We start from the raw sequence: 72,089 nt of genomic DNA on the forward strand, positions 1-72,089 counted from the left end.
GCCACACTCCCACACTCACCTTCTTTCAGACCTTCTCCTTTACTTTACTTCCTCTCTCTTCCCTTCTTTCACTCCTTCACTGTTTACCCTTCCCTTACTCTCCTTACTCCACTTCACTAATTCCTTCTCTTACTCCCTCTGTCCTCTTACTTCTACACTCCCCTTCCCTCATTCTCTTTCTGTTAGCCTCATTCTCTCTGTCCCCTTAGTCTCTCACTCCTCTTCTGTCACGCTCACTCCCTATAACTCAGCCATACTCCCACACTCTCTTTCTTTAAGACATTCTCCTTTACTTTCCTTCCTCTCTCTTCCCTTCTTTCACTCCTTCACTCTTTTTCCTTCTCTTACTCTCCTTACTCCACTACACTAACTGTTTCTCTTACTCCCTCTGTCCTCTTAGTTCTACACTCCCCTTCCCTCATTCTCTCTCTGTTAGCCTCATTCTCTCCATCCCCTTAGTCTCTCACTCCTCTTCTGTCACGCTCACTCCCTATAACTCAGCCACACTCCCACACTCACCTTCTTTCAGACCTTCTCCTTTACTTTCCTTCCTCTCTCTTCCCTTCTTTCACTCCTTCACTGTTTACCCTTCCCTTACTCTCCTTACCCCACTCCACTAATTCCTTCTCTTACTCCCTCTGTCCTCTTAGTTCTACACTCCCCTTCCCTCATTCTCTCTCTGGTAGCCTCATTCTCTCCATCCCCTTAGTCTCTCACTTCTCTTCTGTCACGCTCACTCCCTATAACTCAGCCACACTCCCACACTCACCTTCTTTCAGACCTTCTCCTTTACTTTACTTCCTCTCTCTTCCCTTCTTTCACTCCTTCTCTGTTTACCCTTCCCTTACTCTCCTTACTCCACTTCATTAATTCCTTCTCTTACTCCCTCTGTCCTCTTACTTCTACACTCCCCTTCCCTCATTCTCTTTCTGTTAGCCTCATTCTCTCCGTCCCCTTAGTCTCTCACTCCTCTTCTGTCACGCTCACTCCCTATAACTCAGCCATACTCCCACACTCACTTTCTTTAAGACATTCTCCTTTACTTTCCTTCCTCTCTCTTCCCTTCTTTCACTCCTTCACTCGTTTTCCTTCTCTTACTCTCCTTACTCCACTACACTAACTGTTTCTCTTACTCCCTCTGTCCTCTTAGTTCTACACTCCCCTTCCCTCATTCTCTCTCTGGTAGCCTCATTCTCTCTATCCCCTTAGTCTCTCACTCCTCTTCTGTCACGCTCACTCCCTATAAATCAGCCACACTCCCACACTCACCTTCTTTCAGACCTTCTCCTTTACTTTACTTCCTCTCTCTTCCCTTCTTTCACTCCTTCACTGTTTACCCTTCCCTTACTCTCCTTACTCCACTTCACTAATTCCTTCTCTTACTCCCTCTGTCCTCTTACTTCTACACTCCCCTTCCCTCATTCTCTTTCTGTTAGCCTCATTCTCTCTGTCCCCTTAGTCTCTCACTCCTCTTCTGTCACGCTCACTCCCTATAACTCAGCCATACTCCCACACTCTCTTTCTTTAAGACATTCTCCTTTACTTTCCTTCCTCTCTCTTCCCTTCTTTCACTCCTTCACTCTTTTTCCTTCTCTTACTCTCCTTACTCCACTACACTAACTGTTTCTCTTACTCCCTCTGTCCTCTTAGTTCTACACTCCCCTTCCCTCATTCTCTCTCTGTTAGCCTCATTCTCTCCATCCCCTTAGTCTCTCACTCCTCTTCTGTCACGCTCACTCCCTATAACTCAGCCACACTCCCACACTCACCTTCTTTCAGACCTTCTCCTTTACTTTCCTTCCTCTCTCTTCCCTTCTTTCACTCCTTCACTGTTTACCCTTCCCTTACTCTCCTTACCCCACTCCACTAATTCCTTCTCTTACTCCCTCTGTCTTCTTACTTCTACACTCCCCTTTCCTCATTCTCTCTCCGTTAGCCTCATTCTCTCTGTCCCCTTAGTCTCTCACTCCTCTTCTGTCACGCTCACTCCCTATAGCTCAGCCATACTCCCACACTCACCTTCTTCCAGACCTTCTTTTTTACTTTCCTTCCTCTCTCTTCCCTTCCTTCACTCCTTCACTGTTTTCCCTTCTCTTACTCTCCTTATTCCATTACACTAACTGTTTCTCTTACTCCCTCTGTCCTCTTAGTTCTACACTCCCCTTCCCTCATTCTCTTTCTGTTAGCCTCATTCTCTCTGTCCCCTTAGTCTCTCACTCCTCTTCTGTCACGCTCACTCCCTATAACTCAGCCATACTCCCACACTCACTTTCTTTAAGACATTCTCCTTTACTTTCCTTCCTCTCTCTTCCCTTCTTTCACTCCTTCACTCTTTTTCCTTCTCTTACTCTCCTTACTCCACTACACTAACTGTTTCTCTTACTCCCTCTGTCCTCTTAGTTCTACACTCCCCTTCCCTCATTCTCTCTCTGTTAGCCTCATTCTCTCCGTCCCCTTAGTCTCTCACTCCTCTTCTGTCACGCTCACTCCCTATAACTCAGCCACACTCCCACACTCACCTTCTTTCAGACCTTCTCCTTTACTTTCCTTCCTCTCTCTTCCCTTCTTTCACTCCTTCACTGTTTACCCTTCCCTTACTCTCCTTACCCCACTTCACTAATTCCTTCTCTTACTCCCTCTGTCTTCTTACTTCTACACTCCCCTTTCCTCATTCTCTCTCTGTTAGCCTCATTCTCTCCGTCCCCTTAGTCTCTCACTCCTCTTCTGTCACGCTCACTCCCTATAGCTCAGCCATACTCCCACACTCACCTTCTTTCAGACCTTCTTCTTTACTTTCCTTCCTCTCTCTTCCCTTCCTTCACTCCTTCACTGTTTTCCCTTCTCTTACTCTCCTTATTCCATTACACTAACTGTTTCTCTTACTCCCTCTGTCCTCATAGTTCTACACTCCCCTTCCCTCATTCTCTCTCTGTTAGCCTCATTCTCTCTGTCCCCTTAGTCTCTCACTCCTGTTCTGTCGCACTCACTCCATATAACTCAGCCACACTCCCACACTCATCTTCTTTCAGACCTTCTCCTTTACTTTCCTTCCTCTCTCTTCCCTTCTTTCACTCCTTCACTGTTTACCCTTCCCTTACTCTCCTTACTCCACTTCACTAATTCCTTCTCTTACTCCATCTGTCCTCTTACTTCTACACTCCCCTTCCCTCATTCTCTCTCTGTTAGCCTCATTTTCTCCGTCCCCTTAGTCTCTCACTCCTCTTCTGTCACGCTCACTCCCTATAACTCAGCCATACTCCCACACTCACCTTCTTTCAGACCTTCTTCTTTACTTTCCTTCCTCTCTCTTCCCTTCCTTCACTCCTTCACTGTTTTCCCTTCCCTTACTCTCTTTACTCCACTTCACTAACTCCTTCTCTTACTCCCTCTGTCCTCTTACTTCTACACTCCCCTTCCCTCATTCTCTCTCTATTAGCCTCATTCTCTCCGTCTCCTTAGTCTCTCACTCCTCTTCTGTCATGCTCACACCCTATAACTCAGCCATACTCCCACACTTACCTTCTTTCAATCCCCCTACTTCACTTCCCTTCCCCTCTCGCCCCTTTTTTTGCTCCCTCACTCATTTTCCTTTCCTCTCTCACTGCACTCCACTTCACTCACTCCTTTTGAATTTGTTAAGAATACAGCTCTTTTTGGAGAATTGGAGGTAGTTCTAAAAAGATCTTTTTTTTTCTTCTTTATTAGGTTTTCTTTGTGAACAAAAACAAAAACAGGGAATGTCAAACTGCTCAACAGGAGCAAAAAAAAGTAAAAATTATGGCTGGGGACGGCAGCGGTGGTTTTCCCTTGTTCGGACAATGTTCATGATACTTTGTTCACCGTAACAAAGTAGTTCATCACAGTCTTTACATTTTATAGTGATGCCATCAAAAACAGGCTGAATGTTAGGAATCAGCTTTTCCGGTCTCCCTCTCACGTTTGATGTAGTTGGTCCTCCAGTAGATGTTGAAGCACCATCCCTTGGGGTATTTCGTGCCAGGGCCCTGACACTCTCCCGGGCATAGTTCTGAGGGTGCCTCCTCTGAACATGACGAATCATCGTCGAGTTCCCAAAACTATACTTCCTTATAGGGTCACCCCGTGAAAGCCCAGTTTTGCAAATTCTACACTCCACTTTTGGAGCATTAACCTTCTTCTCTCTAGGTGGTATTGAACATTTTTTCCAAATAAAGTGCTCCTTCACCTTGAGTTGAGGAGCCTCTTCCTGGATTAACTCATCCGAGTCCTCACTGCTGCTGGGTGGTCTAGCAGCCATTCTTTTCACAAAAATGAAGAACAGAAAAGAACAGGTCTTGCTGTCTCCAAAGTGAAAGAAGAAGTGAAGGAAATGGGTGGGGTTTTCATTGTATGTAAAAAAAAAAACTGTTAACAACCAATGAAAAGAGTTATTTTAAGGTCACATGACTTGACGCGCTTACGCTACGCGCACGGAGATGCTTCCGGGGGCGCTTACGCAGCACGAACGTAGGCGCTTCCGTGGGCGCTTACGCGGCGCGCCTAAATGACGTTTTGCTTGCTTTACGGAAATGCAAAATCATTTTAATTCGGAAAATCAAAAATACTACTTTTATAAGTATGGTACTGAATGTCTTGCATTATTATTTAGTTTTCATACATATTTTTTTACGAACGCAAAAATAGCGCTCTCGCTGCGCTCTCGGGAGAGCTTACCGGTGCGCGCACCCTGAGCGCTCCAAGACAAAATGATACGGGTAAGCTTACCGGTGCGCGCAGCCTGAGCGCCCCAGGACAAAATGATAAAAAAACATGAAAAATACATTGAAAAAATGATTTTTGGAAAAAAAAATAATAATAATTAATAGTTATAAAAAACAGCTAATAAATTTTTTTTTTAAATCGTAGGTTACAAACTCGATATACAAAGGAATTAGCTTTTAAAAAACCTTTGAAATTCACTGAAAAAACCATAGGTTTCACAATCATTATAATTAGGAATTAGCATTTAAAAAACCTTTGAAATTCACTGAAAAACCATAGGTTTCACACCAGTTATAGTTAGCTGAACATTTTACTCATACAAAACCATTGAAATTCCCACGTTATAGTTGGTTAGACTCACTATAACTCGCGCGCCCGCAATCCACTGCTGATGATGTCACATATTACATCATTCATGACATTGTCAGTGACATCACTGATGACATCACTGATGACATCTCAAATGACATCGCTGATGACATCACTGATGACATCATCCATGTGATAATATAATGCACCTCATCACACTCTAATCTAACCTTTGATACATCCAGTGTTGAATACAGACTACCATTCCTGAAACCATTGACACAGCAATACCAGTTACTACATACACACTCACTGATTCCTAAGTCTACACACACATCCACTCATTCACCCATACAATCACTCATACATACATTCACTCATGAATACAACACTATCATATGCACTCATACACCTATACAGACACTCACACACTGCCACTCGTCCATGGAGTTACTCACACACCTAGTGAGTCATGCAAAGAATCAATCACACTCCCATTTCTTCATCTATACAGTTATACACATGTAACCTTACTTATTCAAACATATACCAACACATACTTACTCTCTTTTACAATCACTGATACAAGTACACATTGATCCATACAGTCACTTACGCAATCACAGGGTCTCATGTATAGTCATTGATATATGCCAACTCTCACATGCACTGTGTTTTTACATATGTACCTACTTGGACATGTAGTACTGAGATGTTCATTCACTCACCAACACACCCATGCACACAATCAATCGCCCATACAGTTGTTTTCACATGCACTCTTGAACCCATACACCAAGTGAATCAACTGCTCACACATCTATGCACAGAGTCACACACCTCCCAGCCACCCACACACACACTCAGCCTCACATACAAATACTTGGGCAACCAATCAATAACCCATATAGCCAATCATATAGCTACTAATCAATACATGGAGCAGCTAACACAACAACAGACATAATGATGCACAAATTCAAACAGTTTACTCACTAACCCATGCATTCAGTAAGACACATTTAATCACCCACTCATACAGTCAGTCACGCTCCTACTAAATCCTTTATACATACACTCATTCTTCAATATGTTAAACATATGTAACTTTACAGAAACACACAGACACTGGATGATGTCATCAGTGATGTCATCAGTGATGTCATTTGAGATGTCATCAGTGATGTCATCAGTGATGTCACTGACCATGTCATGAATGATGTAATATGTGACATCATCAGCAGTGGATTGCGGGCGCGATAGTTATAGTGAGTCCAACTAACTATAACGTGGGAATGTCAATGGTTTTGTAGGAGTAAAATGTTCAGCTAACTATAACTGGTGTGAAACCTATGGTTTTTTCAGTGAATTTCAAAGGTTTTTTAAATGCTAATTCCTAACTACAACGAGTGTTAAACCTAAGGTTTTTTCTGTGAATTTTAAAGGTTTTTAAAATGCTAATTCCTAACTATAACGATTGTGAAACCTATGGTTTTTTCAGTGAATATATATATATATATTTTCACTGAAAAAAACATAGGTTTCACACATGTATAGTTAGCTGGACATTTCACTCATACAAAACCATTGAAATTCCCCCGTTATAGTTAGTTCAGCTAACTATAACTCGCGCGCCCGCAATGCACTGCTGATGATGTGACATATTACATTACAGCACAGCTACACCATATATCTGTGCCGTATAAATACGGTGCATCCATGGTGGTGGTGTCACGGTGCACAATAACTGGCATATTCCTGGGGATATGCCAGTTATTGTATATGTGCCCATTAGTGTTTTAATGTAGTGAATGGATTACTACATACCGATGAATGAGTCACTACAAAACTAAAACAGCAGTGACAGAGTGTTTGGTGGAACTGAAAGGATACAAACTAGGGAATTGAAGGTATAAAAGACACATTTGCAAGTACATAGAAGACTGCATGCATAGTCTATAGGGGTTTGAAGCAGTCTATGGCCTAAGGCCTATTTTAATGCATGAGTACTTAGGTAGTGAGTGGATGATTACAGTTCTGCAAGGAAAGAGCCTGATGAAATTTATAACAGCCTCAGTTTTACCACAGTATATAGATAAACACATACTGCTGAATGGCTCACTACAATATTGAAACAGTAGTGTGAGAGTGTTTAATGAAAGTGTAAAGATACAGACTGGGGAATTGAAGGTATAAAAGACAAGTTTGCCGGTGCATAGAACACTGCATGCATAGTCTACAGGTGTTTGAAGCAGTTCATGCCCTAAGGCACACTTTCTACCATGAGTACTTGGGTACTGGCTGAATGATTACAATTCTGCAAGGAGAGTGTGTGGCTGAATGTATAGCAGCTTTACTTTTACAACAGTGTATAGATAAGCATATACTGCTGTATGGTTCACTAAAATACTGAAACAGTGTTTGGTGAAAGTGTAACGATACACACTGGGTAATTGAAGATATAAAAGTCAAGTTTGCTACTGTATACAACAGTGAATGCATAGTCTATAATGATTTGAAGCAGGAGGATGGGGGGGCGTTCCGGCGCAGGAACACCTCCTAAAAGTGAAATATACAAGATTTCACTTTGTCACTTTTGAACTCATGCTGCGTCAAAACCCTGCACTTGCTCGAACCAGGTGAAAGGATTGACTCAGCATTGTGAGCATAGAGCCCCCGAGCATTCCTAGAAATGCGTTGCACTTGCATCGCAACTTAAGCAATGCGCCACCTTCACGGCACAGATACATCACATATCTGTACCGTTTTTGCCCCATAGTGCACCACATTCTAAATACGGCACGTCCATAGTGATGATGTCACAGTGCACAATAACTGGCATATCCCTGGGGATATGGCACTTATTGTACATCTCCCCATTAGTGTTTTAATATAGTGAATGTATTAGTACCCACTGATCAATGAGTCACTACAAAACTATAACAGGAGTGACAGAGTGTTTGCTGGAAGTGTAAGGATAGAGACTGGGGAATTGAACATATTAAAGGCAGGTTTGCAGGTGCATAGAAGACTGCAAGCATAGTCTATACGAGTTTAAAACAGTCCATGGCCTAAGGCCTACTTTGCTTCATGACTACTTAGATACTGACTGTATGATTACAGTTGTCCAAGGAGAGTGTCGAGCTGAATGTATAACTGCTTCACTTTTAAAACAGTGTATAGATAAACACATACTGCTGTATGGCTCACTACAATACTAAAATAGCAGTAGCTGAATGTTTGAAGGAAGTGTAAAGATACAGACTGGGCAATTGAAAGTTTAAAAGCCAAGGTTGCAGGTGCATACAAAAAGTCATTAATTATGTATTAATCTTCCCAATGACCGAAGTGCCAGCACACCTTTCCGAGGGTAGGTTTACGATTTACAAATGCTAACATGTTTTAAATTAAAAAGCATAATAATAACAAATATTAATCCTGTTTTTTTTCTTCTAACGATAACGATATTTTTTTTAATATCTTCTATTTCCATATTTTTAATCATGAAAATGCAAAGAACACATTTTACCGAGTAACACTCTTTAAACTCTCCCACGTATGTAGATAATAATACCTTATACGTGTTACGATCGAAATTGAAACCTTTACAGCTTCACAGTTTGTAACTTTTCCGAACACGTGCAGAACAAAAACAGTTAAAACATGAGCATGTGTAAACTGCAAAACGTGCCATCTAAATACGCAGACCCACAGCTTCCTTCCGTAGACTACTAAACAACCAAATACTATATAAACCACACCTACTGGTTATTTCTGAATCGTCAATCTATGTTGCAGGTTCCGTTTTCTAACATCGTATTCTCTTTTTCCGTCAACAAACATATTCCGGAGTTGTAAGTTGTTTCAATATGGCATAGGCATAGTACTTAGTTAAAATTTGTGGCTATTTATCAATATTTAAAAAAAATTATGTAGAAAAAAACATTGCTCCTTTTCTGGCTCCTTTCACCTTATATATAGTGAGTTTTTATATTATAATATTGACACTGTACTTAGCTTGAGAGGTGTTGGTGATCCGTCGACGCAAACCCTAAACATTTACAATCAACGTCACCATCTTCCACTTATTATTGTGTTTTCCCCTAGAGATCATTATCATTATCTTTAAGTTACATTTTCAGTTATTGTTGTTTTAAGAAAAGTTAATAAAAAAAACTATATACTTAGTTTTTTTTGGGGGGGCGGTCCACAACAAAAATAATATTTATAATTTGAAATACTATAGTAAGATGTTTGACAGTAGGGTTGAAAAGTACTGGCTGTACAATAAGTTATATTTTCTCTGGATGGACTACAACATAGAAAGGAAATCAAAGTAAAACAATGTGTACCACATTTACAAACCTCTTGCAACATTTTCGCGTGCAAACCTACCCCCCTACAAAATTAACTGTGTGGGTCTCAATGACGACCCTCACACCATGAAAACGGCCACCTCCCGTAGATTTCTATATAGTGTGAGGGAGGCTGCGTGGGCCACCGCCTGATGCCCTGGAGTCCGCCACACCCAGACCCGGTTCCTGCACTGTCCGGGGGGAAAACAGCCATTACAACGCGGTCATAACCACGCGTGATCGTCACCACAAATTCATTAGCACGCATATGGCTTTACCACGCATGCCTTTACCATGCATGCTTTTACAACTAGTATACATTTACCACGCATTATAAAGGCATAAGCATGATAATGGCTTTGTGGTGACGGACACGTGTTGTAATGGCTGTGGCTTACGTGCTTCAAGTTAGTTTTTAGGTATGTGTGTGTCCAAGTCTGATAACATCACAGACCAAGGACAAACACCGTGGTGTCTGTGGCAGGAAATCTCATCAATCACAGAGAAGATAAGAGGAGGGTAAAATGAAAGTAACAGGTATAATAAAAATAACAGAGGAAAACAACTAAAATGGCGTTGGACGGAGTATGTAATCAACGTTTGGCGCTTGGCAATACGTTTCAAATAAATATAGATAGAATATGATTATTAATATATTACAAAAGTATAGCAGCGGATGACACACACGGCCCGGGAAAAGAAAGCAGCAAATTAAGTACCTGAAATGAGGATAGCTTTGCTTGGCGAACTTGAAGAAAAAGAAAGAAACATGGGCTTGGAAACGAGGCTGCACATGCATAGAGAGTACAACTGGTGCACCAAAAAAAACGGAAAGTTTTACATACTATCATAGAAATATAGCTCTTTTTTTGACCAGTAAAGTTAGTTCTCAAAAAGAACAGTTTTTTTTTTAGACCCAATGCCCCCACGATCCCAGACGGCTCCCCGCTTCCTTCGAGAGTCCGCATTGCTGTGTCAGAGAGAGCAGCTTACATGCTGCTCTCTCTGACGAAAAAAATCTGCTTTCCTACTTGAAAGAGAGAGCAGATTAACTTGCTCTCTCTTTCAAATAGGAAAGCGGTTTGCTGTGGTAAAGTGGGAGCCGCGACGGTCCCGCCCTACCATAGCAAACAGCAGTGTCCCGGAGGTAGGCACCCCGAGACACTGAAAGAGCCGGCCCTGGGAAGTGGTGGTCCCCAGGGCTATCAAGGGTTCCAGGAGGGGGGCCACGCAACCCCCTCCCAACATTAAAAAGCCCTGGGGAGTGCAGGTCCCCGGGGCTGGAAGGTCATTTTACATATTACTGCCCCAGGAAGGTGGCAGTTCCCGGGACGTGTACGGGGGAGAGGGAGGGGGAGCTGAAAACATACTTTAAAAAAACTAAATATTTTAAAAAAGGGCCCGAGCGGGTGGCAGTCCCCGGGACTGAGGGGGTAGGGGGGCCGTGAGTCCCCTTGCATACTTCAAAATAAAACCCCAGGAGACGGCTTTCCCCAAGTCTCGGAGGGCCTTACAAGCCCCCCATTATGGAAAAAAATGCCCCCGGAATTTGCCCCCAGGGGGCTAATTAAGAATAAATCGGACTTCTACTTTTTTTTTCCTTTTCCACCACGTACGCGTACCCCGTGTTTTTTTTTATTAAAAAAAATGTTTGGGCCTAAAAATCCATGTGGGACCCCCTGAGCAGGCCTAGAGGGTCAGGATACTTCTACCCTGCCCCTTTCCTTATTTTTCAACTTTGTTTTACTGTTTTCTTGTGACTCAGTTCTACCGAGGCACAAGATGGCTGCCAACACTTCCTGGTTTGGAGTGTTGACAGACAGTTGACATCAAATCAACATGCAGCTCGTGCTCGTAATTGTACAAATTTCCGTACACGTACAGTACTTCGTATATAGATATCACTATGAATTTACTTTTGATTTTCTCAGGAACTACTGAACGGATTTACACCATTTAACAAAAAGCACAATCTGCGAACCGAACTCTACCTCTCTGCCAAATTTGGTGTAATTCCGTTCAGCCGTTCGGGCTGTAGCCCTGGCTAAAGGTCCCTATGGAAAATTGCGTGGGCAAAAAACCTTTTGTGACCCCCCTTTTTTCTCGGTCCCCACTGGACGAATCACCCCCAAACTTTCAGGGAAGGAGCGGAGCGGAGCAGGCCATTTTCTTGGAGACTTTCACGAAGATTCGTCTACCAGCGCCAAAGTTATTCTAAATAGAATGTTGTGGATTTACTATGGAAAGTAGGTGCTAACTATAACTACCTACTGGCGACTGATCTATAGATAGATAGATAGATAGATAGATAGATAGATAGATAGATAGATAGATAGATAGATAGATAGATACATAGATACATAGATACATAGATACATAGATAGATATAGATATATATAGATATATATATATATATGAAGTTTATGTGCTCCATTCTGAGCCATGACACCTGCATCTCTCTCTCCCTCCCTTCCTCTCTCTCTCAGCCAATTGGAATGACTGCAATTCCACAATTGCTATTCCAAATGCTCAGCCTAATAGAAGTAGGCTCGCTCAACAGATGGTTGTACACTCAAATGCCATTTAACATGTTATACCATGATGAACACATTCTAAATTTATAACTGTTTGCATTTTGAAATTTACATTTTTTTTAAATCTGTGGTACCCTTCACAATTCTACTTCATACATCAGCAATTCAATTGGATATTTATTGTCTAGTGCGGGTTGTTTGCCCGATCTGCAGATGAAGATGACAACAGAATGTAAACAAAAGTCAGGCTTAGTTTAAATGCTGCATTCTTTCAAATATGTTGTCATGCACTTTAACTTACTAACCTTTATACATTTTCCTTCCAATACTGATCATCATTCAATCATCCATTCCCAACAAGATCACACAAACCAATTGCTATGATCCACGAAGTAAATTATTTTATTTTTGAATTGTTTTCAATTTTTATTCTTTGAATAAAGTTTTGTTGAATGTTTTTTCGAAATTTCGATACATATAAAGTTTTCCTTATTATTCGATATTCACAAGAATCACAAAAGTAACATCAATGAGAAAATCAGAACAAAACATTTGAAAAAAAGGTTGAAAAAAAGTTTTTGGCTCAGGTTCTGTACAGTTTCTATCTTGAATAATGTCATAATAACCCTGACTACTATCTCACTGGAAAAGTTGTATAGGTATTAGCAGAGGTAGCGGCGAAATAGTGACCCTACATAGCCCATGCCAAAAAAATAAGAAAAAAAGAAAAAAAGAAAAAAATAATGTTGTTTACTCAGTTGTGAGCCACAGTGGTAACACATACATTTGAACTCTTATTTGGCCAAAAAAAGAAGCTGTTGGCACGTTCTTCTCAGGACACAGAACCTTTCAAGAGCTGAAAATTAAACAAAAACTAAAATTCACACACAATATTCATCCACACTTTTTCCTCTTTCCTCTTACTCTACAGCAACACAACCCAGTTTCTGAATTTGGTTATGGCACACCTTTAAATGTTATATCGATATTTCTTTTATATAATTCTGGCCAGATCAAAGCAAATGCATTTGACACCTAAAACATGGGCCCACTCTTAGCAGAAAAACAAATATAAGTACATTATACATATGCAATAAACCTATAATTCTCGCATCGGACTCCCTTTTAAACAAATGACCTACTAGTCTGTTTGTATTACACATTGCAATATATTTCCTCTATTTTATAAAAAAATCTATTGCTTGATATTTTAGTTTGTATGCCTTACCATTGGGAAATAAAGACCAACAATTTAGCAAGTCCTGTTCATGCCACATACACAAGCATACACTTGACAGGCTGATGGGTGGACCATAATGTTCAAATAATTAATGAGCTTTTCACAATATACCAACATATTAATCTTATAGTCACAGTCTCGATGTGACATTCAATTTTATCGCATACAGTCTTGAGCTATTTTTTCGTTCGGTCAACAAGATTTCTGCACAGTAACCATGACATTAGCAAACATATGATAGCTGGAATATGTGCAGCTGCTGGTAGCAAAATCAGCTTCAAGCAGCTAAATTTCTAACACAGGAAAATAAACATAAGTCCATTAACTTTTTCAGGTTTGACTGAATTATATGGCGAATGCATTGAAGACAATTCAGTCTTTCTACTGTATCAAATTCCAAAATCATGTCACGAGATGTTTCTCTACGGTACCGAGCCTAGGTTCCCCTGAAGTAAAGAGCAGGAAGTACTGTAAAGAATCTGGACTGCTGGCAGGCTGGCAGCAGGGAAATCCCTTTGATTAAGTCTTGGCTCGAGTTCTTTTTTGAGATTCCGTGGCACACAAGGACATATCTGTAGAAAAACTGGCAGCCATTCAGCTTCGATTACAGTGCCAAGCTGCTTTCAGTACAGACTTCAATGAGTTTTCATCTTCTTGCAGCTGTCTTAAAAGCTCAGGCCTGGAACAACAACAAGAGCGATATCTTAATTCAATCTTAATCAGGGCCTGTTTTTGTACTTCACTGTATTCCTTTCACTCATTCTGTGTTGTGCTGGTGTAACGACTGTGCACTCTCAAGTCCTCCGCTGTTTCTGCAGACATCTCTTTCAAGCTGTCTATTGTGATCGGAGCTAGAAATGTAATCCCGCGAAGATAAAATGAATCCAGTTATTGGCCCTGATACCATGGAACCTTATCGCAGCCGGTGTTGTAGCAACGGCCTGGTGTTATTTTTTCCACGCTTCTTGAGCAGGGGTTGAGTCAGCGCTGAGAGGAGATAATGGCCCTCAGTCCTCGCGCTGGGAATGTTTTATGTCTGACTGTCCGCTGTTCGTATCAACTCCCTGTTACTGGATAGTACTACGCTGGAAGTAAATGCAAGCTCGCGCATTCCTAAAAATACCTCAGCGATGAATCACCCAATTAAACACACGCTTCCCGCAATGTGTAGCAGAGAGGTGCTGCCTGGCACAGCGAGGTATGTGCACTAGTTATACAGGAACAGGCTGCGAGGAGAATCTGCTGAAGGCGATACTGAGTGAAGAATAGGAGATGAAGTGATTTTCATGAGGATGTATGGAAGTCACGGACTGAACCAAGGTTTATGCAGCACGTCCTTAAAGCATTTCAGCAGTGCACCGGCCAGGCTTCAAACATCTTAAGCTTTGTATTCATATATGCACATGAATCCGTGGGCTTTTCGAACACAGATAAAATCATTATGGCCAGGGACTGCCGGAGGACCCCCACCCTTCCGTTAACCGACATTATTAACAGGACGTGAGAGAGCTTTCTTTGGAAGGCGGGGGATCTTTCGACCCCGGCGTATTTATTAAAACATACAAAATAAATCAAAAAATTGAAATAAACAATATTTACACAATTACGCAGAAAATGTTACAATTGATATATACAGGTATTCAGATGGCTAACTTTAACATATTTCTAGTACAAGTTATTTCCAAAGCGAAACTAACATATCACATTATACAATATTTATTTTTCTGCGTACCTATTTGGGCCTACGGCAAGGTCAATAACTGGTGTCAGATCCTTATCACTAAACAACACCCTCCTACATATTTCTAGTACAAGTTATTTCCAAACCGAAACTAACATATCACATTATACAATATTTATTTTTCTGCATACCTATTTGGGCCTACGGCAAGGTCAATAACTGGTGTCAGATCCTTATCACTACACCACGCCCTCCTGAAGGAATGCGCATTCGCAGAGGGCCCGTTTACCATGGGGGCACACCCCCTCCCCGGTGACCCCCGTACGCCCTATTAACCACGCCCTTCCGTCGAAGTGCGCATGCGCATAGGGCCCGCTTACTGTGAGGGTACTTTGGCCCCCTGGTTACCCCCCTAATCTCTATTAACTCCATTAAAGGGGGCCCTTGCATCTCTGCACCGTTTACTGGCGTCATTGTGCACGTGCGGGGTGGCCAACCAGCCTAGAGAAAGCGTGACTCTCCCCTCCCCCGCACCCATGTAGCCAACCGGTTGTAACTGCCCCTGGAGTTCTAGGAGAGACCACTTGTCCCTCCCTTTGGGCGACTCCATTCGAGAATGGCGCCGCCCCCTAAGGACCTTAAATTAACTGCTCACCAATTATGACCTTACCGCCACAGGCCAGGGTAGTTGACAGACTATCTGGCCCCCCCTACCCTCCTACACTGAAAGGTCATGCCCTGCCTCAAAATTCCCGTAGCCAAGCCATTATATTTTTTACAGCCCAACTATCAGGCCCTACCAACTCCCCGCAAGGTCATGCCATGTCCCTCTCTGAGCCTAACTAGGCAAGAAGACCCCCTGCGACTGCTTCATCCCCTGGTGTGGATGAATGGACACTGTCTTCTTAGGAAGCACAGTTTCCCCCATATCCACCCCGGTGCTATAGTCTGTATGCACTGGGACAGGAATAGACTAATTTGCATACAGCCAGGTTCTGAAACTGGGATGGTGCAGTGAGCGAAAAAACGGTGTTGGATCTAGCCCTGATCTCTTGACAGGGTGAGAGTATTCTGCTTAATTCAGAGACTCTGTCCCTCACCACCCCTTGTTGTAAATATTTTTGTCCACCCTAAGCGTGGAAGGGTATACTCAGACATGAGTCCCTTGCTCATTGCACCATCAGGATTCAAGCAAGCCGGGCCGAAGACGGCTGTAATGCCAGAAACCGGTCCCCGGAAGCTTGTTTCCTTCCTACTGTAAGAATTGGCTTTTGTAGTTTGGTTTGTCCTGTTCCCATCATGCACTGGGACAGGAATAGACTAATTTGCATACAGCCAGGTTCTGAAACTGGGATGGTGCAGTGAGCTAAAAAAACGTGTTGGATCTAGCCCTGATCTCTTGACAGGGTGAGAGTATTCCGCTTAATTCAGAGACTCTGTCCCTCACCACCCCTTGTTGTAAATATTTTTGTCCACCCTAAGCGTGGAAGGGTATACTCAGACATGAGTCCCTTGCTCATTGCACCATCAGGATTCAAGCAAGCCGGGCCGAAGACGGCTGTAATGCCAGAAACCGGTCCCCGGAAGCTTGTTTCCTTCCTAGTGTAAGAATTGGCTTTTGTAGTTTGGTTTGTCCTGTTCCCATCATGCACTGGGACAGGAATAGACTAATTTGCATACAGCCAGGTTCTGAAACTGGGATGGTGCAGTGAGCTAAAAAACGGTGTTGGATCTAGCCCTGATCTCTTGACAGGGTGAGAGTATTCTGCTTAATTCAGAGACTCTGTCCCTCACCACCCCTTGTTGTAAATATTTTAGTCCACCCTAAGCGTGGAAGGGTATACTCAGACATGAGTCCCTTGCTCATTGCACCATCAGGATTCAAGCAAGCCGGGCCGAAGACGGCTGTAATGCCAGAAACCGGTCCCCGGAAGCTTGTTTCCTTCCTAGTGTAAGAATTGGCTTTTGTAGTTTGGTTTGTCCTGTTCCCATCATGCACTGGGACAGGAATAGACTAATTTGCATACAGCCAGGTTCTGAAACTGGGATGGTGCAGTGAGCTAAAAAACGGTGTTGGATCTAGCCCTGATCTCTTGACAGGGTGAGAGTATTCTGCTTAATTCAGAGACTCTGTCCCTCACCACCCCTTGTTGTAAATATAGTCTGTAAGAGTCAGGCCCTAGCTAACCTCAGCAGTTTGTTACTAGGTATGTTTCCAATGGCCTAATGGCCTCACAGACTCGCTTCCTCCCCTTGGAGGCTCTGGAATGTCTGGGTGTACCCTGGTGCACCAACAGGTCACCTCACTATACACCACTAACTGGGCCTAACAGATCTGTCCGAAGGTTCCATTCCCTACTCTGGACGGACAGACACCCTCTTTGGAATCCCTGGAGCCACCGTGACAGGGCGTATCTTGGCCCTAGACGTGTAAAACCAACCTACTTCAGTGTTCCTGACCACACAATCCTGCTCAAGTTGCAGGGTCATAAAGCTGGGGCTGGCCTACTCGTAGCACTTGACACCCCCTCTTAGAGCCACTACCTGGCCTCCGCCACAAGCATCATGGTGGACAGTATATTCACGCCTCCCCTGTCCATGCTAATCGTTGTTGTGCAACTATACCATTGTAAGGCTAAGCCCTGTGCAAGCCTACCTTCCTACTTAGGGGCCTCCTAACACCAAGCAGTGTCAATTATGAAAGGCGCCCGCGAGCACAGGCACCGTCATAGCAGTAACCGTTTCACAACAAGGGTGTTGTTGTGACGCCTCCTCCGTAATACTTGTGCTCCTGGTCAAGCTGTGATGGTATACACCTGTAATGCAGAGCACTTCCCAGGTATCCGCCATGGATCCGGTCATACATAAATGGGAAAACAAACACAAACGATTCGTGTTTCTGGCTTTGTGATGAAAGCTCCAGTACACATGCCCGTATTATATTGCTGTCACATGCTAAGCGCTAGCTACGATTAGCACCAGATGCATTCCCATCAAACTTGCAACTGCGAGTGTTTAGCATAGCATCAGTTTGTGTCACATGTGGAGCATTTTAATCAGTGTTACAGTGAGGGTGCCTGGTAGTATGACCCTCATGAAAGAATAAAGTGCTGCAATATTTATGCAATAAAGAAGCAGAGAACTCTGGGTAGTTCTCAAGTTTAGGTGGAAAGCAGCTCCAGTATAGAGCACTCTCAACATCAGTGGCACACTAAATTTGCTCACCTCATTAGAGCCCTCAGAGAGATATAGCTCTGTCCCTACCCAAGGGAGCACCCAGTTTAAGTCTAAACAAAACCTGTTCAGAAATAAAGTGCTGCATAAATTATGCCATAAAAAGCAGAGTACTCTGGGTAGTTCTCAATTTTAGGTGGAATGCAGCTCCCGTATAGAGTGCTCTCAACATCAGCAGTACTTGGGGGTCGATTCCGATCCTGGAAAAAAAACGTCCGTACGATTTGTATCCGGAGCCCTCTCCGTACGAATCGTACACATGCCGTACGACCCGACGAGTACGATCCGGACCGGGGTATGAGGACGCAATTCGTACGGTCCACGTCAGGTAAGGGCGATTCGTATGGAAAAGAACACAATCACATACACACCGTACGGTGAGTACACCCCATGATCACAGGGGTATGGTGCGTACCCCTGCTATCATGGGGTGTACGCACCGTACCCCGCGATCGCAGGGTGTACGCACCGTACACCCAGCAAACATGGGGTACGGTGCGTACACCCCATGATTACGGGGTATGGTGCGTACACCCCATGATCACAGGGGTACGCACTGTACCCCTGCGATCATGGGGTGTACGCACCGTACCCGGGGGGGGGGTGTTCCGTACCTGTTTCGAGGCGAACTCTGCTTCTCCGGATGTTTTCGGCTCCCGTAGAAAAAGCGTTGTACGGTGCGTACCCGACAAGAATCGTACTTGCTGGGTCGGAAAAACCAGCCGCGATCTGTACGGATGTCGCATACAGCGGGTTCCGAGGGAGGTTTGTACGGGGATTGGTTTGTACGGTCTCTGTACGATTCGTACGGTGTCGAGCTACTGGTACGAATCGTACTTCGTCTTACGTATGGGGGACGTTGCAGGGTACGATTCGTACGGGAAAAACACCTTGTACTGCTATTCAGAGCGGGTTTTCCCGAATCGGAATCGACCCCTAAATTTGCTCACCTCAGGTGCCTTGCTGAGCTTAGCGTTTTGGTCTCCCCATAATAATAAATGAGATAAGAGTCTTTTACACATTACTGGTTTCCCAAGCCCATAATAAAACTACACCCCCCCCCTTACTGTTATGTGTGTTATTCCCATTGATTTAATACCCTGGTAAAGGCTTACTTCCTATATATATATAATAGTACTGGACTCGAGAATAAAAACTTCGTCGAAATAGGACGAATTTGGTATCAAAAGACCGAGAATGACGAGTACATCAAGTACATGTATTTTCGGCTTATTCGAGTGACGATTTCACCTCGAAATCGTCATTTACATTCTAAACGCTTAGCTACATGTTGCCCTTTACATAGGCCTTAATCCAGTTGAATTTGATTCCACAAGGACACATACTCCTTAATCGACTTCTCCCTGACCCCAGTACAAGTTAGAACCATTGCCCCAGGCCGAACTCGTTAGGTCAGTTCCCTCCCAGTGGCCGAGCAAGACAGCATCTAAGCTCAACCAGCCATAAAACCATTTCAGCGCGCACACCTGCCATATCTCGCTCACATCTTTCTCCACTCCTTTTCTTCACTTACTTTATGAGGGGGATGTGACCATTTTTATTAGGGGTCCAGCGATATCTGATGAAATGTTGGGCCTTGCCGGATGATTTGTTATGGGCAGCACGACGTGAATTATGTACATGTCATCATGACTCTGCTTTTCTTTTGTAATCAGTAACCATAAATGAAATACCACGAATCCAAGGAATGTTTTGTCCAAGGCTGAATATTATGTATAAGAAGAGAAGCCTAACTTCGTGAAAGTGTGCAGTCTCCTGAATATACTGGTATTGTACTTCTAGGACCCTGTCACCTTGGTTGCAGTCAATAAACTAATCTTTGACTTCACCTAGAAAACTCTGAGTTTCTGTCGGTCTGACTCAGGAGAACCCGAGGTCTCTGGGTGTTGATCCCCTGGCACCGCTGGGTTACCGGTTTTGTGCCGGTTCTTAAAAACCCAGTACCTCAATCCACCGCAGTGTTATTTGCCTTCAAAATGAAATATTCAAGTCCCTTGTTTGGCTTTCTGCTTGAGTTGCAAAGGAACTGTGCTTAGCATAATGTGCCGCACAACCTGGGAAACTGGCTTTCGAACCATCGTCAAGCCCTACACTTAAATACTTGTTACTCACAAGGAGGACCCAAGAAAGAGGGCATTAGCATAGAGAAGTTTCCAAGATTGTTTTAACTGTCAACTCAGTAGATACAAATTATAGTAATTCTAAAGGGTTATACTTAAACTCAGAATTGTGAAATAAAACATTCAACCCAGCAACAAATCAATGAGAGATTCTTGTGGCCGAAATGCAAACCTCACATTTCAAAGGCAATAAAAGGGGGGATGCCAAATGTTGTGAAGCAATTACTCAAGTGGTGACATGAATCAGCAAGAATCCAAGCAACCCAGAAATTGCATTGTCAATATTATTGATAAATATATCAATTACGTACACATCTTTTCCATGTTACAGTTTTGTAGCATTAGCTTGGCCTGGGGGCATCAAAGCGTTTTACCACTGGAACCAGACGTTACACAGTTTTAGGAAAGTTGAGGGGAAGTACAATCATGATTCCCCTACTAAGTCGCACTGTGCTTAGCATAGTGTGCCGCACATTTTCGTAGCTTTTTCTGTCATTACACCAAGACATAAACTATAAGTATCATACCCACAATTCATGACTATTGGCTTTGTCAATGGCTGTTCCCAGGGCTTAATTTGTGCCGGTGCTTTCTGGTGCTTAGCACCCGTACTTAAGTGACAGGGCCGGGTCTACACTCTGGCTGGCACTGACTGACGCTCTCACATATCACATTTCTATTTTATTTACCTAATTGTGCAGCGAGCGTGTTTTGATCTTCTCCCGACCTGAGCTGAGCCCCTCCAGAGGAACAGATACCTGCATTATCATTTATCTCCTGTCCACTTCTGATCTAAATACATTTTAAATGTGTTGAGGGCGGCGCGCAGGCGCGTGCACTGCGCTACGTGTCTCGCCGGCCGGCGGCCCTGCCTTAATGGTTCCGAGTTCCAGGTCCGTCAGGGCCACTAACTTGCCAATAGGTGGATAGGCGGGTGGGCGGGCTGGATTTGGTCAGGATGGGGTTGGGGCTGTGCGGCTGCCGCAACGTGCACACTGCGCAGATTTTTTCTTCCCCATTGCCAGTGCCACGCCCCAGCATAATTACCACAGCGCACGCAGCAGCACGACACCACCTGACCTGCCACAGGCACCACCATCGCCAACGCCAAGTCGGCCCATTGCGTGTTGAGGGAAGCTGGCAGCATCGATCAGCCTGGTGGGCGGCGGCCTGGCCAGTAGTGCTAGTACAGCTTAATCAGGTATTAAAGGCTGTGCAGGCCCGCCGGCGAAGCCAGTGTGTGGTCGTCGTGTCCAGAGTCCCTGCCAGCCGGTATACTCCGTCTCCCACAGGTAACGACGACGTAAGGTACGGGCCCTTATCCCAAGCACTTGGCGGTTTTAACAAACGTATAGTTTCATTCTTCTAAGTGGCATTTCTGTGGTGTGAGCGGATTTAAAATGGTTTGAGATGGTAAACCTCCCATACCCAGGTGATTTAAAGCCTGCACCTCACACTGCATCGCGTTTCATGCAGCTCGATGCTGCAGCAGCCATGCCTGCTGTGTGAGCGTTGCAGGATACTTCACATGTCCTCCGGTAGTAAGGAAAAACAAAGACAATGTTGGTTTTCAGGCAGTGCCAGTAATGCTCGGAGCCTTCTTTGTACAATGAAAACCCTTATTGAACTCGACTGCTATAAATCATGTACAAAATAGAACATGTACCAAACATTAAATAAGTCTCAACATTTTGCTAATGTGGCACATAATTTACTTTAACTCCACCTTCTTTGACTTCATTCATTCTACTAGTGTCTAATAACATCAGAAAGACACCTTGTTTGCTTCTGTGGTCCACCAATAAAATAGGTCGATTCGGGCACTGCTTCTGCTTTCCTTGCTGCCTTCTTACCCACATGCACCCCCTCCCTGGCAATCTTAACATCACAGCCCCCTAGAGTTCGTGTTTCACCCCTAATCCGGGCCCTTGCAGAAACAACACTTGGAGGAGCTTCTATTCCATCCTCCTAGTAGCTTTAGTGATTGCCAAGGGTGGTGCCCAGGGGTTGGTACGTGTACACTGTAGTCACAGGGCAGATGATTAATTTAAGACATCTATCAGGTGTGAAACTGAACATAAAGCACTATAATGGAGAAGAAATGGTGATGCCAAACTGGAGCACTAGATGAGAAAGTTAAAGGAATTAAGAAGCGGCAGTCAGGCACTGCACTGCGCCCGTGGGACCAGAGTCATGAACTGACTGTGATCACTGGCTCCAGACTGGCCATTTATTCCACCAGCCAATTTGCCTATCGGTGGGAACCATGAGGGTGCATTTTGAAGTCTCTGGGCCTCTTTTGGCACCTCTGTCATTATATCCAGCTACTTGGGGTTAACTACAACAGTAGTGTCAGGAGAGAGGATGAGGAGTTAGGGTAAAAGCTGCCGACTTTGCAACTGGGGAACCACTCAAAGGGGCATATTATCAAGGGGGTTTATCTCCGCTTTTTTGGCTTTAAAAGCCAAGAAAGCGGAGATAAAATTATCTCCCTATTACCTAGCTGTCGCTAACACCAGTTAGCGACAGCTAGTAGGAGATAGCGACCATCTTGGGCCCCACTTTGCATGTCAGTGATATTTATCACTAATGACATGCAAAGTGGGCGTGCCAAGATGTTAGCGACTGGAAACAGTCGCTAACATCGCTATCTCCTATTACCAACTTTTGGAGATATTCGCGCTAAGCGCGAATATCTCCAAAAACTAACACCTGCCCTGAGCAGTTCTTAGCCATGTTATCCAATGGGAGGTGGATAACATGGCTAAGAGCATTAGCTCGGTAATGCATGAATATCGCTGACTTTTCAGCGATATTCATGCATTGCGGCCGTTTTTTATCGCATTTGCGATAAACCTTGATAATAGCAAGGTTTATCTGCGATAATTTCTGACGATGCTTAGCGTTAAAAAATTCGTTGCTAAGCATCGTTAGCGATAAATATCGCTTAACGTTGGTAATATGCCCCTAAGTCCTGTGATTCTGGGCAAAACACTTCTTCTTACCATATATGCTTATAAAAAAAATGATTTTGACCTTGTGTACTGTACTGGTGCTCATGTAAAATGCTCAAATTTCATTGGGACAATTTTGTGCTATGTAAAAATTCAAAAATAAAATAAATAGGAGGGGAGAGAGGGGACTGGTTTGATAGAAAGAAGCAGAGTGTGGGGAGGAGATCTGGTATGAACATTTTTGCCAGCGCTGCATTTGGTGTCCAGTCTGGTCCTGGAAGCAACCAAAACAATTCAGGGAACTAATTAATACAGCAGTCTGAAGCCACTACATCATAGGCTATGGCACACACTAAACAGTAGGTAGACGCGTACGAATGACAAGCATTGACAAAGCCAATCGGTCTCGGCAATGCAAGAGCTATTGGCTTTGTCAATGTCAATGTGGTTCACCATTGCATGGCCAGATAGTAAATATTCCCCAGGCAGCACCCAAGCACCCGCAGCTGATGCCCCATTACTCCTTTGTGAGTGTTTGTTTTATTGCAGTAGGCTTTTTAAATGGTGGTGTCACAATTTCTGTGAGCCATAGTCACTACCATCATCACTACTACCATTATTACGAACAGCACCATTATCACCATGCCTGCTCTATTACCACCACGATTCAAAAAGGGGGTGGTGATGGACAGAGTATCTGAATTAAGCAGAACACTCCTACCCAGTTAAAAGATCAGGGCTTGATCCATCACCGTTTTTTAGCTCACTGCACCATCCCAGTTCAGAACCTGGCTACATGCAAATTAGTCTGACCCTGGCCCAGTGCATCATGGGAACAGGGCAGACCAAACTACCAAGCCAATTCTTTACTGGAAGTTGCCAGAAACCGGTCCCCGGTAGCTTGTCTCCTTTCTGGTGAAGAATTAGCTTGGTAGTTTGGTCTGCCCTGTGCCCATGATGCACTGGGCCAGGGACAGACTAATTTGCATATAGCCAGGTTCTGAGCTGGGATGGGGCAGTGAGCTAAATAACGGTGATGGATCAAGCCCTGATCTTTGGACTGGGTAAGAGTGGTCTGCTTAATTCAGACACTCTGTTCATCACCACCCCCTTTTCTGAATCGTTTTTGGCCACTATAGGTGTGGCAGGGTATACTCAGACATGAGTCCCTTGCTCACTGCTCCATCAGGATTCAAGAAAGCCGGGCCGACAAGGCTGAAATGCCAGAAACCGGTCCCCGGTAGCTTGTCTCCTTTTTGGTGAAGAATTGGCTTGGTAGTTTGGTCTGCCCTGTTCCCATGATGCACTGGGCCAGGGACAGACTAATTTGCATATAGCCAGGTTCTGAGCTGGGATGGGGCAGTGAGCTAAATAACGGTGATGGATCAAGCCCTGATCTTTGGACTGGGTAAGAGTGGTCTGCTTAATTCTGACACTCTGTTCATCACCACCCCCTTTTCTGAATCGTTTTTGGCCACTATAGGTGTGGCAGGGTATACTCAGACATGAGTCCCTTGCTCACTGCTCCATCAGGATTCAAGCAAGCCGGGCCGACGAGGCTGAAATGCCAGAAACCGGTCCCCGGTAGCTTGTCTCCTTTCTGGTGAAGAATTGGCTTGGTAGTTTGGTCTGCCCTGTTCCCATGATGCACTGGGCCAGGGACAGACTAATTTGCATATAGCCAGGTTCTGAGCTGGGATGGGGTAGTGAGCTAAATAACGGTGATGGATCAAGCCCTGATCTTTGGACTGGGTAAGAGTGGTCTGCTTAATTCAGACACTCTGTTCATCACCACCCCCTTTTCTGAATCGTTTTTGGCCACTATAGGTGTGGCAGGGTATACTCAGACATGAGTCCCTTGCTCACTGCTCCATCAGGATTCAAGCAAGCCGGGCCGACGAGGCTGAAATGCCAGAAACCGGTCCCCGGTAGCTTGTCTCCTTTCTGGTGAAGAATTGGCTTGGTAGTTTGGTCTGCCGTGTTCCCATGATGCACTGGGCCAGGGACAGACTAATTTGCATATAGCCAGGTTCTGAGCTGGGATGGGGCAGTGAGCTAAATAATGGTGATGGATCAAGCCCTGATCTTTGGACTGGGTAAGAGTGGTCTGCTTAATTCAGACACTCTGTTCATCACCACCCCCTTTTCTGAATCGTTTTTGGCCACTATAGGTGTGGCAGGGTATACTCAGACATGAGTCCCTTGCTCACTGCTCCATCAGGATTCAAGCAAGCCGGGCCGACGAGGCTGAAATGCCAGAAACCGGTCCCAGGTAGCTTGTCTCCTTTCTGGTGAAGAATTGGCTTGGTAGTTTGGTCTGCCCTGTTCCCATGATGCACTGGGCCAGGGACAGACTAATTTGCATATAGCCAGGTTCTGAGCTGGGATGGGGCAGTGAGCTAAATAACGGTGATGGATCAAGCCCTGATCTTTGGACTGGGTAAGAGTGGTCTGCTTAATTCAGACACTCTGTTCATCACCACCCCCTTTTCTGATTTGCTCTATTACCACCATCACCCCCAACCTCCCTACCACCCTTATCACTACTATTACCATTGTGATCATTACAACCACTGTAGCGTTTGGACATGGCTGTGTTCGCTCTACTCTATGACAGCCATACCGTTGGCTTTGACTTTATTTGTTTTAAAAAGAGGCAAAAGCACAATGTCAAGCTCTGTGATGCCAATTGTTCCTTGAAATATTTTGCCCCTCATGCCAAAGCCACCTATCATGGCTGGTCTGCTAGTAAATGTTCCTGGGTTCAAGAAAAGCCTAACAAATTATTCAAACAACAATTTGGCAATTAGGATCTTTCTTTGATGATTTGCAAAGGGATCAGTTTTGTGCCAATATTGCATGTGTCAGTCTGAATTGGCATGAGGCATGTAGAAACTTGGACTTTTTGGGGGGGGGGTGTTAGCAGGGAGGTAAGATCCATGCAGTGCCAGGTGTATCCAGTTTAATGTTGTCAACACACTTATTTTTTGTTGTGATATATGTACAATAATTACAATGACATTCTGTAGATGCTTCTGTTTGTGCTTCCATAACCTTCCCCAGAAGTGGTTGACAGACTACAACCCCTTGATTGCAGTACACTCTAGTAGCGCAGACCAGTTTGACTAGATTGAATGGCTAATAGGTGTTAATGTTGCACTCACTTCTATTTGTTCCCTGGCACCAGCGACTACCTGAATAATCAGTCATCTTTAAGAGATTCTTACATGTGCACAATGAGCTTAGAGAATTCCAGATGTTCCTCAGATATTTCATAGCCCCATCTGGTTTTAGGGCAATAACCTCATTACCTTAAACACTTTATTTCTGTACCACTGATCTATAGCAGAAATACCTTGAGTTGCTAAGGCATGATGCTTGGGTAGGTCTGGCAGTCTGGTTCTTGTGCAAACTCACAGATGGTGAACATGTCCTGTGCAGAATTGACCGAGTGGCCAGCATTTGTTTATAGGGTACACTAGGAGTCATGTTGGGTAAATCTTTCACTCTGATCTGCGACATTGGATGAATTCAGGCGCTGATGTGACATTTTCCTGTTGAGTCTATCAAAGGTAGTGACAAATGGAATCTCCTTTAACTCGACAATAGCTGCGGCTGTTCAGGTATGGCAGAATATCGGTGATTTGGTCTGGTGTGGGAATAGTGTGTTTTAACATCACAGGGGACAATATGGGTGGGGGGTGTAAGCCACTTGCTACAGCGGGAACAATTTCCTACTGTGGCATAGTGCTTCTGAAGATTCCTTTCTAATATATTAGCAAGTATGTAAAAGTTCTATCTTTAAGCTCATGACACACAATTACACTCTGCTAAAAATGACAAAACAAAGCATGTTTGCACATACCCCAGTATTATCTGTTCCCTAAATCGGCACATAGAGCACTGGAATATTTCACGTGTTCAGTACATTAGTAATTTTAGCTTATTCATTCCAAATTTGTAATTTACATGCACTTTTGATTTCATCTTTTTCAAAATGTTCGCATGGCGGGGGAACCTCCCATCAAAACCTTATTTGAGGAAGGCTCCCTTGCTGAAATTTAGAACGGATATTACATCTGGCTTTCAGCCTGCCAGTGGAACGGATGTGGGTGGAGGTAATAAAAGACTTGGGTGGAGCCAGTGGAGGAAGTGGGTGGAGCCTGGGAAAGTGGGTGTGACCTCTCACAAACATTTGAGCACCTGCACTTCATATTTTACAAATTAAGCACTGCTCTTAGCTCCTCTCTGCCACAGACCCCAGGCTACACCGGAGGTGTGGAATGGATGAAACACCCGGGCTTCTCCAAGTGAAAATGTGTTCGCATGACAGCTGCAGTTGTTACAGCCTGTCTTTGTTTTCAGGAGTTCAGACAACTATGGGAAAGCAATCGGAGAAACACAGCATAGGGATGGAAAGTGGATCCATCAAAATTTCACAAGAATTACCCCAGTCTTATGTGGATGGAAGCTAAAATGAAATCCACGGGCTATGTTCGATGAGAAGCAGTTGGAAATCCATCCTTTTGTATGACTAATACGTTCACAGATATTTTTGAGGTGGTACATGCTACCATGTGGATAAAGCTGTATTAGTCAGATGCTTATGTATATTCATGAATCTCGCTGTCTCCTAACAGGTAGCAGCAAATATTTTTTTTTGATCAGCAGTTAGTATGCACTCTGCCATCAGATGCACATCTCCCCTGCTTTTCCTGTCTTCTGTGTCAGTAAAAGCTGAAAACGAATGGAACAATACTGTTCTCCCCGATGCTTGCTTGCAACACAGAGTGCTAATAGTTGATTTGTTATGCATGTTCCTTACCCAGCAGTTACAATATGAATTTTGCATGCCCCAAAAATATCATTTTCTTGCTTGTTGGAATCAGTCAGCTCCTCTGTGCGCCAGATTGGTGATCTAAATGTTCTCTTTTTTTAATGTTTACACAGAAGTCACTAACTGTTCTGAAATAAGAAGGAATCAGTGCTTTAAACCCATTAATCTCAAATACACTTCTTGCCACAGCCTACATGTTGCTACTAAATAGGTTTGTGAAATATGCACTTCGTAATTGCTATTCCCACATTATACATGCATCCGACATATTTAGGCAGTTTGTCACACATTACTTTAACAAGAATGCTAAAGTACTAAAACAGTGGCATATGACGTAATTTTAAAGGTGGTGTGCACAAAATAATGTTTGAATGTGTATTGCATTGATATTCTATTGCTCAGCAAGCATGGAAGAGCAGCTGTTCACACTGCAGATTTAAAGCTGAAATGTACTGCATGCAGTCCTGTGACTCCAATGTGTTATCGTGATTCTGCAAAGTCCTGGCATAACTGCACATTTCGATTGTTGGAAACGTTTAGAAGATCATACTGCTACCCTAAACTACAGTTGGAAAACTAAAGGCAGATTGTGCCCAAACCTTGAGCTGTTTAAGAGGGTGAACAACCTTTACAACGAAACTTTTACAAATCACTACCATTACAACGCGGTCATTACAACGCAAACCATTACAACGCATTGCGCTGGGGGGGCGCTCTAGGATAGGGAATAAGTTTAATTTACTATCCAACACCTTCCCTAGTGTCCACGGGGACTGGAGTTGGAATAGTAAATTAAACTATTCACTATCCAGCACCCCAAAGCGCTATGCGTTGTAATGGATTGCGATGTAAAAATCGCGTTGTAAAGGCAGGCGTTGTAATAGCCTGTGTTGTAACGTCATACATCCGTTTAAGAGCATGAGCTATCACTCATTCCATTCCATTTAAAATGTGATCATGTTGGGCAGAGGGATAAAGGGAAGGCAGTAGGGAGAGCTCCGGAGGTGGTAACATTTGTGTATACTTCATCTTGTATTTAGGTCCTACGATGGTGATCTTGCTCTCTCAAGTGACCCACACACCATGTTGATAAGGCATTATACCTTACATTTGTGTGGACGGGGCAGTCACTAGAAGGAAAACTCATTGTCATCTCCACTCCTTCCCAACTTGGGTACTAATCTCTACTCCTCTTAATCTGGTTGCAACGATGATAGATGGCATTTACAGGTCGGACCTGAGCAATGATACATTAGCATTTGACTTTTTTTTCATCTGCTTAGTAGTTAGTCTTTGGGAATGATCAATGCCATTAAATATCAGTTTAACTGTGTGCAAGGTAGCTATTTAAATAAACTTTTATCCTGTGTGTAGAGGGCATGTCACATTTATGTCATTTTTTATTCTAAAATGGTGTAACGTGGTGAAACATTGTTGCATTCACATTTCACACATAAGGGAATTTGTCTTAACATTCGCCATTGTGATTAAAGATTGACATATATAATGCTTGCAGTATATGCAATCAAATTGGAACACACTTTTTTTCTAAACTCCAGACTGTCTGCTTGATGGTGAATTGATTTAGTGTAAATGGATGGTAGCATGGAAAAATAAAGTTCTCACTATTGTCTGTCGCACTAGATCCTTACAATCAGTCAGGTAAATTAAACTGTTACACGCTGCCATATATTAGGAAATCCTTTAACTGGCGATCCTATACTCCCAATGGCTTTCCAACAGTTTACTCAGAATTCCTCCCAGTATGTTGCTAATCTCTTCTCATCATGGAGATGTCATGCCCAGGCAAGGGGCACTAGGACCCTAGGGACAAGGATGTGGGGAAGGGACACCGGACACCACATCCGGTCAAGGGGCAGGGGAGGACACAATCAACAGGAAGGGGACAGATGCAGGACGTAAGCAAAGTTGTCTGATGCAGCAACAAAAACCTACCTGAACACAGAGAGCGTGTCGACTGTGATCCTTGGGGGGACCATCACGCCACCACAGCGAGGAAAGCCTAACAAAACCTAATTGATATAGTTAAATCGCAAGCCTTACAAAACGCACAACAGTTTTTTAGTTTTATGGGGAATCGTGCCATAAAGGGGAAAATGAATCTTTATCGAAAGTGATCTTTATGATTTGAGCATTACACCACTTTTTTAACAAGTCTGATGTTGATCAAAGTTCTTTTCTAAATTCCTAACATTGTTTCACATGAATGCAGCAGGCCAAGCATGTGTGGAAGGTGAATAATGAGGAAGATCATGTTTTTCGGTTTGTAAGAAAGATCAACCTTGTTTTTGATGGATTTATTTTCAGCAAAACAATAGTCGTTCACTTTTTTCCTTGCCAAAGGCAGTTAGTGCTGGATACTTAAGAAGGGTTTTGTAGATTTGCATGTTCCAGACCAGCAATGTAAATGATATTCTGTTAGTGACATAAATACTAAATAGAATGTATGAATCCTGAGGGTTATTGCACTGACAAACCTCCATGTGAGATCACATTAACCTCATATGTTCGCCTGGAGTGAACTTTTTTCATGGTGTGTGATTGTGCATTGTGTCACATGGTACTGAGTGTTAATAAAGCAGAGCAGTCTATGTATTGCAAAAGAGATAAAAACTGGCGAGCATGTGATCAAAAAATGTTGTTTCTGTAACTGGCAAAACACCATGCTCTTACAATGGCCATTGTTTGGAGATAAGTAAATAAGTAGGTAGCTAATAGTATCATGCATCTATCCTGTTATTTTAAACACTTGTAAATTGTGAATGTTGTTACTTTTTTCAAACAATCTGCTTCTCAGTTTTTTGGAACATGGCTAAAACTGTTGCTTCTGTTGGCAGCAATATGAGACACACTTTAAAAAGCATAAAAAGAGTAATGAAAACACAGAAATCTTTAATTTTTAAACATCAATTTAGTTATTCAAATATGGAAGCATTAGCCACAGAGCTGCAAAGCCACCTGTCTTGTCTTAACTGTATGGGCGGGTACTCCCTATGACCCCTCAAGAACTTACTCCCCTGGTGCCTAGACATTCCCGTCCCGGTCTCCCCCGGCCCCAGGGATTTTGACAACCAGACTTAGGTATTTGGTATGATATTTGGATTAGGGGGGAGTGACCCCCCGGCCGTATTTATTAATATTACAAGCAATATTCAATTATTTCAAATTACAGAAAAACATTTTTTAACGCAGAAAGTACAGTTTACATTGATAGACACATGTTGTTGCAAGAGCTAACCGTAACACATTCTAATACAGAAGGCACTCCTACCGTAGATCTAACAATGCACGATATGACTTTCTGCGTGTTCCTTTTGAGCCTAACGGCTAAGTCAACGTCTGGCAGGCTTCTCTCCCCTCCCTCTTCTAGTCCCAGGGTACTGCCACTGTTACTCCTGGAGCAAGGTTGCGCAGGGGGTCCAGCTTATCGGACGGATCTTTTTCCCCCGGGCCCCCCTACGCCCTGGTCTTGAACTCCATAAAAAGGGGGCCGCAGACTGCTGCGCACGCGCGTACAGGGGTGGCCCAGGCCAACTGGGAAGGATGACTCCCCGGCCCCCATACCCCGACAGCCTACTTACCGGCTGTCACTACCCCCGGAGTTACATGGTGTTGACCGCTAAGAGCGCAGACTATGCTTACCAGTGTTGACCTTACCGCCACAGGCCAGCATAGTTGTCCGACTATCTGGCCCCCCCTCCTGCAGCTACAAAAGGTCCTGAACTCTGTTTCAAATCCCTAAGCTAGGCTATGATATCATCCATAAAGGCAAGATTACCTTTATTTGAAAGGTGCACCCCGTTCCGGAGAAAAAACTGTTCCCCTCTGATGTACCTGTGGGAGATCGTTCTTAACCTAGGGGTCCTAAATAATTTGTCGAATTTGTTGTTGAGCCGCTTTACCGCATGATTCAACGCCCTGACTGAGTTGCCCCCCCCCCTCACTGAAACCTCGGTATCATGTGGGACCACGCTATTATGGACTGAGGACACTGCTTTGCTAGCCAACCCACTTCCTTGAGTAAATCTTCGGTCAATTGCCTCCTACCTATCTTTGCCAAATCATTACCCCCCAAGTGCAGGATCCAGATCTCTGGTGGTCCCGAGCTTGTGCATAAAGCATGGTTCACCAACTCTCTGAATTGCCCCACGCACAAACCCCCCTGTCCAAACAATGACAGTTTGAACCCTAAGCTTGTCGCCCTATCCCTGATATGGCCTGTAAAGAAAGATTTTAGACGGCGAACGTAGGAATGTCCTACCACCCACACTTCTTGGTTCTTCTGGTGCGAAGAGTAAACTTGTGTCACCTCTTTAGGTGCTTCGCTGTGAACAGCCACCGTTTGACCCGACGCATGTTTCTCCCCTGAGTCACAGGATGAAGAAACTGCAAGTAACTGAGATGAGAAAAAAGGGGGTCAGTGCCACGTCACGCCGGCATGATATGCAAAAGATACAAATGAGACATTATGCACAAAAACAAACTTCCCACCTTCTTGAGTCACAAGAATGAGGGATAGGCAAATGGCCTACATCAACTCTTTAGAGTAAATGCAGCCGCACATATCTTTTATAGCAGTTGGAAGTCCACCTGCCTATCCTTTTTACACGTTCCCTTCCTAGGCCCTTTGCCGCAGCCTATTGTGGAAAAGTCAGCCCATAATGCACCTGATGCCCAGGCTGCTGACGCAGGACGCCTCTGAGTTCCCATCTTGAACAATTACCAAATAAAGAGACGGGCGCTGGAGGCAGGAAAACAAGAACAGAGTTTTATTTCTCATGAGGAGAGCCTGTCATTTCGGACACTCTCATAGTGTCTTCAGGAGGTGCTCTAACAAGTTTCTCTGAGGCTTCGTCTTTTATACACATGTTTATGGCACACAAACATCCTTCATTACAATCAAGACATTGTGAAGTATGAAGATATTCCAACACGTGGCTACAGTAGGGGTCCTTACCCTCCATACAATAGGAGGGGGCTGTCACACAGCTGAGTGTTCTGCTGATTCCTTTGGAATGTGTGCGCCTGATCGAATCTTAGGGGGTGGGGAGATCATGATCAATAGTAGCTCCCTTTGAAGAGGGGTGAGTGCATACAGTAGTGGGCAATAAACTGTATCCTCAGGCTGAGGGATGACCAGCGGTCCGTGCAGACAATCAGGCTCAGAGGAAGGGGTCATCAAAGGAGGGGTATTCATGGAAGAAAAGGAGGTGTTGGTCAGGCGCGGGGTGTGATTCCCAGAGACAGAGTCATGCGGGAGGGGAGGGTTCATGACTTGTGCATGTGAGAGCGGGGGCGGTCAGGGTGCATGGGGGATGCTTGCAGGGTCAGGGAAGGGCGCTGATGATCGATCGCGAACAGGGAGACCATGGCACCTAAAATGGCTGTTGTATATATGTGCGCATGGGTCTATGCTGGCGGGATAACACAGTCAGTGTTTTGCAATATCCGTTCTGCTTACGACAAGAGGTACAGTGAACACAAATGAACGCCGCTTATGTGCATATACATTGCTATTTTCAACACTCTGAGGCTGCCCCTATCCTGAAAGAGTGGGTCTCGCCTATTCTGAAAGCTCCGTAAAATGCCAGACAAAATGCTGCCCGAAAAAAGACCACCTCCTCAGGTGATGAACAGACCTGTGGCAAGGCTACTACTAACTTATCAAGTGTTTCCAAGCTAACAGGCCTCCTCACATCAGGCTCAGTCCCTCGCAAATGCTGCCACCCCTTCAAAACCTGCCGTATCACAAAGTGTTTGGTGGGGTCACCTTTTCCGCGCAGTTTTGCAAAATAAGATATAGCTGCGACATGCTTCCTCGCGGCTGCCACTGTGCGACCCTGCTCCTACATGTAAGCAAGGTAATCTACTACTGACTCATGATCCAGCCATTTCCCAGCCCACTGCTCCCGCAGAAAAAGACAAAAATAACCAAACGCCCCTTCATAAGAGAGTCTTGTCCTAGGCGCTAAGCCTGCAGCCACGAGGTGTGGTACTCTGGGGCACCAAGTTGCCATAGTCGTTCTGGGAAAGGTGTCGGGTGGAGCGCTGCCTCTGGGATGTGTGCCCTGAAAGCCTCCATTTTAAAACGAGACAATGCGTCAGCTGCGTGATTCAGCACCCCTGGTACATGTTTAGCCCGGAAGAGCACATTCAATCTCATGCACTGCAACACTATTTCTTTTAGCAAGCGTAGTAACATCTCGCACTTGGCGGACTGCTTGTTTATGCATTCCACCACCCCCATGTTATCTGACCAGAATATGACTGACCGGTCCCTCAATGCACCTGCCCAAACGACCAAAGCTACCAGAATCGGGAAGAGCTCGAGAAAAGTGATGTTGCTGGTGAGCCCCGAACTTCTCCACCACTCCGGCCACTGTTCTGCCACCCAGTCGTGCCCCAGAATGGCACCAAACCCCTCGCTGCCCGCAACATTGGTCATTAGACCTAACTCGGGGCTGGACACAGGCGGGCTAGGCCACACCACTTTTCCATTGAAATCACGGAGGAAAGCCCTCCATATCTGCATGTCCTGCCTAACCTCTTTGGTCAACCTAGTGTGGTGATGCTTTTCTTTGAGGCCAGACATGGCGTGAGCAATAGTGCGGGAGAAAGGTCGCGCCATAGGAATGATGCGTAATGCGAAGTTTAACTGGCCCACCACTCGCTGCAATTGCTGTAGTGTAACCTTCTCTTTGCCAATGCAGCACTCCAAGGCACGCCCAAAATCCCTGACCTTGTCACGAGGCAGCCTGGACACCCCTTGAACAGAGTCTAACTTAATCCCTAGAAATTCAATGAGAGTTGTTGGGCCCACCATTTTATCAGGCGCCAATGGTACCCCAAATTCCTGCATGAGATCGCAAAACTGCTGCAAGGCTGACCTGCACTCTCCCGAGCCCGGGGCCCCCAGAAAAAGAAAGTCATCCAGGCAGTGGAGGACCCATTGATGCCCGGACTTGTCCCTGAATGACCACTCCAGGAAAGAACTGAATTTTTCAAAATAAGCGCAGGACACTGAGCATCCCATTGGCATGCACTTGTCCACATAGTACTTGCCCTCAAGCTGAAATCCTCAGAGGTGACAATCAGCGGGATGGACGGGCAGCAAACGGAATGCTGATTCAATGTCAGACTTTGCTAGCAGGGCCCCCTGACCTAAAGTTCTCAGCATGGCCACTGCTTGATCAAAAGATGTGTACTTGACACTACATAGCGTGTCAGCAATGGCATCATTCACTGAGCCTCCCCTGGGTGCGGATAAGTTGTGGATCAATCTGAATTCGCCCGGCGCTTTTTTCGGTACCACCCCTAGAGGCGAGCACTCAAAATCTGCCATCGGAACGTCCTCAAATGGTCCAGCCACCTTCCCCAGGTTCAACTCTTTGAGAATTTTTGCCCTTGCTATGCTCATGTTGGATCTAACCGACACCTGCTTCTTACAGTATGCCACCCTGCTGTGCCCCTGTGCGGGTATTCTGAAACCGTCCACAAAACCTTCACTGATGATCCTTGCTGCAACAGTGCAAGTGTATCGTTCCAACCAAAGTATCATGGCGTCAATGTTCACTGGTGATTAGCCTTTTCTAACAAAATTTCATTACTCTTGTTTTTTGCCCCCTTTCTCTCTAGCTTTCTTGTTGCACTTGGACTCTGGGTGGGAGATGTTACCACAATATCCACAGGCGTGCCTGAATTTACACGTGCCTGAGGCCCTGGAACAGGTACGTTTGTTGAAATCGAAACAGACCCCTTTTTTGCTCCCGCTCCCAGACCTGGCTGTACTACCCCCCGCGTACCCAGCGGGGCTTGCCTTAAAGGGCGGGAACGGCCTATGTCCGGTACTGGTGCCCGCACGGGCTCCGGCGAGGCCACCATCAAATATTTCAGGTGGAGGAACATATCTGTCTGATCCCACCTCAGGGAAGAGTCCTCAGCCTTAGCCCGCCTAAAAGCCTTATCATAATCTTTCCACCCATCGCCCCCTTTATCTGCATGAGCAAGGGTGCTCCTGTTCTGATAAATTGCCATCTCTGACCCCACCTCTGGGAATCGTTCAAGCATTACGGCCATGTACGTGGAGAAACCCTGTATCCAATTCGCCAAGTTCTCCTCTACCCTGTACTTCAGCAAGATATTGGACCATTCTCTCGGATGGGTCCATTCCTTATTTTTCCTAGCCTCTTCCCTGTCAGCTTCATCAATTAAAAGAAAGAACATGTTCACATATTCTCCCCTCCATATCTTTTCCTTCAATTCCTTAGACAGATGTCGCCCCAGACGCTCCCTCCCAGAGCGCATTTCCCCTACCCCCAGAGGCGTCAAATGCTGATTTATACCTGGTGATGCTGCTACATCAGCCTTCTTGGGTGCCTCTGTCCCACTGTTGCTTGCTGCAGATGGACTGCCGCCACTGGTGCCTGACACCTGTTCAGGTGCCCCCACGTTTGCCTCAGTAGGAATCGGGCCAGCAGGTACCTGCTGTGGGCTCCCTGCCGGTAATGCCGGCCCCTCCTTCGGTTTGCCAACTCCAAGTTCTGCGAGCAACTTTTTTGCCCGTTCCATCGCATCACTTCCACCAGATGACGCCCCCGCGGCATGTGACCAATTTCCGATTGAGTCTAGCCATGGCAGAACCGCTGCCAAACTGGCTGTCATATCGGGCGGCCCAGGTACGTCTGGGACTGCACCTACATTCATGTGGGGCCTTGTTGTAACCGACTGTCCTTCAGGTGGCCCCATTCCCTCACCCCCTCCTGGGAGGTCCGGCTCTGGTGTTGTCTCAGGGCTATCGGTATCCCGTGCGCCCTCCCCTCTACCCCCCCCCCACCTTGCTTGCGCCGATAACGCTTTGGTGGTGGGGGTGAATAATTCTTTGGGGGCACAATAGGCCGTTTTGGCCTTCCCCCCACTACTGCCTCTGGGCCTCCTACCTTATCTTGTAATCTATTGAGGGTCTGACCCATGGCTTGTACTTGCTGAACCAGTGCTTCCAGCATGACCTTCATGTGGGATCGCTTTTCAGCCCGCCGAGCCTTAGGGGCCATGGCGATACCAAGCCTTTCCTACGTGTACCGACCACAGACACCTGAACCACGTGACAGTTCCCAACAGGAGACAGTGTCCCGTCTTACCGTGCAGTTGCAGCGGCCCCCAGCCAACCTGTGCAGTCACGCAACCAGAGCCAAGAACTACTGGCTATCCCAGTAAGCTCAGGCGAGCCGCCCGCTCAAGCCCTCTATGGCTCCCAGAAGCGATGTACTGCTGGTTAGCTGGTGCCGCCTCACCTTACTCCAGTGCTCGCCAACCGACTGCCGCCAGGCAAGATGAGTAATGTCCTACTTGAGGAGTGAACTGGAGCTGTGAAGAAAAAGGAACAAATGCGGGTCTCGCAGCGCTATGCCTTCTGACGCTCCCAAGCGTAAACTTCCTACCTGAGTAGTGCACCTCAACAGGATTTAATACCCAGGCGTAAGGTGTGGCACACCCCCCCTAACTGCGGCCCCTCAGTGAATGACCGTGTGTCCAAAGTACTGCTATTATCACTCTGCGACACTCAAATCAGCCCTTTAATGAAATGAGAAAAACACTGTATGCCCAGCAAAACTTAACACAAAGGCACTAGATTAAATTGAGGGAAACACTAGACGCCCCGCAAAACTTATCAAAAAAAGGGAGGGGGGGCACAAGACTGAATGGGGAAAAACTAGATGCCCCGCAAAACTAATCACCAAGGCACTGTTTAAATTGGCAGGCTCGCAAGCAAGAACGTTCGACTGATATGCCCGAGGCTCCTCTAGGAAATGCACCGTTCAAGCGCTGGGCGCCGTGCCGTTTCCCCTCTCCCCCCTGGCTCGACAGTCACCTGATATGCTCTGTTCCCGCTTGTCCGAGTAAGATCGCTCTAGCTTGCCCGCCCGCAGCCGGGGCCAACACCTGGAAGATAGAAAAACTTGTTCCCGCGACGCTCGCACCACGTGCAGCTCCCCGATGCTGCTGCTTAAAGGATCGTACTCCCCTGACCAGGAATCGAACTCGGCGACCTGCAACAGAAGACAAACAAGCGCTGCATAAAACTCGGCTTCCAGCGACGCTCTCACTCTTCAAAATCCGGACCTCGCTCGCCAACCCTCCGATGACGCGACCTGAAAAAGACAAACTAAAGATTACAGGGACGGGTGGGGGGGGCCAGCCGGCCCGCGCATTGGTGACGAGGTGGAGGCAGCCGCGAACACCAAGAGGCTGCCTCCCTCGCGGGCTCCCCTTTTAAGGGTTCCCGAAAAGACCTCGGGTGACTTCCGGCAATTTCTGAACCGGAAACGCTGAAGCGCTTCCGGTTCATGGTTCGGGAGCGGCGCCCATTGGCTGCCGGTCACGAGAGGGTCTGCTTCATAGTGACGCGACCCCTCCCCTATGCTTGGGGTCTCGGGGCTAGGGCGACCGCCATAATGGCGGCCCGTCCCATGCTGGTCCTGGCTCGAGCTATTCATCATGTTGTCCTTAGAAATCAAATGTTTTGAAGCACCCTGCACTTTTAAGGAGAGCCCAGCCATTTCTAAACCCGGTTTTACCAGTTTGGTGCATTAACCATCCAAAATTATGTGTGTCCCCAAAAGGCAGGTTCTCTTTCCCCAATACCTGGCAAATGAATTCTCCTTATGAAATTGTGAGCAGATCTCTGTCTCTGGTATAACCATGCCGCAAGTGATAATTATGTAATCATCCATTTCCACTTGGAAAATGTGTTTTTTCTAAACTCTAGTCCTGGGTTTCAAAGCTTTTCACAAGATTGAAGCCCCCTACCTAAGGGAAAGATTTCAGCCTTATACACCGCTGCGCACCCTGAGGTCCTCTACTCAGTGCTTGATTTCGACCCCGAAGGTCCGGCTCTACCGGGTTGAGGGAAGGTCTTTTCAAGCAGTAACATCTCTATTATGGAATGGCCTACCTCTCCCTCTGAGACAGATCCCGGACCTCCTTACTTTTAGGCAGAATCAGAAAACATGGCCTTTCCAGCTTTAGGCCTATTCCGATTCTGTGGCAAGGGCGGGATTTCTGTTTGCTGTTATGTGGTCTTTTCTCTTAGCGCTGGGACACCTTGGAAGTAGCCACACGCTATATAAATACCAGATAACATAACATAGCATAAACTGAAGGAGTTATTTGACGCAGTTGACCACTTTCAAGTGTATGATATATATATTTTTTTTAATATTATGTTTATTGAAATTTTTTTCATGAAGTGGACAATGTACAAAAACGAAAAAAAAGAAGAGCAATGAACCAAAGACAGGTTACAGACATAGCATAACACAATCTGATATACAACCAATCCTAACGCTCCAGTTATCATAGATGTACAGCAAAACAATTACTTAGACAGCCATGCAATAGGTGGGAAAGGGAAGCTGACAACACCAGTGGGGGTCTATTGAAGGGTCAGGGGACTCTTGTGATCACACAGGGCCTCGCAATTGTATCACACAGCACACCATGAGTCGGGGGGAGGGCCAATTAACGTCGTTGGGGAAGGGCACTAAGCGTCTGATTCCACCTCCGAGGGAGCGTCAGTAGTTCGGGGAACCCCATCCGATCCATCAGGGCTGTCCAGAGTCTGTATATTGGAAACGTAGAGGGACCAACAGTTTTTGGGCCTATTGCGTGGGGGTTGCAATTCACTGTAAGTCTCGGTCTGAGTGGAGCAGTACATCATGTCCCTCGACCATTGCGTCAGGGTTGGGGTGGGGCCACGCATCCAGCAGCAAGCCACACAGCGCCTAGCCAAAAGGAAAGCCATATCAACTAATCTCCTAAGCGACTTTGTGAGCGGTTTCGAATAGCCCAGCAGTGCCAGTAGCGGATCTGGAGCCAGGTCCAAACCAGAAACGCGGCTGACCTGCGCAAAAACCACCACCCAAAACCGATCGATCCCAGGGCAGCCCCACGCAACATGAAAGAAGTCCGCGACTAGTGTCCCACAGCGATCGCACTTAGACTCCTCACGAAGGCCCTAGCGATGAAGTCGTTCTGGGGTGTAATACACCTTTTTAAGATATTTGAAATGAATCAGTTGGTGGCGACCATTAAGTGATATTCTCTTGGAGCTCACACAACAATACCGCCATACATCATCCGAAAGATCTGTCTGTAAGTCCCGTTGCCAATCCAGGCGTGGTTTAGAATAAGCGCAGTCTCTAGCCGCCAAAACTGCCTGATAGAGTCTTGAGACCAGCCTTGTCGGTGAGGGGGCTCTAATAACCGTCTACAATGGCAGCACCTCCGGAGGCTCAGCCATGTCCTCTCCAAGAAGCGCCCGGAGAGCATGCCTGGTTCTATGTAACTGAAACAGAGATAACGCCGAGGGCTATTCCACCCCACCCACAATGTCTTCAACAGACCGGGCAGCTCCATCAAGAAAAAGATCTCCGATTGTATGAACCTTAAGAGACCCCAGCGCCGCGATAACACCCCTGTCCCTGCACGGAGCCAGCCAAGAACACCACTCTAGGCGAGCAAAGGGGGAATACAATAAATTGACGGCAAGTAAGTTAAGTATGCTGTGCCAGGTGTGAGCAACAGAGGTCAGTGAGTTCAGTATACCCGTCCACCTATCATGCGGATCAAATAAAAGGGACGGGAGAGGCTTGGGATCCGCGACTATGGATTCCATCCGCAAGTGAGGAACATCTGGGGGGCCATGTATCCAGTGGTATGCATGGGAGCTCTGCGCCACCCTGTAATATAGCTCCAAGTCTGGAGCGCCCAAGCCCCCCATCGCATACGGTAAAGATAGGATCTTGCATGCCACTCTGGGCTGTTTACCCGCCCAGGCCAGCCGAACCAATAACGATTGAAGGCGGTGGAAGAAGTGTTGAAAGAACCATGGGAATGTTCAAGAATAGAAAGAGAAAGTGTGGCAAAACTATCATTTTCATCAGGGAGATCCTCCCCTTCAGGGACAGAGGTAGTCTAATCCAGCCATCTATGTCATCTTCCAATTTGGAAATGGCCACCCCATAATTTTCCCATAGAACAATGTCTGAATCAGTATGGAGCCGAATACCCAAATAGCGTACCGAATCGGTGGTCGATACAAGGCTCAAAGCGAGTTGTGACTGGGGTAAGGGGGAACATTATGGACTTATCCCAATTGACTCTGATGCCTGAGAGAGAGCCGAAAAGCACCACCTCCCGCAGAACTGGTGAAAGACTAGTCTCCGGATCCCTGACGTACACCAGCGTGTCTTCCGCGTATGTGGACACCACAAGCCGGTAATTTGGGAAGCCGATACCTCTATGGCCATGAAACTCTCGCAAAGCACAGGCCAGTGGCTCAGCGGTCAGAGCATAGATGAGAGGGGAAAGAGGACAGCCCTGTCTCGTGCCCCTATAAATGCATATTGGATCCGTAACCAGGGTTCCAATCCGGATCCGAGCCGTAGGTTCGTGATATAACGTCGCCAGCAGTTGGAGAAACCCAGCTCCAACACCCGTACGACCCAAGACTTGCCGCATGAAGGGCCATTCAATGTAGTCAAAGGCTTTCTCCATGTCCATAAATACAGCGATAGCCGGGACTTCCGATCTAGTATGCTGAATAGCCGCAAAGACCGTCCTCAAATTGTAGGTCAAATTTCGAGAGGGTACAAATCCCGCCTGTTCTGGGGCAACCAAAGAGGTAACGAGAGGGCTGAGGCGATTCGCAAGGATTTTGGCAAAAATCTTAACGTCAACATTCATGAGGGAGAGAGGTCTATAAGAAGCGCACTCCTCCGCAGGCTTCCCCGGCTTAAGTATCGTCACCAGTATCGCCTCCTGCATAGTCGGCGGTAAAGTGCCCGAGGTGCAAATGTCATCGAATAAGATTAGAAGATGAGGCAATAGGAGGTCCAGAAAGGCCTTATAAAAGGCGACTGAAAGGCCATCACTGCCAGGGGCGCTGCCCGCTCGCATGTCCGAGAGAGCCAATACGATCTCATCGCGTTCAATAGGTCGCATCAGAAACTCCAGGTGAAGGTTGAAAAGCCAGGGCAATTCTATATGGGACAAGTAGTCTAAGATGCGTTCCTCCGGAATCGGCCCTCTAGAAGAGTACAGGGCAGCATAATAGTCTCTAAATTTGGCCGCCACTTGGGAATCACTTAGAGGGGGACCCCCCTGGTGATCATGCATTATCGGGCTAGCGGTACCAACTCTGCGGCGTTTCACAAGCTGCGCAAGGACCCTGCCTGGCCTCTAACCCTCACCATAGACCCTGGCCCTAGCATACTTCCCGAGGTGTTTAAGTTCCAAGTCCGCCTCTTCGTTATACTCCCCTAGCATGCAAGCAAGTTCCTCCTCCACCGAGGAAGTCCGAGCAGAACCGCAAAGTGATTCAAGTGATTCAAGCTCACGCAGCCTGTGCTCTAGTACGCCCAAGCGGGAACATATCGCCTTAAGCACCCCAGAATGTTTGGAGATAGTAAACCCCCTAATATACGCCTTAAAGGCTTCCCAAACAGTTTGGATGGAATCCACTGAGCCCACATTCGTTTAAAAAAATGTTTCAATGGATTGGGCCAGCTCCTCCCGAAACGCACTATCTAAAAGAGAATATCGGGGGAACCACCACGAAAACGGAGGGGGACGTACCTTGGGGGACAGCAGCGACAGGAGAACCGGCGAATTGTCCGAGAAGGTGCGGGGGAGTATTGAGCAATTGCATATCGACCGTAGCAAGCATAGAGAAGCTAGCCAGTAATCGATTCTAGTGTGGATGTTATGTTGCGCTGAATATATCCCCCTCCGAGGGATGTTCGTACCTCCAAACGTCAACCATGTCAAACCGCAGAAGAGCGGTCTCAACCTCTCGCGCAGCAGCCGAAGGATGTCTGTCTGGACCATCCGATCTGTCCAAGGCAGGTTGTCTAGTGAAATTAAAGTCTCCCCCCAAAGGATAGTGTCCGTGGAGTAAGGCGCCAGCAGTGTATTCAGAGATTCATAAAAGTCAGGGTGGTCATAGTTAGGGCCATAAACATTGAGAAGGATAAAGTCCATCCCCTTCCCTAACACCCTAGAGAGTGTATATCTGCCATTCGGGTCGTGATCAATGGAGTAAGGGACACCGCTGACCTCAGGTTAACCCAAGTCAAAACTCCCCTAGCATGGGAAGTGAAGCCCAAAGCATGTATAGTCCCCTGTATTGCAGTATGGGACTGTCCGGGGCCAGGTGCGTCTCTTGTAAGAGTGCCACATCAATGTGATGTCTATGTAAATAATGAAGGATTTTGCGCACCTTGCGATGGTCATTAAGGCCGCGGACATCCATGTGATAAAGACCAACGAGTCAGGTGTGTCAGTTGAGTCTGTCATAGACATATAAAGGCAAACATATAGTGGCAAATTGGAGCAATAGCAAGCAATGTTACATAACCAGTCAGAGGTAAACTCATACGCAAAATACTCATACAATAAAACGCGACAGCAACAATTACCCCCTTGCCTCCCAGCCACCCCAAAACCCGCTCAGGAACAAAGCGAGCCAGAAACCCATAGAGCCGTAACTTGCACAGCACAGGAGGACCTGTACCACAAAGCAGATAGAAAAAAACAAGCAACAGCCAGCAAAAAGAGACAACCCCACAACCCACCCACGCCTGCCCAACCCCAACTTTGCCGCAAACCCATCCCTCCCCACAAAACAACCCCTCCAGCCCCTTCCTCCCACTAACAAAACACATCCCAGGTGTAATACACTCCAAGGCAGATGTAGCTCACCGTATAGTTTTGAAGTATCGAGCAGGTGAGACAACACTCCCCGGACCGCCATACAGACGGAAATGCTGCTGCATAAAGGGGTAACAATCCAAAAGGCCCAGAGCAACGGCCCGCTAGGCATCTAGTAGAGGACGGGCACTCGTCCCCACCGTAGTTCCATATAGAGCACAACACCATGTCTCATCAAATGAACAGAGCCCTCTGGGACAGCCATATGGGGCATGCAATCAATCCAGACCCCGGGACGGAATAGGAGTTCTAAGCACAGTACGTAGTAAGACCATATGCCAACATGCAGCCCATCACGTGTATCCATCACCCCCAACGGCAAGGTAGAATGGAGCGCTATTCCCGGATCACCACCTCGCCAAACCTGCCCCGAGCCAGTCCGCCAAAAGCCAGTCCACCGCGCCAAACACTCACCGCCGTGCAAGGGTCTCCGCTCTGGTCGCAGAAACGGCGGAGCTCCACGTCCCTAGGCCTTCTCCACTCTCCAGTCAAATCGAACCTCTCCACCAGCCGCAAAAATACTCCAGTCGGGCGCAACTGGACGACAGGACGCTCCGCCAAGCGCAGTGCCCCCCTCGTTATGCCCAGACCAGACCGCAGTGTCAGGAAGAGCGCAGTCTGGGGAACACACAAGTTCCAGAGCGCTGGACCTCACTTCGCAGTTCCACCCAGTCATGTAGGTCAAGGCCTCCCCAGCGTCTCCAGGCAGGGGTTGTCTGCTCCTTTGGGCGATGTCGCAGCGTCCTCCTCACCTCCAAGCACCCCCGAGCTGGACCGGTCCAGGGAAGGATCACCGCCGCCACAAGCGAGGCCACCCAGCAGGGCCCGACCAAGCAGCGAGAAGGCAGGCCCCCAAGAGCGCCGCTGCCGCGGCGGGACAAGTGTCCGGTCCGGCAGCTCGGGGACAACAGCAATCCAGGCTCCGAGTGCTTCCGCCGACAGTGACAGCAGCACCGCGATATGGCGTGGGTAGAGCGCTCCACCGAGCAACGAGAACCGGGCCAGTTCCAGACCGGCCCCTGCAGTAGCGCCCGGCCGCAAGGCCCCGTCGGGTGGATAGGCAACTCTAGGCCACGGGTTCCGAGTCGCAGGAGGGCCGAGTGGGAGCCACTCTCCAGAGCAGCGTTCGCAGCAACCAGACTGGCACAAGAAACCCCACCGATGTCGCGCAGGGTCCCCGACACACAGTCGAGCAGCTCTGTGGTGAAAATATGCGTTTTGTGCAGCAGGATAATCAAGGATGGGCCGGCAGTCGGCGGAGCACTCGGCTCAAGCGGCCATCGCGGTCGCGAGCTAGCTCCGCCCCCAAGTGTATGATATTTATATCTTGCTTTTTCTGTGATTATGACATTGAAATACAATGCATATCCGTTCGCATCTCTGTGCCTATTAGAGTCAAAGCATGCTTGTTGGGGCGTGGCTTGGACACTGACTGAGATGGCTGCCTATGCTTGGGTCCGCGTCAGAGATGCCGATAATATCTCAAGCTCGTTTGACGATATTGCGCTGATGAGCAGTTATTATCTTGCTAGAAGGACATCTTCTGTAATGAAACACTACCTTTTCCTGTCCATTTATGGCTTTTTTCAGCTTTTTTTGGAGTGTTTGTTGTTCCCAACATGTTGGGGCCGATATTTTTGAAGTACACAGCAATCAATGTTTCTCCCCGGAGGAGCTGCACATGAATATGAGTATCTTTTCTTCTAATGCATTTTTTATGGTTTGCTGTTCTATTTCTCTACTTTTAATGTACTCATTTTAGCTTGGTTTCATCTTTCCCAGACGCCTTTTTGGTTCCATGACTGGCTGTTATGAAGTCTGTATAGGGCATCTCACAGTGTTCCTGCAGCTTCATAATATCACTAGTAGATACTGGAGGAGTCATTTGCCTTGGAAATTTATCTGAATTATTTGCTTGGTTTCATACCTAAATTTTTATTTTTTTGACCAAGCTTTATATGAGCAAAATTAAGAAACTCTTGCCTTCAATTAGAGGTCATTCTGGTGCCTTATCTGTTTCTAGCCCGTCTTCTCCTGCTCCCTTGAAGGAAGGCTCCTGTGTTGCTCTTGATATGGCTCAGTCTGGTGTTTCATGCTTGACAACTTCCTCCTCTTCCTCACTAAATTCACATTTGCCTTCCTCTACAAATAAAAGGCTTAAAAAGGATCCTCCCTCTCAGCCTAAGTTGTCATCTCCTGTTTCTGTGTTGGAGGAAATACAAGCCTTATGACCATTTATTGAGGAAACAAATAGTCGTATTCATTCTCTTTCTGACAAATGGTCAAATATAGAGACTACAATGTCTTTGGTTGAGCAGCAAGTTAGTGACTAGCAAATTGCTTCCCATAAAATGGCAGACTTGAAGAAAACTATGCTATTTCTGAATAAACTTGCAGAAGACTTACAAAATAGAAATGGGCACAATAATTTACATATTTATCACCTTTCGGAAGGGATTGAAGGGGACAATCCTGTTTCCTTTTTCACCTCATGTCTGCCAAAGCTTCTGGCCTTACCTTCATCAACCAGTCAACGTGCCCACAGATTGGGTACTCGTCTGCCTTCATCAGCTGCTCCTACCAAACATGTGGTGTGGTCATTTTATTTTTAGAGTTCACAGACCTACTTAAAATCCTGAATGCAGCAAAAGCAAAAATGGTAATTGTGTGGTATGGTGCAAAACGTTTTCTTATGCAGGATGTTTCAACAGCTACAGCTAAATACAGGAAGGATTTTCTCGCTCTTCACCCAGCTTAACAAGCCTTAGGTGCTTGCGGTGATTTTTTTCATCTGTGCATATTTAAAGCGACATTTCAGAATAATACTACTGCTTTTGAAGATCCAGCTGAACATTAGAAATTTGCAAATTCTCATTCGACCACCTCAATGGATATTGCTGGTCCTTCTCCTTCACTTTGAACTGCTGTAATGACTAACTGAAATGCTTTACTGTATTATTAATTTTTCTTGCTTCCCCTGTTGGTTGCTGTTACCTGAGGTTTTGCCATAATGTTCAGGCGTATCTTCTTTTACTTTTTTCTTTATTTTCTTTACAGGTTTCAGTGATCTTTCGCATGATTGTTTTGTGACAGTTCTTTGTTGTCCTCCGTTGTGGTGCATTGCCCCTAGTCGGTTGTGCTGCCTTCATCTTTCTTTTGAACCCTCTTAGGTCCAGTTCTAATCTAATTCCCATGTTCTGGGCCAGCCACTTTTGTGCCTATGCCAGTCAGTGGGTGGGGGCACCCTTTTGTCTAACTCTAAAACTGGTTTTGGTCAGTTGTTCCCCTTCTGCTGAGGTTTGCTCCCATCTATCTAGTGAAACAAGGGGATGGCATGCCCAGGTATGATCTGTATTTGCCAGTGACAGGCTAGACATCTTTGAAGCCAGAAAGGTACTAGGTACCACCCTCAGCTACCCTTTGAAGCTAAGGAAAGGTCTTGGTACATCCCCCCAGGCCATTTGGCTTAGAAGAAGAACAGCCTTTCTTACACTCAAGGCACTTTGTCAACTGTTTGGGAGGAATACACATCACACCACAGGAGAGCTATTAACAAAAAATGTGACTCTGGACACTGGCAGAAAGTACATTTGGCATAGGCATTAAAATGCAACTTTCTAAAACATACATTTTCAAAATAGTAATTTAAACTCAGACTACATAATTCTAGAGGATTTTAAATTACAATTCAAATGAGGGGAAGAAGTATTTCTCTAGCCATTCCCAAACTGAATTTAGTAGGTGATGAATGTAATAAGGTAATCCAGTGTTAGTCTATTAGGTAAAGATTTACTAAGTACTTGCATTGACCTTGCATCACGCAAGGCCACCTTGCATGGCTCTATCTGGTTTGGTAAAATCCAAAGTAATGCAAGGCAGCACATATCGCAAGGAGGCATCACATGCTTTTTATTTGCGAAAACTAACAACAAGTGAAAACAAATTTGGAAAAGGGGGAGAGATGGACCAGAATGCAGTGGATGGAGATGGATAAGTCCATGGGAGCTGGAAATATGAGGGAGAGCTAGAGAGGAGTAGGTTGGAGTAAAACAAAGTGTCCATGTCCTTTTGCAACAAAGACTGCTGTTCACACTATTTTTGGACTCAAAATGCATCTCATTGGGTGCAAAATGCACCTCAGTTTTCTGATGCAAGGCCCACAGATGCATTTTTCATAATTAAATGTAACTTTGAGTAATTTTCAAGTAACTTTGTGTAATTACGTAAAAAGGATTTAAGGGATTTTCTCACACCCCTACAAAAAATGTGCAGGGCTCTGTGCTGACTGAAGGGATTGTTGTTTCCATGTACAGAACTGACTGGTGCAGAACCTGAACCTCTTGTGCTCAGATAATCCTCATACCTGGAACTGCTCTCTGAGTTTTTAGCCTGATATTGAAGCCAATGAGGAAGTATCTTACCAGTTGTATGAACATCCTCAGCCTGCAGGACAGACCCAGGCTTCATCCCTGAACATCTGGAGCCTCCATTACTTCTGTTACTATGAACGCCTTTATTTTGGGTGCCACACTTTATTTCAACTACCTTTTACCGATAATGTTTTCACTTGAGCACTTAAATGCCTGAAGTACCTTAGCTTTCATGGTGAGATGTTTTCTACTTTGTAATAGGGTATGAGCCCACATCAAAAACTCTTCTGGGTTAGATTCTGGTGCATAATGACATTGCTCTGTAATCCTGGCCAGTCTCCCAATGCAATGTTGATGCTCTTAAAACTCACACTCCTTGATACATGCACAAAATGGGGACTCTTGTGATATTGTTTGCTGTCTCCCACAGAAGCACATATAAACTACAGGTGCGTAAAGAATTGAGAACAAAAATAGGAAGGCTTTGGTAACTAGCAATTATTTAGATTAGATGTTCTTTCTATATTTAGAAGCAATGGGCTGCTTCCACATTTGCGAAATTCCACAATTCCAAACTTGGCATAATGAGGTTGATTAGAAAGAGCTTGCTTTCAAAGGAATGCAAACTAAATAGCTTGTTTACGAATTCCATATATGACTTAAACCCCATCAGTTTTGGACTTAGCAAATAGTCACAAAAATATTTTTGATTGGACATTGTGAAAGGAAATAGTGGTGGTGGAGTTTTCTGCTTTTATGGTTAAAGTAGTAAGGAAGCTATATGTTAAAGTTCAATTCAGCCACATTCCTTATTCAATAGACGATGAGATGCATTTCTGTGCTCCTAAATTGCACAGGCATGTCAAGTATTGCATGTTAGGACTGTGTCTCCCCATAGCAAAACTGTTCTCATTTGAAAAGCATAGAAAAACAATTCTATTTTTTTTATTAGCAGTGTAGCATGATTTATTGTCAAGCATTTTAAAACGGCAAAAGATATTTTTATTTCAGGTCTAACTTCCATCTTGAAAGACTCCCTTGATTTGTCAATCACCTCCAATCCCCATTATTTATATATACTTTAGGTGCAGCAAAGGCCTTTGAAATCTAGGCCTTTCCGTTGCAGGCACTCCTGAATTTCAAAGTGGGCAGAGGAATTTTTAAGGGTAGTCCAGGAGTTATCTAGATCCCTGAAAGCACCTCTCTTAATTAGTAATAAGCCACTTGGTTTTAAATAGGGAGTGCTACTGGACATGGCTGTCCTCTCTCCCCATTGCTTAGATTGGATAAGAATGTATTTCCATTACAATGTGAAAGATTCAGTATTGTAGTTGTCTTCTGAACAGACATTTTGAAAATGTACACCTCAGATCCATCTGGAAGAAATCCTAGTGCTGTTGAGTTTTTCCACTTTTTGGGTGCATATCTGCATATCTGGCTAGTCGGTGAATGAGCATAAATAAGAAATTATGGCTTGGAATGAGCAAGATTAGATGAGATGTTTAGGTACCAAGATAACTTGCAAAGAGAATTCAAGCCTCCAGTCTAAATAGAGATGCAAAACACGTTGAGACACTTAAAAAGTGGCAGAATCTCCCTCTTACCATCTATAACTGGTCATAAGAACCTGGGGATCTAGAGAGATTTTGATTGAGAGGAAGAGTAGGAGTCACGATACGAGCGGAGGAGTGGTGTAACGGAGTAACGTCGCGGACGGCGTGGCGTGTAAGAAGCCCGCAAGAAGCCCGTATCCCAGCCCATATCCCAGCCAAGCCTAACCAAAAGCTAAACCAAAAGCTAAAAGCTAAAAGCTTAAGCTGCAGCTGAAAGTCGAAGCCGAAGCCGCCGAAGCCGCAGCTGCTGAGTAGAGGTCAAGGGAGCCTGCAATCAAGTCGAGGCGGGCCGGACCGGACCGAACCCTGAGCCTGGGCCTGACCGGAGCCTAAGCACGAGTCCGAGCACGAGCCCGAGCCGGAGCCTGGGCCGCTGTGGGCAAAGTGAAGTCAGCGGGCGGCTGTGAGGCAGGTTCAGAGGTGCTTCGGTTAAAGGAGGATGAGTGAAGCCGAACTTTGCCGTAGCCGCATCCGCGAATGAAGGCGGAGGTGGGGAAAGCGGAGCGGCGGCTCAGATGCTCTGAGGCTCAGAGGTAAAAACGAATAAATAAATAAATAAATAAATAAATCTGGCAAAACGACAAAACGGCAAGCACGGCGTTCAGAACCCCCCTCCACGGCTGTGGTAGATTGCTGTGTGGACGCGGCTGAGTGTGCAGTAGTGCTGGGGGGCAACCGTCACTGGAGCAGCTTATTGATTATTTATTGATTACTTATTGTTATACTGAAGCTTACTGAAGCTGCGTTGAAGTAACCTTTCTATGCCAAAATAGTAAGCTCAGTTAGGGAGCCGGCGGACACTGTTACTCCCCCCCCACCGAAGTTCTCCTTTTCTGACGCTGAAGCCGCGGGGAGTACTTGACTAGAGGAAGATGCTCAACAGTATCCAGTGTCTCATGTAGAGATACCTGCGGCCATTGCAGGTGATTTGGCCATCAAGGTGGGGAGGAGTAGGGCAGGGGCAGGAGCAGGAGTAGGAATAGACTCTCGGGACTCTCAGGCTCCATAGCTTTTCATCCTGCGTTTTTCAGCCCTCAAGCTGCCCCTGCTAAACTCTCCAATACGAAAGAGCCATATAACATCGATAAGCGGGGCTGTTACGGCTGAATAGTGAGGCTACAGTTAGCGTCAAGCACATAGAGGGCCTGTAGGCCATACCTACCCTCAAATATGCTGCCCCATTTAGGAGCTAGTTGATGATGAGATCCGCCCGTCAACGTGGTGCTCTGCCAAAATTAAAACAGCACCAGAGGTCTGATGCATTAACCAAAGCGGAGTCACAGCTAAACTCAGATGGAAAAAATGAGGGGGTCGCTTTATCAAGGGACTGCTTGATGGAGCCAGCTGAGCTGAGTTCATCACCTTTATCCCCCATAACCCCCGGGAAGATGCAGAAGATTTCCAGTATCGACGCTTAACCGTCGATTAAGAGTTTCTTTTTTAAGTACCATCACAGCCATACTCAAAAGCAAAATAGAAATCAAATTAAGAATGGCAATTTCAGTCTTGATTGCAGACCATCATCATTTTCTTCTCCGTTATCGTCACCGTGTTTAAATAGTGCTCAGCTTTCGGAAAATCCTGAGTCTAAAACTGACTCGGCTTTAGCAAGGCCTTGTGATGAGACGGATTCCCTGGATAGGAACTTCATTTCTGGCCAATCTTTTTCATCGAAAGATCCAAAATTTATCCTGGGTCAATTTAAGGCATTTGATATGAGTAGCCTCAAGGAGAAGTCTCCAAAGCCAGTCAAAGACTCACAAGACCTAGCGCTTAACCCGCCGAAAACTTATCGGTGCATCCGGGAAGGCAGGCGCAAGCACAAATTCACCGTCAAAATATGGTGGATCAGCCGATTGGGCTAATTCTGGTGGAGGACTTACATAATTCAGGAATGGAAGAGTCGAACAAAAGAACTATAGAGAGTAAGCATGAGCGAAAAATCCGCTCCGATCGCGGATTTTGCGGATTTTCGGTAAATCCACGATCCGCGAACTCTCGCGAATTTACCGAAAATCCGCAATTCGCGAGCGGCGGATTCCCGGTCAAAAGTTCACGCCTTGCTGCTCTGTAACTGATTTACGATGGCGCCGGCAAGCTGCCAGCGCCATCCTAAAGTTACTTAATTAGCTTCAGCAGGAAGCTCTAATAGATAAGATAAAGCAGAGGCTCGAGCGCCTGCTTTATGTTACCAATTAGAGCTTCCTGTTGAAGCTAATTTAGTAACTATTTTAGGATGGCGCTGGCAGCTTGCCGGCGCCATCGTAAATTAGTTACAAAAAAAAACGGTGGTGTCTTCTAGAATAAATATGAAGGGCAGGGTTCATTCTGGCACGACGGTCCTGGCACAAAAATTACACCTCAACAGGAAGCACTTACAGATATCAATACAGCATGTGCCCTAGTTGAAGCTTTAATTCAGTGACTCATTCATCAGCCCAAAACAATCCTGAGCGTTGTGGAGGCTGGGCAGGTGTGCCTTCTTCCCAAATATACCGTCGAAAATCAGCTGTGACGCTGGATACAGGCCTTTGCATCTTTGACCTTCACGAGCGCAACCCCCGTGCTGTTCTGTGACCAGGAGCTTCTGTTTCTACATCTGTTGCTCCGATCAGTCTCTGACCTTTTATACGCACAAGAGGCATGTGCACTCGCATGGAAGCCCCGTCCGTTTGGCCCCGCCCACACACTCGAGGTGTGCACCGTGTTCCCGCCATTTACCCACTATGATGGGCAGATCACTCAAGGGACCCCTGCGCCCTTCAGCGCGATTGCATAGCAACACACACCTGGTCGCTGTTGACAACTCTCGGGCACTTTAGGTAGCTGTAGTGTAGTAAAAGCACTATACATTTACCCAACGAGGTAGCACTTACTGATTATCCAGTAAAGCCCCGCCCCCAAATCCGCCAATCCGCCGATCCGCAAAATCCGCGGATTTTGCGGATCCACGATCCGTGAATCCGCAAATTCGTGAATCGTGGATCCGCAAAATCCGCCCATGCTTAATAGAGAGTGGAAATGTTGTACGTCCAGTAATTGATATCTCTTCAGGTTCGAATCATAATGTGAGTGATGTGGCCGTAGTGGCTAATCATAATGCTGCTAAGTCGATCAATAAACGTGGTGGAGATGATTTAGTACTAAGTCCGATTGATCATCCTTCCTTAATTGGGGACGCTCCTCCTTTTAATTTGGATCAATCCAGTATAATCTTGGAGAATAGTTTTTGTATTAAAAAGTCAGTTTTGATTCCAGGTGTGGCTAGCAGCCGCAATAACCTTAAGGTTGATATTAATGAGCAATGTAAATCTTTTAACTCCGCAGATTTATCTTTTCTAACAAAATTTGACGGAAACTTTCAGGCAAAACCATATGCTTTGGAAAACAATGTTAGCAACCCTGAGCATGGAGTATGGGATTGTTTGCTTAACACTATGGGTACTATAACAAATGCCCTTAATTTCCACTCTGACAAGTTAGACATTCAGGTGGACATTTTAAATACTTTAGCAACACACGTTGTAGGAATTGACGCAAAGCTTTTTCAACTAACTAAGTTGATGTCTAAAGTTCAAGCTGATAAAGAGAACCAGTTAATATCTTGCACTTGTGCTCAATTGATTGATAAAATCTCTGACTTGCCAACAATCGTTAGTTCTATGGTCCACGAAGTAAAACTATTATCTGGTAGGAAAGTCGAGGGGAGTGATGATTTAATAAATACTGGAACCATAGTAAAAAATCCTCTAGCCTTTAAACTTTCCCCCCCTCTGATTGCTAGTAACAAAAACATGGCCTCCCGACCAGTAGCTGGTAACATTGGTGCACCTCTAGAGACTCCCCACTCTCCCAAATCAAAGATAAATCGGGAGCTAAATAAGAGTTGCTCAATAGTAAGTGTGGCCACTGAAGTAATGGTAGTACCCGAAGTTTTATCAAAAAGGGCGTGGAAAAGGTTAAGAAAAGCACATAACAAGTCAGCCCAGGATAAAAAAATACCTACTGGGGTAGTAAACAATAGCGGCTCATTAACCTCGAATTCTGGTCCCGTGGCTCTCTTCCCAATTTTTAGACCTTCAATTGCCCCTCAAGTCAATAAAAAGGTTAAACAACCCAGTAAAGTTGGGATTGAAGGGTCAAAAGAAGAGCCTAATCTAATTGTGGGGACCAAAACCCAGACACTAGCAATTCGAGAGAACCTAGGAGGACAAGACATGCCTATCCAAGTTTTACACTCCTATCAGGGTATTCAAAACTTTATTATTCAGAACGAGATTACTCCAATCCAAGAATTAGCAGGGCCCACCAATAATACATAAAACTATCCAAGGGAAATAGGGTCAGTTTGGTCTAGAGATGATGGAGTAGTCTCAAAAGGAGTGCAATATAGGGCTAATGATATAACTGTAAACCTCTCCCATGCGCATAATAACCAGATTAGTCAGGGAGCACAGCCTTGTGTACAAGATCAGAAGCCGCCTCATGGAAAATTAGTAAATCCCACCCTTCTGCAATTTAATAAGAATGAACAGGTTGAACGTCCTTGTACTCCGGCTCAATCAAAGCCAGAGCAGACTGATCGATTAAATCTTCCGGACAATCCCCTGTTGGTGATTGCTGGGAATACGGATCTATCCGATTCAGGGCTTAGGAGTAATATGGAATCCCCCAAAATGCAGGTTGAAAATCGAAAAGTGTTTTTTTGTCCCCAATATTCTACTCGTGGTGCACACAATATTTTGAATAAGAGGAACATTTTGAAACTACTAAAAGCAACTCCTGACCTTAAGGATTTTTCAACTGAAGACCTGGATTCTGTAGAGTTTAAGATAGACGGTGGTAACAGGGAGACAACCATCACGACCTGGCTAAAGGATGATATTGTAAAGAAAACATTAGCGAACTCTAATATTTTGAAAGCTGGGGGATTAAAGTATGGAGACTCCATGGTCTGCAATACCCGACCCCATTAATACCTATAGTGAAGAAGGAGGCTCCAAAACTCCAGGTTAATCAATTCAGAGTATTGAAAGGCGCTGCAGGTCCATCTTCAGCCTTAAATAGGTTAGGTGGCTTTAAAATTAAAAGGGGTTTCCGAGGCGGTTGATGATTGGAGTTGGCTTCCGTCTATTCTATCTAGAAAAAATTCAGTAAAGACTGATTGATGTTGGGGTACCTCACCTAATGCACCAACAGCGTTTAAATTCTGCTCTTGGACTACAAATGGTTTTAATACACTCATAGAAGATGTAAATGTTGTGGGTTTTTTAAAATTGTTTGATATGTTAATTTTGCAAGAAACATGGAATTTGGTCAGTACACCACTGATCGGCTATTATGAATATTTGAATGCGGCTTGTAGGGATGCCGCTTATGGTCGACCTAGTGGTGGACTTTCAATATATGTTTCTTTAAGTCTTAATGTTGAACATTATGAGATAGACCTTCAAGTCAAATGGATTCAGTGCGTCAAATTAGTAGCTAGTCAATCGTTGATTATTAAATGTTTTTTTAAGTTCGAAATAAAAGGTTCGATCATCTCAACTTATCCAGTTATGGGAAATGGTGAAAGTGCTATATTATGATCATAGGGATGCACAGATGATAATTTCTGGGGTTTTTAACACTCATCTTGTATCGTATAAAAAGCGGGAAACCCATTCAGATCTTTTAGCCCAATGGTCCAATTGTGAATTTATTAAATATAATCTAACGATTTTGCATGATAGAGAGTATTTCCCAACATTTAATAAAACTGACTGGCTTTCTATAATTGACTATACGATATTGTCAGATACACTCTCAGAATTAGTTCAAAGTTATGAGGTTGTTCCAAGGATTGAGAGTGACCATAATCCGCAAGTTATTGCGATTAGTTTACCCTTCGAGTATTTATCAGAAACCAAAATATTAAGAACTGCCCCGGCCGCTTTTAACCTAAAAAGGTTAATATGGAGTGAGAAAACAGAGAAAGATATAATTTGTTTTGCTCTCGCTTTTAATCCTTGATGCGCGGGCCGCATACTCTGAAGGAACCTAAATGGTTGCTCTATGGCCCACCTTATGTGACTCCTTATTGAATAAATTCCCTAATAGGGAACCAACTGGGGGTGTAATTCTGAATTCTAAGAACCCAGGTTGGTTTTCCTACCGCTTATTATACTTAAAACGGTCTCTTAACAAAACAATAAGATCATTGTATAGAAAAGCAAAGGGGACTTCTTACTTTTTAACAAGACTTAAAGAGGGGTTACAAGAATGAAATTTGGAGGGCTAAACAATTGTACTATGAAGAAACTTGGGCCAAACTCCACTATGCATGTAAATCTAAGGATTTGCGACTGTTTTGGGGCATTATTAATAACTTAGAAAATGGAAATTTTAGAAGTACTAGTGCCAATATAGATGAATTAAGCTGGATAAATGTTTTTAATATGAAAATAACTTCCCTAAGCCAACTGACCGACTAGTTTGAATGTCTTGACCACCAATGTAAAATGGAGCCAGTAGAAGGGTGTGACCCTCTCAGTATTAGGGATAAACCAGGCTCTATGGATACTAGGTTATGGTCCGTAGACAAAGTTAACATTTTTTTACTTAAAATTAGATCAAATGGAGCACCTGGCCCTAATGGAATTCCCAATGCTATTTTTAAAGTTAAAATTAGGTATTGGCCAGAGTTATTAACGCTCCTTGTTAATGCCATTCTTAAGTCAGGTTGTATCCCGGATTCATGGAAGGGAAGTATTATACAGCCGATCTACAAAAGTGGGCCTCAGGACAATCCTGCAAATTATCGATTAATTACCCTCACAGATGTAGATGCGAAAATATTTGCAAGTTGTCTGTTTGAGGAGTTGGAGACTTGACCGGAAAGAGAAGAATTGATCCCAATTTTTCAAACAGGTTTTAGGAAGGGAGAATCGACTCTTACTAATTTGATTTTATTTACTAGGAGAAAGAGCAATATGTAGGAAACAAAAATTGTACATCTGTTTTATTGACTTAAAAGCCGCTTTTGATTCTGTACCCAGAAATATTCTTTGGACTAAGTTAATGAATTGGGGTATATCAGAAACTCTTTTAAAAATGATTAAATTATTTTACTCCAATACCTGGGTTCAGGTCAAAATTGGCGACGGTAGACATACTACCCGCCGCCTTGAAACAAATGTAGGCCTAAAACAAGGATGTGTGCTCGCTCCTTGTCTTTTTAATTTATTTATGTCTGATCTTCCATCCCATTTTAATGATGTAAACTAGCATTCCCCTGCTGTAAAGGGTAAAGAAATTAAATACCTACAGTATGCCGATGATACCATTTTACTTAGCCAAACCATGATAGGATTAAAAAGATTAATAAATTCATTTAATACATATGTAACTCAAAATGGCTTAACAATTAATACAAAAAAAACAAAAACAATGTTAATAGGGAACGGCAAACTAGGGGTAAAGGATTTGAATATCAATGGTTTGTCTAATGACTGTGTAAAAGCTTATAAATATTTGGGAATTACATTTGACGACGGACTGTCATTCAGACAGCATTTTGATAATTTAGAGGCTAAAGGTACCTCACTTGCCTTCGCTTTTCGAAAACTGAGAGATAAGTTATTATGTCCCAATTATGACCACCTGCTTAAAGTCATGAAAGCAAAACTTATTCCCTCCCTGGACTAGGGGTCCATATTTTTTAAGGGTAGACGTGAAAGTGCTGGAGGGCATAGTGGCAAGGACATATAAATCAGTTTTTAGGATTCCTAGGCAGATCCCACGTGCCAACTTAAGATTGGAATATGGCTTAAGGAATCAGCTCTTGGTTCGTCAAGCTACTTTTATAAAAACATTATTGCCATTATCTCGAGCCGAAGAGGGCACGCTGGCCAATATGTGCTGGCGTGAGATTTCAAAAGGCGAATATTCCAGAAGCTGGCAAGATTATTTAGCTGAGTGTCTCTTAAAATTCAAATGCCCTAAATTGGAAGATGAAACTAGAAGTAAAATGGTTTACAAAAAATTACTTAATTCAACTGTTGCTTTGCTGTCAGAAGTGTTGGATAAAGATGAGTTGATCTTTTGGTCTATTGCCAATTCTTTTGATAAAATGATGGTCCAACCTTATTTACTTTTTCATCAAAAACCCCTAATTAAAAAGAAATTTATGTTATTAAGGTTTGGAATATATCCAACCAAAGATGGAACCCCTAAATAGGAGTCTAAATGGGCCTCAAATATTTGTAGGCTTTGCGGGCAGTATGATGAAACCTTGCTGCATATGGTAACATTATGTCCAAAAATGTAGCAGGAACGGAAAACAATTTTAAAACCTATTTTTAAAGAAATGGGAGTCAGAACCTGTAGATCGGCACTAATATTTTGTTTAAGTGGTGTCAACGTTTATATTATACAGCAATTTGCTCAATTCCTTTTTTAGAGTGGAAAAGAAATTATGTAAGGTTGACACCGACAGTAAATGTTAAATTTGTTACGGCTGTGAAATGATGATGTTGCTGCTTTTAAGGGGTTGATGGATTATTTTTATGGCACTTTTTAACTGTGTTATATTTGCTTGTTTTTAGAGTACATTTTTTTAATAATGTCCCGCTTTTTATGTTTACTATTTTTATTGAACGGCGTATGTGCACTTTATCCCCGAAAAGTTGCCATCCACTATAGACTGTCTTTTTTTTTTTCTGTAACTTTTTTTATTATATAAAGGAACACAGAAAAACAGACAAGGCAATAAACAAAAATACATCAATTGGGCGAGTGCTCAAGGAGGACGGGAGATACACATTAGTACGATGCAGGAGATGTTTTACACAGTTGCGGGTGCCTGAGGCAGGAAATAAAAATTCAAGAACAAAATACGCTACACTACATCAGGAATGTCGGGTCAGGGAGACTGGGGGGGGACTAGAGATCTCCGTGAGAGGGGGTGTACATATATCTCCCCGGTACGAGTTCACTATAGACTGTCTTAAAAATTAAATAATAATTCCTTGCTGCTAGCTCAAGGCATTTTAGCCTTGTCAGGGAAAGATGTAACGCACCTTTCACGTTTTAGTTGATAGCACAAGCCATTTTAGTATTAATTCTGTCCTAATAGTGTATTTTAGTCGGTTTTAATTTTAGACATTTTTGATACTGTTCTTTTGCTCTGTTGCTTACTGCCATTGAATATTTGCTGCTAGCCTATTGCACTTAATGCACTGTTCACTTTTTTGATGATAGCATAAGTCACTTCAGCATTGATTTTGCAATATGACAGTTTTTTTTTCCTACTGTAACTGTATTGAACATTTGCTGCTAGCACATTGCACTTTAGCTTCTGCTTTGTAAGCACATTGCACTTTATTTTTGAACCTGTAGACTGCTACCAAACCTGTGAAAATATTGGCAGCACTATAATCCCTAACTGGAAAATGTTAATCAACTATGGACAATTTTTATTTTTACACTGTATCCCTGTATGTTTAACTAGTCATTGTGTTTGATTTGTATTTGTTTCCTTCTTTTTTTGTAATGGTTTTAATTAATCAACAAATAAAATACTACTGGTCATAAATACATGGTTAAAATATCTATTGCGGCTAGGTGTATGCTTTCTATGTAACTCTATCCCTTTAGTTTTTGTTTAAAAAGTATATCTAAGTTTCAAGGGAAGAAAAGCAGTTTCATTTGGGATCAAAGCGAAACAGGCTTTCTGGTAAGAATGTTTGGTCCATGTGGCCATACCAGATTTGCATTTTTACTTTTGTGCTTTTTGACTAATATACTTCAGGATATTGATAGCTTACCCCAATGAATCGAGTTGTGGCTCACTCATAAAGGCCATGCACAGTAGATTATGTGGCGAGAATTATCCTTATAAATCTGCATCTCCAACGTACTTCAAGGAAGTGAGTATATCAGGTTGTAGCACATATGAGGTACAAAGTGAGGAGGGTGTTGAAAAGTCATTACTATTTAAGTGTACCTATTGTATGGGACCCGCCAAGCACTGTTGCTTACCTAATTTATACCATTACTGTACTTTGCAAGAGGTAGAAGTTAGTTAATGAGGGCAATTGATTGCAGGAGATAAAATGAAGACTTGGAAGTCCCTTAGTACACGGATAGCAACATCTAATACAACATTTACATATATACAACTGAGCTCATGGGCTTCTGCACAATTCTGGACTAATTCATATGAAATGGCATTGAAGCTACACGAACAGGGACTCAAGAAAATTTAGATTTCTGGATGGTATAGGGGCCTACACAAGGTTGGTAAAGAAAGTATATTGCCATAAAATTTAGTATTGAAAGGATACTTGCCAATACAAGCGAAAAGGTTTTATGGAAAGTGTCAATGAACATGCTTGATACTATGGGGAAATCTGCTGCATGCAAAAAGAACATTTTCTTTTACTTTCCATAGGATTCACTGGACACTAAAAACTCTCCAAGTTTGAACAAAGGTGTGAAGTTGTAATCCTGTAAATGCAGAATGTCCAATTTGGGGGGAAAAATCAGCAGCCACATTTTTCTTTCCTGGAACAAATTCAGTTCTGAAGGTATATTCCTGTAATCTTGAGGTAAGCCTAGCAATGCATGCTGTAGAATTCTATCCTCTACCCGTGGACAATATGTTCACCACTAGCTTGCTTGTAATCTGTACTCAGGATATAAACTTGCTATCCCACACGAAGGGGCATATTAGGATGGTGGACGGATTTGCGTCTGTCCGCCACCCCAGAGGTGGAGGGACCGTCTGCAGGGCCAGGGTGGCGGTCACATCCTGTATTTTTAACATTGCGGCGGGTGCTGCTTGAAGCAGCACCCACCGCAATTTAAAAAATGCAAGCAGTGCATTTGCATGCACAAAGCGGCAGGCACCACATGCAAATGCAGGGGGGTACCATAGGTACCCCCCTATGTGCACCCCCCCTTCACCCTGGGGGCCCGCAACGGGCCCCCAAAGAAAAGACCGTATACCTTTTCGTGGCGGCATTGCCGCCGTGGCGACATTGCCGCCGCGGAAAGGCATGTCCCAGAGCAAATGCTTATATGGCTGGCAGTGTCTGATAGACACCGCCACCATATTGGAGCTTTTCCGCCGCGGTCTCGCGGTGGAAAAGCGGTGGACGGTCTCCCTGTCCACCGATGACCCCCCAACCATCATAATCTGGCGGGGGGGTCTTCACACACACTGCAGCGGTGAATCCGCATCCTCCAGGCCGGCGGTGGCTTCCGCCGGCCCGGAGGATGCGGATTTACCGCAATCATAATCGGGCCCAGAGTTCCTAAAGTGTTCAGTCGCTAAGACTGATGTCAAGAGTGCAAGCCAGTTAATCTCTGACTGCCTTCCTGTGAAGGTGGATTTGCTCTGCTACCTGAATAAAATGTTCAACTACTACATGGCTTTGCACTACTTTCAACAAATGACAATGAGCTACAGAGGTGTCCTGTCCTAAGGGAGCAGTACAGGGAAGGATTTAACTCTAAGAAGCCAGCTTATCTTTGTGGATTATTTAAAATGTATGTAGAATTCTACTCTGCTTGGATGCTATATATGCTGATCCTTTACATTCTGTGAGTTACTACACTGTATTTGTTGGATTTCTGAAGGTTTGGAACTGATAATGAAGGATTTCAGGCTGTTTGAACAAATTGTACAGGTTTGGATGGACCTCCTGCTCGCTCTACCCTGAACGTGCCATCTTGAGCACCAGCGAGCCTTGCCCCTTGCTGGCAGTCATGTTCTCTGCTGTGCTATTTTCCATGTTGCGCTCTTGCCATAAAGGCTGCTACAGCACTTGTGGAAGTGTGTGTAGTGACACCAACAGTCGAGTAAGGCACAGACTCTGCTCATGGAGTTCTCTCATTGTTTCTCGCGGGGAGGTTGCGAGAAGGCTGCAGCCTCCAGTTTATCACCCATACTGCCGACACAAAAGGATCATGGGAGTCTACATCATCACGCAGACATTGATTGGAGGGCTGTATCACATGAGAGGTCACGTAATGCGTCATGCCACCACACTGAACTTGGCGCCCACCTTTAGTTGGGGAGAATTTTATTTATTTGCAGGAAGCATGTGCTTCACTTCTCCTCACTTCAGTCTTTTTTCAGTTCTGGTTTGTTTCATTAGTATTTGTTTCAGTTCTGGCTTGGATTCAGCGCATCTGCTCTCATTGTGTGAGACATCAATGAATGGTCAGTACTATTTATTCTAATCTCCAATAATATATACAGCAGGAAGTTCTCTCTTGGATAAACTGGGTAGTTTGGACATTTTGGGACTCTAACAAACTCTTTTAAGACTCTATGCAGTTTGACCCTCCAGCAACATTTCTACAAAATATAGGGGAACCTGCTATTTTCTGGATGAGGTAGAAGGAGTCGTTTATTACTTATATGGAGGCCTTTTATGAAAAAAGAATGGGAGTGGAATGGTTAAAAAGCATTCTTTTCCTCTGTCTTGGATCTGAGGAACAAGTGGTTTTTAGAACTTTACCCTAAGTAACACCATCAGAGGGCCAGAGAGTGTAAAAGGATGGAGAATAATTTGATGCATTCAACACAGCATTAAGAGCATTATCCATGACCGGTAATTTTAGACCTATGATGGATAAAATGATTAAGTATCAAATTACAGTCTTTGTGAAGAACAAAAAAACTCAAGAATAATTGTGGATTATGGGTGATCCTAAACTGCAAGATGCTGTATCCACGGCTAAGATGTTAGAACAATATGAGAAGTGGCTGTCTACGGTTAGGGGAACTGGTATACAAGTAGGATGTGCTGAGGATGTATGTGTTGTGAAACGTCCTAATGAGTACCGTTTGGATGCAAGTAATGAGAGTGGATCACACTAAAACAACTGAGGCAATTTTAAAAGATCTGAAAAGCCAGAGAAGGTTGGTGTGTGTTATAGGTGTGGTAGCAACACACATAGTGCTTCTTGTACTTGGTGTTCTGCCACCAATAAGTAATGTAAAAAATGTGGATGCATAGGGCGTTTTGCATGTGGGTGCAGGGATCTCAAGAAGAATCCTGGTCAGATGCGGGGTAAAGTTTCATATACTGCAGAAGTGATGGAAAACAAGTCTTGTGGGGGGAGTGGAAAGGGGATGGTTTTATCCATTCAAGGCAGTGGTGATGGTGAAACTGATCAAATGGTGAAGAATCCATCTAAATGTGTGGTCTGCATTTTTTAGGTGAAATTGGAACTTATGGCAGATCCTGATTCCCCTGGACTATAATAACTCAACAGTATTTTCTGGAATTGTTTGGTGGTGTTTTAGCTATTAATCAATTACAACACTCTGACATAATTGCAGTCAGAGGGTCAGAGTCGGAGTCACTTTTCCAAGCAGATAAAAAACACAGCCTGCTTAAAAAGGTAGCAGTGCAAAGTAAAACACAAATAAGCAACTTAAGGCATACATTGCTTAATCCAGCCAAGCCAACTACCCATACTGTCCAGCCTCGGCAGGATGTGCCACCGCAATGTCCTTTCAGAACGGGAGGGGTTGGCAGAAGTTCCAGCCAGGGCACCTGACAGCTGGCGGCGGTGCCAGTGTTAGAATGGCCGGGAGGCTGGAGGCTCTGGGTGATGGCAGCACTAGGGCCCAGCTCAAAGGCAGCTATTTCTGACTCTTCCTCCTCCAGGGCCTCCAACTGCTAATATTCATGCTGGATAAGGTTAAGCCTCTGCCGGTGCAGACAGGCTGCTATCTTCTATCTGTTTGGTGGTATGGAAATGAAAAATTGTAAATAGAGCTCTGTTCAAACGATTGTTTAAAATGAATGGGTGGTACAGTAGCAGTACATTGCTGGTCCCCTAGGGCCATTGGAATTTGATATTATAATGATAGGAGAGTCACAAGGCCAATTTTATATTTTACTGTCATGTGCATCGCATTAAAAAGCACTGACTGTGTGGGAGAAAAGTATTAAGGCACAATAACACCGGATTAAATAAAATCTTTTTTTCTTCTTTTATATGCTTGTCGAGTAACTAAATAGACACTTTTAGTGGAAAAATATACATAAATTACCTCTCATTAACGAGTAAGGAATTATACACAATGGAGTATAAGTTGTGTTGTGCTAAATTAATGGAGGCAGGCTAACCAGCAAATTGGGTATTTTGCTAGTGTCTGCAGCTGGGGCAGCTGTAGTTGACAATGATCTATCTTTATTTCCAATATCCCTGCTCTTCTCCAAATGCCTTTCACTTTCTACCCTGACTCCAAAGTGGCAGATGAATAATAAATAAGATACTACGTCACACACCTCACATTTAAAATTCTGATATTATCCTGTTTGCTGTAAGTAGATATTGGAGAAAACCCACTACATGGGCTATATAGATTGTATTGGACATGTTTGTCACATACTATCCCATACGCCAAACTTGAAATCAAATCAGACACTTAGCCCCACTTTACTCACTGGCCTCACCCACCACCACAAATTATTTCAACAAATTCATCTGCTGGGCACTAAGGAAAGGAAACTTACATGGTAAGGTAAAGGGATTAGGCAGGTATTTAGAGCTTTTCATATAGAATAGAGGGGTGTCACTGATCATCGATTCATCATGTGACCATTAAGCTTTGGCTTATTCAGTCACTGTAGTTTACGAAAATAAAAAGGGAAACATCTCTACAGGCATAAAACAAATCTGTTAAGGGAAACCATAAAATATATTTTGGAATCACTTCACAAAGCCATAAAATGTGGCACATGTCAAGAATGGATTTTTCTTTTTTTTGCATCCTGGGATGGAGGAACTTAGGAAAGAATGAAGGAGTGAAGTGCTAAGAGGTGACTGAGTGGGCAAAGGGAAACACACCTTGTGAGTTCTGTTTGTAATGCATTGGAAACTTGGTAAACGCCACATTAACTGAAGTAGACGCACATTGCACAGCCAACACTGCAGTCACAAATTGAACCATACTGTGCTTCGGTCATGGGTGGTGGAAAGCCATGGGCAGGGAGGGTGTGATGAATGATGATGGGTTGGATACATTTATGCCTTGCTTAACTAATATAGAAAGTCAAGGAAGTAGAACAAAAATTTAAAATTGCTTCCTACTTTGAACCACAGCTTTGATAACCATAAAACAAAGTAAGCAACGTAGGTGAGCAGCATGCCCCTCTCTAGAAGAGCTCCCTTGCTTATTCATAAAAGCAATCCAGTTATTAACTCTTCCTTTAAATCTTCTATATTCACCCAAACCACCATGAATTAAGCATTACTTTCTCTCATACCGTCTTTCACCAAAATGCCCAATCCATTATCCAGCCATTCAGTACCCACCCTTTTGTCAACCTTCCTTTCATTCATCCATCCTTTTACCCACCCATACACCTTTTCACCCACCCATGCATTTTCTCACTCACACACCATTTCATCTATTCTTAGTCTTACACCACCACACAATATGTAGGGGAGAGGGAAAGATTACCAGCAAAGCAGAAGATACCTGAACTAGGGACTAGTACCGACTAGAAAAAGTCAGCTATAAAAGAAAAAACATGCAATAAGGAAAAAAGAAAAGGTGTAACAGGAATGAAACAAAAATTGGAAAGGGGTGTTGGAAAAAAAAGAGACAGTATAAAAAAATAAACAAGTCAAACTTTTAAAGTAGCTTAGTGGGAAAAGGGAAAAGAGCTAATCCCTTTTGCTTTGCATGCATGCATGGGTCTGTATCCCCTGCTTGTCACCAAATGAAAGAAAGGCAACAGGTAAGGGTGTCAGAGCAACTTTATTTCTCAGCTGGTTCCAGGCAGCAACTCCCGTCCTTGAACCCAGCACCAACATTCCAATACCCCAATATTCTACCGTAAGTCCAGAACAATCATAAAATCCAACACTATGGAAATAATGATAATAAATAAAAGGACTTACTAGGCTGAGCAGAGCCCTTAGCAGCTGTGTTGGTGGTGGGGCATCCTCACTAGCTCTTCCAGGACCCACCTCTGCACTGCCACTCTTCTTGCACTTAGGTGCTGATTTAAGAAATACAGAAGATTAAAAAAAAAGATTAGTGAAACTGTTAATTTCCACAAATTATTATAACAGGAAACACAGTCACATTGTACTGATCCTAAAACAGATCACCAATAATATTAGTATCGAGTCTATCGACTATCGCTGATTTGGCCATACTAATCTTAAAATCCATTTTCCAAATTTCCTTAGCAAAAACTACATTTGGAACTAAGGCATTGCAATGAATGATTTTTCATTCTATTCTCATTTTGTCAAACACCGTCATGGACCAACTCAGTCTCTCTTTTTTACAATGCATATATGCATTCTACACGTCACTGTCAAATAGACAGGGACTGTACAAGCTACATAAAGAAAGTCATAGAGAATGCTAACTCACTGATATATCACTGATTCACTATGGTGACAGCAGGACACAAGAGTCTGCAATGGCTTCTTAATTAATTAGCCAAAGTAAGCACTAATGACTACCATTAGGTAGTGCCAAGCACCTGCCTATCTGAAACTGGATCACATTATTATAATTTTCTTAACATAAACTAAATGTAACTTACCTCTGAGACTGAGTATCATGCTATTCAGAAATAAAATGTCAGCATTGTAGAACACAAACACAACAAATAATTAATACTCACTGAGCCCTGTAATCTCTACACTGAGCAGGTCTAGCAGGTCCTGTTCTCTGTCAAGAATATCCACCCAGCAGAGCATCAGCTGTTGTACGATGGACTGAACTTGGCTGGTGCGCAGCACACATCTGTGTACCCTGCCCCACCACAGCCAAAGCTTCCACAGAGAGTAGTCACTACCAGTCCTGCCGCCAGCTGCCAGCATGGAGGGTAGGTGGCGCTGCACAAATAAACAAGTGCTGCTATCTCCCCCTCACTAATGATAGCCCTGGGATGCAGACCTTGGCAGCACTGCCATCTGAAGGGTAGGCAGCTGCTTGCATTTTGGGGGCCTGACACCACCGCTCCCCTGTTTGCCCTGCTCTGACATGGCATTGGGTGGGGGGATGGAAGGAGGGGAGGGAGGAAGGAAGGAAGGAAGGAAGGAAGGAAGGAAGGAAGGAAGGAAGGAAGGAAGGAAGGAAGGAAGGAAGGAAGGAAGGAAGGAAGGAAGGAAGGAAAGAAGGAAGGAAGGAAGGAAGGAATGAAGGACGGAAGGAAGGAAGGAAGGAAGGAAATGAAATACAAACGGAGTAAAGGAAAATAATAAACTATGAAACGTCACAAAATATACTTGGAGCAATTTGAAAAATCACAAAATACAAAGACACGAAAACACACCCTAATATAATAAATACAAATTAGAGGTAGATTAATTAGAAAGGCTGAGGATTGAAAGCATTAACAGGAGATTCAAAAACAGGCCCAGCACCATGGACAGAACAGAGCAAATAAGATGGCTGCACCCATGTGAACTGCGTGGTGCTGTTCATGCATGTTCCCAATGAGAGGGCGCATTTTGTGTTGTGTTTCACATGGAAATGCAAAGCAAACAGGCAAGCAGAGCAACTCTGCCCACTCGTGGAACTCCACATAGCACGGCGGAGTTCCGTGACCACTTTGTGGAGTTACGCAGATTGTGACTCCGCCCAAGCCTAGATATCATGGTTTATTGTGAGAACCATTTAAGCAAATCTCTATCACACCAAACTGACATTCCATTGTACAGTATACAAATATGTCCACCAGTGCACATCCCCGTTTGTTATTTTTCTCCAATTCAGTAGTAATTCAGTCACTTAGTTGAACGATTTCTTTCAAATTCCTCAGATATTTCAAGTAGTACACAGTCCATCAATATTTCAAAATCTTGTTTATTGATTATTATTCTTGCCACATCGTCACAGCCGACGCGCGTTTCGCCCTCCACGGGCTTTTTCAAGGCAAAAACAAAGTAGAATGGTGAGTGGCGTAATCTTGTACAAATCAATAAAAGATATAAAAAATCCTTCTCCTATTGCTCCTTAGAGCCTTTCAATATTCAAGGTAATAGTTTTCCCTTAGAGTACTGGCACTTCTAATTCCATTCCTTATTTGATAGTCCATGCATATATCTATAGTTCAAGGAGCCATGATAAGTTCCATCGCCATTACAGAGCCGAGTCGCGTCTCGACAATGCGTCTCCCTTCCGCGTTCGTCTCCTTGTGTACAGTATACAATTGTAAAAGGAGAACACAATATAATTCTTCAGGAATCTTTAATGTGTAGTATCTTGTATGATTTCAGCCAACACGTGTTTCGTCGCAAGGGAAATACCCACGACTTCCTCAGGGCTAAGAAAAAATACAGAGAGGACATCATGTAGTCCCCCATTCTGAGGGGGTCATCATCTTATTACATAGCAAAATTTTGTAGAAACATGCATAATCAAATATATTAAATACCGTCATCCCGTTAGGTGACATATGGGAAAAGAAAATTGAAAAGTGAGGGAAAGAAAAGTCTACGCTATCCCAATGTGGAATCAGTGTAGAGTAGATCGAATTTGGAATGTTATCAACAAGGACATAGGAGACACATCAGAGGTGAATGGAGGTGTCATTTAGTATTTAGACGTTTCAAAGTGAAATGTGATCATAAATATTAATTCCAACCCTGTGCACTATTTGATGAAGATATCTGGGATGACTCCAGGCCTACCTTGCGTTTGTCAGCGATAATCAATGCGCCTATAGAACATATAAGGTATATTGGAACAGACTGCCTCCAAGTCAATATCATAGTGAGGTGTTAAAAACCACGAGGTTATATGCATACCTTCTGACTGGTTATAATTCCGTCCCAGCCTTAGGATGGCTGGGTGTAGAAGAGATTTTGTTCCCTCATCAATAATGTACATCAATATCAGGCTGTGGGAGGAATAAGCGTAATTGTAAGCCCATTTGGCCTCTAGTATCAACAGTCAAGTTATTCAGCATGTCACCCCACAGATACATGATCATAGTCTATGCGTAAGACCATCATTAAAAGGTAGTGTAATTTATGGGTGCACCCCCAACACCGTGCAAAAGGGATATGATAATATAACATAATGCAGCTCACCCCCTTAAATGAGGCGATGACCGCAATATTCAGTTCGAATAGTGAAGATCATTAGCACAAATGAGTGCTATTCTTACAGACAGTATCACGTCTGATCCAACGGTGCTAAAGTAAAGGGAAACAGAGAGTGTCGCGAAGTTAAAAGATATCTTGTTAACGTGAGTCTAAGCAAATAGGAAAGCGGGGCTGTTCCGGAAATTATGAACAGCTAGAGCTGTCAAAGTCATGGAAGCCCGAACTTGGCGCCATGTTGGATAAGTAAAATCAACGTTATTCGGTCTAAAATATTTCAGGTACGAGTCAGCATGATAAAAATATCGAGCCTCCACATATTCAGAAGTCGAGACCGTCTATGGTCTGTGTCAATACGTGATATTAGCGTAAATATGGTTGCGTTAAAAATAAAAATAAACAATCGACGATTAAAAAAACATTCTGAGAGGTGATTATGTATCGCTATTCAAAATCTATTGGGTCTAATTATCGCCCTGATTCAATGCTAGGGTACAGGAGAACAATATATGGCGGGTTCAAAAGTGCGGGTATTTCCTTTGTCCTCATTTATACCAGTTTGAGGGAGGAGGGTCAAAAGGAAGGAGTAGGTTCCTTCCATCCATAAGAAGACTATTAAAGTGAGGAAAGGAAGTACCAGTAATGACAGCAGACTTTGATAAAGCGTATTAGGTCGGTGGACAGTGAGTATATCAGAGTCAAGCGGCAAACACATAATAGTATATCCAGATATGGAAACATTTTCGAAGCCATAAAATAGTAGTCTACTGAGCATTCATAAACTGATAGAGCAAAGTTTACATATGCAGATGGATATATACATACATTACTACATATGCTTAATACATCGTCTCAGTTGTTGGTCATCGTAAGTGTGAGAAGCATATGTAATTCTAATGTATCATTCGGGCAAGCAGATGTAATCATGTTGTCCAATGTGACTTTAAATAACATACAAGATAAAGACATATTAATCATAAGTGTAGATGACGTCTATCATTGTAGAGTGTCATTCGAGAGGACAGGTGAAGACATGTTGTCAAATATAACTTCATATCATAGCTGGGGGACCCTGCAGTCACAATAAAAGACAGATCTACTTTAATGTTATCATTCCCCAAGAAAATAAGGAAGTTCATGGTCCGAGTTCATCCCATGTTCCACTGCCTGCATTTTGAGAATCCAGAGGGCTTCCCTGCGCCTCAGGAGTAGTTCTCGATTGCCCCCTCTTGGGTCACTTTTGAGCTGGTCTATGCCACAGAACCAGATAATTTTATTATTAGCATTTTGGGTAATACAATTATTGACATGCGATGCCGTAACGTATCTTGAGTCATTGTGTCTGATTTATTTATTTATGTATGCATTTTTTTATAGCGCGGACTTTACCCGAAGGTGTCAGAGCGCTTCACAATAGGAACATAACTGATACATGAGAACATTACAAGTGAACAAAATACAAAAGCAAACGTTACATTAAATGAAGCAAAAATGACAATTGTAAGCCAACAAAATACAAGAGGTAGCAAACGGTGCATTACAAAAGTGGCAATCGTGAACCAACAAAATAAAAGAGGTAGCAAACGGTGCATTACAGTAGGAAAAAGTGACGTGTGCAGGTTACAAAAGCGTACAACGTAAACATAGAGGTATAATACTGCAATATATGGAGGACACTCAAGCACAAGAACAAACGTTACGTAGGCACGGGTGGCACTTGTGCAGATATCGAAAATAAACATGTGTAAGAGGTAGAAAACAGTGTGTTACTAGAGAAAGTGACGGGTGCATGTTACACACAAATACCAAACACAGGTAGAAAGATAATACTGCACTAAATTAACTAAATATACTGATTGCCCTCAGATGCTCATAAATCCTCTCTTTGCGTGGTCTGATTGTGCTTCCAATATAGAAGCTATCGCATTTACATTTAATCATGTAAATCACAAATCTGCTGTTGCAGTTCATCATCTGCATGATCTTGAACTCCTTTCCCATATGACGATGGAATATCTTTGTATTGTTCATGGCCAATGGGCAGATTTTACAAGATCCACATTTAAAAAAAAACACGCATCTTTGTGTGAGCCAGTCTTGCGTCCGTTCTGTGGTTTTGGGGTAACTAGGACTAATGAGGTATTGGATGTTTTTACCCCGTCTGTATGTAATTTGTGGGTATCTGGAAATATATTCATTCAAGGTCTTATCACTGCTGAGTAATCTCCAATGCTTTCTAATGCTCTTTCTTAGTTTAACTGCGGCATGATTGTAGTTGGTGATAAGTCTGACATGTGAAGGATTGTTTTTTGCGGCATTTTTGTCTTTCAGTGTGTCATTTCTTGACAATGTGGTAATCTTACGGTCCGCCTCAGTGATGATATGAGTGCTATAACCCCTTGCTTTAAATCTTAGTTTCATGTTGTTTTTGCATGCCATAAAGTCTCTGTCCTTACTACAATTCCTCCTGGCACGTGTGAATTCGCCAAAGGGGATTGATTCTATTTGATGTTTCGGATGTGAGCTGCCGGCATGTAATACCGCATTGCAGGATGTCGGTTTGCGGTATAGTTTACTTTGTATCTTGCCATCCTCAATAAAAAGTGTCAGATCTAGGAATTCTATATATGTGAATTGAATTCCCATGGTATTGGAATTGAGGTATTCACAAAATTGTGTAAGCTTATTCATGTCACAAGACCATATCAGAATGCAGTCGTCGATCTAACGACCCCAATATATGATTGATGCATTCCACGGGGCACCACTTGGGCCCCAAATCCACCCCTCCTCAAAGCCACCCATGAAAAGGTTGGCATAGGAAGGGGAAAATCTGGAGCCCATGGCCACGCCCTGTTTTTGTCTGTACCACCTTGTTTCAAAGAGAAATACATTATTATCCAAGATTAGCTGTATCATTTTGATAATCATCTCAGTGTGAGCCCATTGTGATGCTGGTCTTTTACTTACGAATTTCCTGGCTGCATTGATGCCCAGGTCCGTCCTGATGTTAGTATAAAGGGATGCGACATCCAATGTAGCCAAGATCATGTTGTCCTCCCTTGTCACATCCGATAGGATGCTAAGTATGTGTTTTGTGTCTCTGATGTACGCTGGTAAATTGCGTACTAGGGTCTGTAAGAATGTGTCCACATATTGGGATAGCTTTTCGGTGGGACCCCCTATACTTGAGATTATTGGTCTCCCGG

Source organism: Lissotriton helveticus, chromosome 10, assembly GCF_964261635.1.
Source record: "Lissotriton helveticus chromosome 10, aLisHel1.1, whole genome shotgun sequence".
NCBI lineage: Eukaryota > Metazoa > Chordata > Amphibia > Caudata > Salamandridae > Lissotriton > Lissotriton helveticus.